Genomic DNA, 72,089 nt, shown 5'->3' on the forward strand with positions numbered 1-72,089 from the left:
TTAGTTGTGATATGAAAACTCCATACGCATGTGCTAAAGGGATGTTGCCACTGATGAAAGGAAAGTTGACGATACGGAATTATTCCACACTTCATCAATAGTGCTTCCGCACTGGATTTACTAGTACATGGACTGGTATATTTAAAAAGTACAGATCAGCTATACGTTTTAATAAAAAATGCAGTTAAACCTGTCATAACCGAATCTGAATAAACCAGACTTCTTCGTCAGTCCCTTTTTTATAATTTTTTAAGCATATCGAACCCTTCATGCCGTTACTTGCCTCAAATGAACGAAACCTCCAACCTAACAGTACGTGCGGTTTACACGGGTTTGGCTTTAATTGTGCTATTTACATCACTTATATAGTTTACATATGTCAATGGACGGCAAATAACTTGCGTCAGCATTTATACCACGTCCCAAAATCAAATGACGACAATATACATGTACGTATAATTTTTGTGTCGGTATTTTATTTTAAGGCCTATATGGCACCTACACGTATATGTTTGTAGGCTTGCAACAAATAATACTAAGTCGGTTAGGATATATATTTTATTAATATTTATTCACCTTACATATGTCTTAAATATTAAGCTTCAACCGTAAAGATTTCATTTTCGGACTTTGGTTGTACGGAATAATCGAGTATGAATTCTTCATTATTGCGGAGTAGGTTTCAATTATTTTGTGCGGTTTGCTTATCCATGACCGATTTTCCAAAGGTTGTCAAATCACAGTTCAACTGGATGAAAAACATCAATGATAACTATGTTTTTTTTAGAGTTTTGATGCATTTTGTTAATAAACATGTAGTTTTTCATGATTTGATTCTATTGTCCCCCCCCCCCAAATGTTAGATGAAGCTGGCGTGCAAAATTACACGCTAATTGTCCAGCACAAATGTTTATGCTTTTATCACATGCATCATATAAGTAAAATATATATCCTTATGCTTCATCTGGTATTCTTCTTTGGTATGCTGCTCTTTTTCTCCTAAAATAGTTCAAATGGATAGTTGCTACAGTGTGGGTTAAAAAGAAAACAGACAAGGCAATACCAGGGGCGGATCCAGGATTTGAGTTTGTGGGGTGGGGGGGGGGTGTTAATTGAATTAAATACCATGCAAATCAAGGCAAAAAATATTATGGGGTGAAACTTGTAGTGAAAAATTTTTTTCTTACCAATTTAGGGAGGGGGGCGAACGCCCGACACGCCAGTCCTTGGATCCGCGCCTGAATACTAATACACGCACACAGCGAATAGTGTCACACATTCAAGATCAGTTTTAATTGAGGTGCACATTTGATTTTTATATGAATCGGACGTGATACCGTGTATGATTGACCTACGATTTCATATGATTATTACTATTAACATTAAGATGTGATAACTCGTACATGATAAATGGGAAGTGTAAGTTACTCGCTTCAAAAGGCGTTAAACACTATATGAGTCTCGAAATTCTAAGCTATCGGTTTCCAATATAAACCATTACTTTATAAACTTCTATTGAAACCTGCGGTTCAAATGTTTTCATAATGCACTTTATCTGACGTTGGAAAGTTGTATTTACATGACACTACCGTAAACGATTGTGTAATAATTATGTACCACTCCATATAAAATTCAGACACTGTTTATGGTAAGGGGATTCATGGTGTAGAAAAACCCATGGATCCGACAATACTTTTATGATCTACATATGCTATTCTTTTATGTGACGATAGTCTTTTCTGTGACGATAGTCTTTTCTGTATTTAGATCTGTACTTATCTCAAAAGCGCAACAACCAAATGAAAAACTAAGACTGGTTATGTGAACTATAGCTGTTTCTGGACAAGAAATAAAAGTGAATTTGGTGGGTTTTTGATATGCATGAGCCACCTCCTGTCTGATTTTTATAAAGACTGCCACTTAACTAAACCTGTCTAAACCAAACAATAAATGAATCGAGAAGATCCATAACCTGAAACTTTTTAAGTCTCTTCATATCAGTTTAAGTGTCTGTCCCTGTAAGAATCAGGCAGTAGTTGAAACATAGTATGAAAAAAAACATCGTTTTGATAGTGTAATTTGACCACTTGTACCATCATTTCAAGGAAAACAGACAAGATTTTTCATATCATGCTGGACCATTGAGTTACAATTTCATTGAAATGCACTGAAAATGAACATTTCAAGGGCAGATAACTCTGTCAAAAAACTCATTTTTCTAAGATTCTATTTAAAAATTTCTGCGCAAATCCAGTGATGCAGAGATCAAATGATGTTTTTTTTCAAATAGAGAAAGTATCCTTGAGTGATATTAAATTTTCAGATCGGTGGGGTTTTGACATGCATGTTTCTGATTTTTTCCATTTTGCCTGATTCTTACAAACACTTGTACTTAAATATATTTTGAACCCGGGTAAACCGAACACCTGTCTAATCCAAACAAATTGTATAGTCCGGTTATGACAGGTCACACTGTATAAGTGAATTGCGTCTTTTGACAAATTTAAAACAGTTAATCTACCTATAACATCTGTACAGCCCGGGTATGCTGCTCTCAACACAAAGTTTGTCTTTTATGTTAAATGATGATTGGTCACTTGAATCAGTTTCCATGGATACGTTAGGTTCGTCTAAAACAGGGTATACGTCAAGATTTGAGTTATCACTTCCTGGAATATTTGTTAAATTTTGAGAACATTGGTGATGCATTATAACGATTGTGATATCAATAAGTAATATCTGTCTGTTAAACTGATACATTTTATCAATGAATACAAAAAATCCACACATATTTGTTTAGAGCTCCATATACTCTTTCTGATATATTATTTAAAAACACATGCTTCAGCGATTTTTGGCAAAACATTGATTGGTTTATCAGTGGCAGTTTGCCACCCCCTTTTTGTTTAAAAAAAATGTCATTTCCATGTGAAAAATTAAAAAAAATGACAAATAATGTCCTAGTACCACCTCTTTTCTAAGAAATCCCGACTGACACCCACCCACCTCCTCTTCAAGATGTATGGTTTAACGTCTTATGTCAGAAATTTCTTGTAATTCATTTCAGTAAGAGAAAATTTGATCAAATTGAAAAGACCTGCTTTAAACAAACAGGATTATGAAGATGGGTTTGTCTAATAACCAAAATACAATATAATTACATATACACGTATTTCTTTTCATGCGCTATCAGACCAGTCATAGTGACTCCGCGAAATTTTTTTTAAATGCTAACCCAACCGATGCAAGTGACTCAAGGTCTTTGTCAGAATAAAATATTTCCCACTTCATATGTGAGTGTGTGTTAGTGTGTGTTTATATGTGTTTTCGTCTTTATTTGATGAATATGATACTGGATTCTCATTATGTTTTCTTGACAATCACTTAGTAATTCCTAATTTTACTCTTAATTAAGCTTGTAAGTCCCGCCACGCGCCGCGACGTTTTTTTTTTGTATTCCGATTTACTTCATACGTCATAAATTCTATCGGTGTCTGAAGCGCTGTTCTAACAAATTTGATACTTTTGCACATGCATCATGCCATAGTCTCTTAACAAATCTCGCATATTCGCCTTGATGTGTGAAACGCACAGTCAGGTCTGTACTTATTAGTGCAATTTAAATAGTTTCGGATTGTCAAAATATTCCCGAATGTCCAAATGTTTTACTAGAAGCGTAGGTCAGACGAATTTCTTCCAGGCGATAATTTTAATCAAATATTGCCATCTATTATCATTATATAGGTAAAGGTCCACTTAAGATTCATTTAGAGGATGATCAGCATTTATATAGAAGTATCTATTAGTGTTTAAGAGGGTGTCCACGGAAGACACAGACAGTGGACGGTACATGTCAAATTTTGTCACGTTTTCAAACAAAATGAATACTTTAATTTACTATAATCGTAAGAATGACATAAAATACACAAAGAGGACTATAAACGTTAAAATAAAGGGAAATAACTCTTTGAGCTGTGTATATTTTAGTTTATTTCTTAGGGAATTTTTAACAAATACTATGAGTCATCCACTTTTAATATAGAAAAATCCCTCTTCTCTCTGACATCAATATGAGTTGAACAATTCATTGGTACAAAACAAAATTAAATGGCGGGATTTCATTTTCTCAATGTAGTCATTATCTTTTTATCTCCATGGTTTCTACATGGACAGATTCTTGAAAAAAACAAAGACAGTCAGTAGCGAATATAAGGAGTTTCCTTTTGTCAGAAAATTTCGTTCATTTCGTGCAAATTCGTTCAAAAACGAGCAAACGATTACCCAGAATCCCCTCTTTTTTTCAGGAAACAAGATCAAACTCAATAATATCTCTTCATCATGGGGTAGTAATAAGGAGTTGGAAAGTGATGAAAAAAATATTGGTTAAAAATTAGTTTGTAGTGGGAAATATCTGGCGAGAAATATTTTTCAGTTTAACTTAACTAAAATGTAATGACTTTTCATTACCTTTTCAATCTTAGATATATAGCTTTAATTAATATTTTTATTCGTAAGTGTGAATTACTGAAAACTGTAACACCTTGTTTGAAAAAAAAAAACGACTCGTCAACGTATTCTTTATCTTGCGCCATTCTTTGGGTGAACATCAACGTTTTAAAATTTTATTCCAAAAACACCCTAGAATCTGCTATCATCGTCGACATTTTATGTTAAAAAAGGTAATTTCTAACATAATCATATTTCAATCATTGATGCATCTAGACTAAAGTTAAATCCTTCTACCGGTATACGCATGTTTCACACATTAGTCAGCTTAATCACGAAATGTTCTTTTACAATTTTATGAAATCCGCAATAATTTTAAATCAAGTATTTATGTTACATAATTATATGTAAAAACAAAGAAAAGTCTTAAATGACAAATTTGTAAGTTTTTCATGTATTGGAACTGTATATTTAGAAATAATAATTGCGTTCATTTATTAAGTCGTTCTCCTGTGACAAGACGCCTACCTGCGTTGTAATAGGTAGTGAGATTTAATACCCAGTTAATTGACTTGGCTAAAGGATTAAAGGAAGAATCGGTTTGTCGCTGGCTTGTCACCGAGCGGTCTAGGGTTCGATCCTCGGTGGCGGAGTATAATTTTGGGAGTCAACTCGTGCTCTCCCGTTACAATAGTAAAACATCAATTAAAAATGTTTAGGCATTTGTAATTTTGAGAAGAAATAATAAATCCCATGTTATATTAACTTTAAAATTCCATAGTGTGAGTTTCATTTATTTTCAGTTTAAATCCGTCGCATTTTTCGCAATGCTAAAATCATTCATTTTCGAATTTACAGTATCATATTGTATGATAAATTAATAGCTTTAACATCATTCAGTTTCCGTTTTTTGATAAATCGTTATATTTTTATAATGATAATAATAATAATAATAATTGCTGTTATTTTCTTCTAAATATTCGTACCATAAATTGCAGCGGACGACAATTATATTTTTAAAAATACTTACCGAGCTGCCATGATGAAGGAAATCGTTGGTCTAACCTTTTTCCAAATCTGCCTTGGGGTCGCCACTGTGGTGCACCATTTCCGGTTGTGATCGTCACAAGGAACACAAACGTGAAAATTGTGATAATTTCTGCTAGTTTCATTACCTGAAAAAAAAAGTTAAACAATAATCATACATTATAATATAACACACGCACAAGAAGAAGAAAAAAAATAGCAATAGAAACAAAAGCTCAAATACGATGTTTTGTAGTCTTTTTAATACATACATTGCCTTTTTAGCAGATCGTAACTAATATTCAACATTTATATACCAGTACATATCACATATCAAAATTAACACTCAAGTCGAAACCGCTAGAAGTCGCGTCATTGCAACGCTTTATTCCAAGGTATACTTTGATATATCGCGTATTACTCATGAACATTTCACCCGTTCGTAGGAGTTGTGATACATTCGATTCTGTTGACAAATATTGCATTCTAATAAATTGATATGATACTTTCATACAGTTCTTGGTTCATCATTCTGTTCACGTCTTTGTCTAAACAATGCATAACATATCATGAAATCGGGTGTCAATTATAAACATTCTGTGCACAATTTCTATTTTAGTATGCCCAAGAACATAGTATTTATTTATCCGAAGAAAAATCGTAGCTTTCAACATTTTAGTTATTTTTAAGAACCATTCTTTTAACGATTTCTGTAGGTCAACACAGAAGCAACTTAAAAGGTACTTATAAATAAAATCTAACATGCTGAAGTCTAGCTCCTCTCATTTTAGTTCTGGAAATGTGTTTATACTGCACGGTTGCCTCGAGTTTAAAAAAATCTTCTGTTTTTAGCGTTAAAATTATTACGTTTAAATAGTTCTGTCAAGATAACCAAACTACTTGTTTGATAAATTAATATTAATTGATATGAAATTCCAATCATTTGTCATATCTAATAGCATGGGACTTAAACATTATTACCCAGGTCTTTGTATCAATTTGAAACTGTTTGCTCTGCAGATTTCAAGCTTCCGTTTAAATGTTCTAGTTAAATTTGAAACAGATATGAAATGAGATCCGTCGTGAACACATTTCAATTGTTGATTGTTAAATCTGACTTGGGTTTTAAAAGCATGATTTCCAAATCATTAACCTGAACAATAGAAACTGTGCAATCTGACTCTTTTGGATTCACGTGTTATATAATTTTTTTTCCGCTTTTGATGATTTGATGTAGGTTTATCAAAATAGTCGAATTTTTACATATTTGTGTAATTAAAGCGAAGGAATTTGAACTTAAAACATTTCAAGACAATACGTATTGAAAATCAGAAAAAAAAGTGCTTTGGAGTATGCACTTTGTTAGGAATGTTGTTCGGAGCTCGACTATCAAATAAAAAATTGATAAAGAAAAATAAATAATGAAATGGTGATCAAAATATATTGTGATAATTTCGAACAATCTGTCAAATTTATGTTCGTCTGTGTCGTGAATAATGAGTTGTCGAAATATTGCTAGAAATTGAAGTTACCATTTGTCTTTTATCCACCCCTTAAAAAAATAAATACTGTTCCCGATGACCAATTTTGAAGTGTGAACGTAAGTGGGAAAGTTGCTCCCATTTTCACACAGTGTCAAGTATAACAATAATAATTCCAAAGTAATTTTAGACTTTCGGACTTTTCATCTTAGTCTGAATGTTTTAATTTTCAGCCCGTTCAATTTTGGCTACCACTAAATAGAATTTCACACACATCACCCCATTTCCGTTTTAAGGAAGCAAAAACCAAATAATAAATTATAAATTAAAATGAACCGTTTCTGATAAAAAAGACAAAAAAATACTTTTGAAGTATGTAATGCGTCTTTGTGTGTGTGTGTGTGTTCAGTCCTTCAATTTTGGCTACTGTTGTATAGAATTTCAAAGACTTCATCCTTTTCCCTTAATGAAGCAGAATTAGGAAGAACCGGTTTGACAAAAATCAAGCAGTTATAAGTATGTAATACATTTTAAAACATCACGTGATTATTTTTCACCGAAATTTGAAATATCACAAAATTCAACACCTACTAAACAAGAAGGCATTGCACATGGAGTAATTCTCGGTGTTGAATATCGATTCTAACTTCGATAATTTTAATTTTGGAAATTTGGGATCTGAGGGTATTTTTTTTTTTTTTTTTTTTTTTTGATTTTCTATTATTTGCATCTATTGTCTCTCTTAAAACATGTTTACAGCATACTGTATTTGTAACTTTAATGAAATGTGATTGGTAATTTTGTTTGATATAACAGTGTCTATGCACTTAAAACATAACGTTGAATATAGAACTTCGAGGATGCCAACATCAAAGTCTACATAGTGAATATTTTAACTTCAGACATCATAATCCTAGCAAGTATATTATATTAATATGCAATCCTATTAAATATTAAAATAATCAAAAAGAGTTTTATTCTCTGATGTAAAACATTGCACGAAATACAAGGCTTTTCTTCATTATGCTTATGCAAAGTTTGAATAATGAGACAAATAATGTGATGCACAAATGAACTTCAAAGACATTTGTTTTGCATTTTGTATCACAAGGAAAATTATACGGAGTGGGCAACAATTTAATTTTTAATTGACATGATGTAATTTATATTTAAAACTACTTTCCACACTTTTATGGTAACACATTCGAAAGTGATCTATGACTAAAGCAATATTTTGTTTATTATAGAAGTCTAATATATTGAAGTGAACAAACCTCTGGACTGAAATTGCAAAGAAATATATGTACAAGGAAAGTTGTCTACACCGAACTATGAATTATCAGAAACCAGTTCAAACAGACACATGATTAAGACCCTGGCTATTAATTTAAATTATCTTTAACATTGGTATACCTACCACCTGTCTAAATCGTATTAATTTTCAAAGTCCAAAAGCGGTTCCGTTTAGACAGGTTTCACTGTAATGCTAGACAAACGTCTATCCCAAAAATCAATTGTTTGTTCAATACTTATTATCATTTTGATTTTTGCACAGGTGTTTATGCGAAATAATCGATGTTGTCACAACTTTTTTACCATTAGGTAAGGTAATTTAATTATTTCCTACAATTGGTGATAGTGATCACGTGATTGAATACGTCAGATATTATAGACATTCTCATTGCGTCTTTATTTTAGAGCTTAAAGTATGTCCCTTCATATGTAATGGTTGAAAATAACAAAGACTTTTATTGTCATAATAGTTGAACTTCCCCTTTCTTAAGAACTTTTTCCGAAAGTAAACTTAAGCTATTTACCAGCGATTTTTCTTTTTACTTAAAAGCCCAGTCCGATCACTGAAACTTTTATATTTTTTATTTTAATTTATACTGTCTTCTTATAAAATACCCAGTTAGATCCTGATAAGCGTTCTTTTACTTTGTGTTTGTTTAAAAAAATTGACTTACAATCTACTGTTAAATTTAATTGGAGATGCACTGTGTATGCTTAATTTATTGCATAAAATGTCAGCATCACGGTACGTGTTTTGAGTATGTACATAAGTATAATGACTCAGAAAAATCATAGTATATTTTTTCGTATACAAATGTACCTTAAATTCTTTACATTTTAGCTAGTGTAAGTGCCGGTTTTAAAATATTTCATCGTATAATTCAATAAAAGTAAGGAACAGTTGTATTAACTGAATGTGTTGTTTATATTTGTTCCAGGTCAAATTAGCTTTGAAATTGTAATGCTTCAAAAGTTTTCTTTTGTCGTGTTCCTTGATGTCTTGATTTATGACACAAACAAGCCCGATATTTTGGTTTATATCTGTTATTTATAAAAAAAAATTACATTGTGTAAGTTTTTAATAAACGAAATAACTTGATTAGCGAATAGTCAACATTAATATATTGACATCAATGTCCTTTTTAATGCATCGTAAGAAAGAAACTTTAAACTGTAAATTCTAATCAGTAAATACATTTTATCTATCATTGTTATTCTTCCCCCCGAAAGTTAAGAATTACAGAAAATGACAACAGACCTGTTTTCTTGATAAATATGCATCCACAGAATAAAGTTAGCTTCTATACGCCATCGGAGTAACTAATTGAAACCAAAAAATGGAAATGCTTGACGCGTTGATGCTCCTAAACTGTTAAATACTTCTTAAACTTTATGCGTAGCGTTACAGAGGAATCATTTTATTCATCTATCATTTTTCGAAGACGTGTTCCGGAATCATTGACAAATCTAATCCGGAAATGTAGCAAAATTACATTAGGAGCCGAAAAAACGTTCTTAATACTCTAATTACGAATTATTCAAGATAAAGTCCAACAATTGATTTGTAATTTGGCATATTGCATTGAGGGTCATATTAAATCATACTATAACAATGTCTAGATTAAGCCTTAAAATGTGCAAATGTATTAGAGAAATGTCATTTCCCAACTTTAGAAATATTTATCTATACCAATGTCTAGTCAGAATCCGATGGAGTTCTTTTTTGCTTCATTATCCTAATTTAATACGTATATATGTTTTTGTATGAATTGATTTTATTATTGAATGATTAGTGCCGTAATGATGAACGCACCCTAGGGAAGATTTCTCTACTCAATACATCTTTAATTGTGGGCTGCGACAGTGTTATGGCCATAAACTGTCCCTACCTGTTGTAATTCATAAATAAACGTTGTTTATTGATATGAAAATGCAGTAAAAAAATGGCAAATCGACGATCAAAAACGTTATTTTTCTTCGCTTTTGTTAAATTAAAATTTAGTAAAACATAGGTGGGATTTATTTTGTGTGTGTGTTTTTTTAGTTTTTGGGAATTTTTGGGGGATGGGGTGGGGGGTTGAAAGAGTGTATTGCTTTTTCTTTAACGGGTGACCCCGTTAGAATATGAAACTAACAAATACTGATAAACATGTGCTTGTTCTTTTTTAAGTCGCAAATGTTCAAACATTAGAAATAATGGACATTTAGAAGTTCCTAAAGGTTCAATAAATGCGTTAATTGATTAAATAAGTACAGTTAAGAAATCCATTTAAAAAAATCAGTTGGTACTGTTAAACTCAACTTGCCGTTCACAGACATGTCTAATATGAAAAAACGGAAAGCCCATTTTAATCGAAGTGATTGAAAAAAGTAGCATTTTTAATATTTTTTAATGACAATGTTTTTTTATCACGTTTTGTCAAACCACAGTATAACGAATACAAATAAACCTTAAACATTTTAATAATGAAAATAATCAATACCCTGTAATTGAAAAATTCGATATTCCATTCATATTACAGTGATAATGGCGATAAAGAAAGAAAATGCTTTTCGAGCAGATCTCGACATTTATCCTATGGTTGCATGTAGGATCACCGAGGACCACTTGTTGTGTTGTCTTGGGATTCTTTCGACTTGTGGAGAGCAAGGTTACTTTTATAGGTCAATATTTCTCGTCTTATACGAGGATGAGAACAAATGAACGAGTTAAGTTTGCTGACAAATGAGATAAGTCTGTTGACTTAAGAACTGAAAAGCGTAAAAGGTCAAAATCGAAGAAAAAATCGCACAATACAAAAACAAAAACAAAACAGAACTTCAAAGTACATGAGGGAAGCGAACCTCGCTAAAATTGAAGACAAATGATAGTTAATTGATTAAGGTCATAAATCATATTCAAAATGGCACTACACATTGGTTTATCAGGTCCTAGTGAAGACTCAACTGTTGTTTCATTGACATATTCATTAACCTATTTTTGTTATAAAAGTATTAGGACATTTGGTTTTTATAATATTTCTAAACTCAATTAATGTCATTGAAGCATTAATTATTGAAATTATGTTTTGGAAAAGCCACAAGAAGATTCTGTATTTGCCTGTCATACATTCATTGGTGGAAATGCACATGCGCAAATACATCTATGGTAAGTAACACTAAATCCTCAATGCACATGCACAGAAGAGGTAAATCTGATAATATGATGTCCTGCACGCTTTTTTTCTTTTTAATATAGTTGTTCAAACGTGTGACGCATCACTGCGATAAGATTTATAGCAATTCATAATTTTTGCTAACCTTATCTGTACCCTAGATATTGTAATGGATTATGGTGTTGCATGAAAACGAGATCTGTTCCAAGTCAAACGATCAAGCGTTGGTGCAAAATTAGTTCTATTTTAGTATCCTGGTTCAGTAACTCCACCTGTCATATAATAAAGCAGAAAGGTATTGCTATTTACAAATTGAATTTTGTTATTGTCGTTTTAAGGAAAGCGTAGTTAGTTTAAATGCTATGTAAACAAGAACAAGTTTAGAGATACTGTACAAGTGATAACTTCTTTGTCTTACATAAATATCCTTATGTGAAAATGTGTATATCTAAATTAGTAATTTAAACTTTAAAATATATTTACAGACATGCTATACATAAGAGACCAACACTAAGTTTGTCATCTATTTGACTTTGTCTACTGAAATGATTATTTATATTCCTCAACAAATATTCTGTAATGTTTCTAATTTCCCGATAGACAATTTGACATAAAAGATATTATTGTACACCAATTACCATTTTCTCTTTAAGCCGTTTACGAACCATTAGAAAAAAGGTAAATTGTTTCTCTTTCACGCAACTACAATAGTTTTTTCATCGATGAGGAATTATGAAAACCCTTTAAACCCGCAATAATAATACTGCGTTTATTTTTTCTTATCAATGATTACGGAGGCGATTCATTAATTTGTCATTCCTTTGCTGTTGACGCCGGAAGTAGGTGATTGTTAAGAGTTCGCAGAGCAATCATTACTAACAATTTTTAGCATGTAAGTCTAATTTCCAGTAATCGAAATGAATTGCATCGTACGAAAAGTAATTATTATAACTTTGACCTTTCATTTTGCACAGAAGTTTAACTGTGTCGCGTGCAATATGTATTTTGGTTTGCAATTTAGCTTTTACCCAATTACGCTTTATTTTTTTTTTAAATTAACGAAACACTGAAACAGATCGAAGTAGGTTCTGTAATCATGATGTTAGGTTCTGCCAATTGCCACGTTATAACTCTTAGGAGGATATCGAAAGTGAAACGAATATCAAATTTTCCAGCGTAGTACCAATTGCACGATAAATACATTTGTATTTATGTAAATAATTTTTTTTCATGATTTCGTCGTATAATTTACTTCTTTTGCAATATCATATAAATTTACAAATGATATATAAAAATAATCATCGATTTGATTGATTGTTGTGAGATTGTGTCACATTATCTTTAAAATCTTATTGGTCAAAAGCGACGTTATGGCGCTCCGAAAGTTGTTCCTTCGTAGCAACTAGTGACGTCATATATGAACGATCGCTAGAATATCAGTCACGCAGAACGACCAAATATTCAAGAGGAAACATAGAGAAAAGGGTTTCATAACTTGTGAAACCTGAGTGTCGCAAAATACCAAATTGCTTTACTTACTTTTTTTGTTTTTGGACCGGTGCACCTGGTCCATGCTCCCAGATTTGAGTGGAGTCCGAGTTGCTCATTTGCTTTTGTTACTTTGTATGTATGATTTTAGTTACTTTATGTTCTTTGTGTATGTGTGTTTTCCATGTCTGATCTTTGTCCCTGGATTACATTCTTTTGATTACCGCTATAACCTTGGTTCCCTTGATTACTCTTTTTTATATTTCATTCAGAATGAAAAAAAATATTACTGTTTTTCGTTTACTCGAAATCATATACATTTTTAAAATATATTTTTGAAGATAAAAAAAAGTAAAATATACCTGAAATAGATTTTATTTTATATAATTAGTTAGATATAAAATTACCACCAGTATAAAAAACGATGCGCACTTTAAAAACAATGTTATTTTACCAAAAACAAAAAAACAAAAAATACAAAAAAATACAAACAAAACAAAAACAAAACAAAATATTTTTGATGTATGCAAGAATTAGTAAAGAGAAAAATAGTTAACAAACCTTTAAAATGTATTCAGTGTCGAAAGTTATATAAAAAATATTTGCTAGAGGCACGCCGACTGCTGAATAAACTATCATGAGTGCATAAATTCAGTAATCATTTGATACTATTCCTTCAAATGTTTCATTTGTTCATCCTATGTGCAACCCGAAATAAGTTTTTACCAATAAATAGTCAAGAATCAAAATCGTTTAGAACCTTTATATACTTAAGGAATAATTTTGAATTGAAATTAGAGATATTGTTTCTGATTAAATTAACTATAGGAGTTTTATACATTTACGAATTTTCTATTTTATAAGCATTTCGTCGCATGTGATGCACATACACTTTTATCATTTTTATAATAATAATAATAATAATTATTATTATTATTATTATTATATTGTATTTTTTGTAGCTTCTACCGGTTTCACAAGAGTGCATGTTCATCTCTTTGAAAGTTGCTTTTAGCCTTAGAAGTTAACCCCTTAATATAAAAAAAAAATGAAATATGTATACTCGTTTCATTGTTAACAAGCTGTCTATCTAAAGTAACATTTTTATGACAACTTAAAATGTAATATCATTATATACCACATGTGACGCAAAATAATTGACATAGTCGCTACTGTTACATACAGAAAATAACGGAATGATATTGTAATTTGATAGAAATATAGTATTATATATTTTTAAACACGTAACTGTCTGATGGTATAAAATTATCCTTGAAATATTATCGAAATAGCACTTCAAGAATATTTATATATATCAACAACTTGAGAAAAAAACCTTCATATCTAATGAGTAACTAAATATCGGCAAAAACGTCAGTTAGACGATTCATGATTCAGTTTCCCATGTCTGGTCCTTGTACCTGGATTATATTCTTTTGATTACCGCTATAACCTGGGTTCCTTTGATTATTCTTTCAAATATGTCGAAGTCCAAAAACATGGCCTAAACGTGAAACAAGACGTAACGCACAGAAATAACTAAAGCACTATTCGGAAGGGTAAGCGTGTCAACTAACAGATCAAAGAAGTAATAAAAATCCAATGGGGGCATACAGATCTTGAGTTCATAACCAGAATCAGATGCCGAGTGAATTAGGGAAAACCCTGATAAAATCAATGTTCTATAATCGGATATCAAGGAATCTATCTCAATATGAGATTTTGACCAGATCGATGTACCAAGAGGACATTCTAGATCATAGACATTAGTCGATGAAAGGTGGAACTGAGGAAAGAGAAATATATTTGCCCTTGAAATGAACATGAACAATAAATTTCAAAACGTTTAAGATCCATATATTAAAAATGAGACGATTCTAGCAACATAACTGAGCTTTTGACATTCGTTTTTGGTACCTAATGAATTGTAGTCGATATGTACAACCGAATAGCGGGTGATTTTCGCGGACGACAAATTTTGCGGTTTGATCTATGAACAGAGATATTGAAGTTTTCGCGTTCATAGATACGTTCTTGGTGAGATTACTTTAAGATATCTAGATTTGAATTTTGCGAGCTTTTATGTTCACGATTTCTTTAACCTTGCGAATATAGCCAAAATTAGAACCACACACTTCAAGGGTTAGTGGGGTGTGGAGCCCTTGTCTTAAAAATTATCGAAATTTGAACTTATTATTCCTTGACGGAATACTAGTATTTGATCAATGTAAAACCTTTTTTGGGGTAGGTTAGGCCACAATATGCTACACAAATAAGTGAAAAAAAACATAATACAGTCATCTACAGGAGTAAAAAGATACACTTTTAAAAGCACGAGTAAACGTACCAAAATATACATATTCCATGTAATAACAATTTATCAAATACGGATATGAAACCTTTTCTCGGATTGTTTTATATTGAACCGAAGGTGACGCCTCTGTTTCAAATTAAGTGGAGGCTTGTTTTGTTATTTATATATGAGCGACTGAAAGAACCTTTTTTCTACAGTTGATTTTGATTTACTTCAATAAAATTTTATAAAACTTATAAAATTTACACAAAGGATACTCATGCTCCATAACATATAAGAAACCTTTCATTCATTATATTTGTTTGAATTCAAAAATCTATAATTTGTTTTAGTCACTAGTAAATCATATACATGTATTACTCAATTAAACTAATGTCGACCTATGTATGTACAATGCCTCTTAAGCTCATATTTGCATCAAATAGGCTCAGTACATGGAATCGTAACTAGACATTTATTTTTCCATGAAACATTAAAGTTTTCAGTTTGTACAAACCAAATTGAGACTTTATAGGCAAGAACCAATTAAATATGACAGTTTTATCAATATTCAGGATGTGCATTAAAATGGTGACTTTGTTAATAAAATGTCGATTGGAAATGTATTATGGCTTATGTCCTATGGCAGAAATTGTATGCATTTCAGGACGAGAACGCTTGACCAATCGAACAGACTTTGTTTTTCACTCTGAGACAGACCTTTATTGTCCTTGTTCATAGAAGCAATAACCCACGGAAAGGCATGCCAACAAACTCAGGCACATTATTCTGACCCCGAGAAAACCAGTCGTCACTCTTTCTGCTTAAATATTGCGTACTTTGCTGAGAAGTAAGACAACCAATCTAAAAGTATTTGTTGAGAATCGGCTATGGACCGACCCGACGAACTCCCGCACTCGATGCGATTACGCTACCCTGAGACCACCTGTATTGTTCATTAAAAGAAACATTTACTTTTTACAGAATTGAAGCAATAATATAAGCGAAATATAAAACAAAGACAAGGTTTAGGAATTACGCAACTCAGTGTAAATATCAAAGTAATCGCTGGATTAACTTTATTCCACTTCTTAACGAAAAAATCTTTAAGATATAAACACAGAGTATTTATAATGACACAAGGCATGCTATATCTTTATTTAAAGTTACCTCTTGAATTGTAAAAGGTAATAATTTTAAAAAGAATAGTTGATATTTTCTTTGTAATTGAAAGAAATCAAATTAAAAAAAAAGTCGAAATTACAAATACAAATTTACCAATTCCATAAATATTGAAAATTTGTTCTGTACACGTTTTTAAAATGAATAACCTCTCATCTGCAGCATTAGAACCAAGTTCAAGATTCAAAAAGAAACAATAAACAAGAAGTACTCAAAACCCAAATTATCGAAGTCAAATACTGCACCGATGGGTTTAACAAAAGTATGTCAAACAAGCTACGACATTGTAGCACCATGCTTAAACAGGAAAAAAATCGGTAACTAAGATATATTACAAGGTTTAGGCAACACAAATCTGACAACATGGTTAGTGAATACCCCCGTGACCTATGATAAACCAGCAGTTTCTCAGTCTTTTAGTTCTTAATACAAAAATACAATTATCATATGAATATTAAGAATTTCGGTATGCTGTACAAGGAGTGATTTCTCATTACAAGTCAAAGCTTTTCTGTAACACAAATAGTCGTGCAATCGTCCGTGTACTGATTTGAATCAGAAATATAACTGATGCAACATACTAGGGGTTCAAGGAAAGTGATATAAAAGAAGGAAACACTCCCTCATGAAACTCGTTTGGTTTTCGAATAACGAGAAAAACTTTTTATGTATAATTGATTGATTGATAATTGCTCGTGAATTATTAAATGTCTATATTTAGCTTCTTGTCAATATACGGGCGGGAAGATTTGTGTGTTTGTTTGTTGGGGTTTAACGTCCGAGCTGCAATATTTCAGCTATATTCAGACGATGAACATGAAATTGATGATAAAATGAACATGAAATGATGATGAAATGAAAAAGGGATGGGACACAAGGACAGTGGGGTCGACAAATTTTGATTGCCACTGGAAATAGGGAGAGGTGGGTAGGGTCGGGCAATTTAGCCTCCTGTGGCGGAGCCCTATGGTTCCTACTCCGGGAGAATACCACAGTATGGGTCTTTCACGTGCGAGGAACGTGGCATCTTTCCCAACACGGGGCACCACTATGGTTTGCGGTCAGGTTTTCCGTATAATAGTCTGACAACCCCAGCATGTAACACGCCAGGGGTACCCCATTCCACCACCTGGGGCACATATCCCTGTTGCTCTGTGGGCAGGGCGCCTAGCCCCCGGCTAGGGTTCTGAGCACTATTTAGTCGCGGGCGGGAAGAAAAACTAATTGTATGAAATATTTAAAAACAGTGTGTTAATAAAAAGAAGATATAAAAGATTTAAGAAATACAATTATATAACAGAAATATATTCAACTAATTTTGTCATATTTGAACTGATGTATATGGTACTACAGTCAACAACAATTTGAAATGAAAATCTCCATGCAGATAACTTAACTTCGGAAAGAAATAAAAACGTCAAATAAAAATATTTAGTGTTTTATTTAAAAAAATGAGAAAAATTCCAAAAAAGCCCCTACCTTGTTGTCAGTAGATATGATGTCCCTTCTATTGAATAATCTTTAGTACAGTTTCTATGAGAGTACTCTTTCAACAAGATAAATCAACACAACCCAGGTGTTATCTTTCCTTAATCTTTTTATCTCCTCTCTGACTTATAAGAATCGTTCCTTTATTTTTCAGTATCGTTGTTAAAAAGAAATTCTTCGGCTTTTAAATTCAATCAGATCGTATTCAAATCATATGAATTTATGCCTATTTTCCTACGCAATTATTTGATCCACACGCTGACGTTTTATCGCAGGCTTTGGTTGAAATAACTCTAACTTTTAATTAATAAGGGTGGACTTTCATGTGAACATTGTGATGTGATGTAACACATATGAGGCATTATAATTACTGGAATCACAAATTCAGGCATGATTATATTGATTTTATTATCTTAGTTTTTGAGAATTATTAATAATAAAATATCTAATATGAAATTAATTATTGCAATCTAGTTTTCATTTACGGAGATTTTAGCAGATAAAGATACCTGTGAAATTAACTATTTTGGTATCGAAACCAATTCGTTGTCGACCAAATTTGGATCATGGATTTTCAAGACCACATATAATTGTGTTTCACTCTGTAATGAACCGACAGCTAGACAGAATAATAAAAATCTACATATATAAGATGTAAGATCTATATTGTAAATTAAAGATATATACATTTGTTCATCTGCTAGCAAATTTGTTGTTATAATTATTAATGAAGCGAGTCTTACAGTGAATGACAATGTTTACATTTTTTGAAATCCAAGATGATATTAGTAGACTTTTTTGTTGTCTTATATCTTTAATTTATCTTCTTTTTTTTTTTTTTTTTGTTTTTTTTTTGTTTTTGTTTTGTTTTGTTTTGTTTTGTTTTTGTTTTGTTTTTTAAGGGGGTTGCTAAATTTCAATGAAAGAGCTATAAACATTTCTTTAGAGCCGAACTCTAAAAAATCATTTCTATGCGTTGTACATTTTTGTTGTATTATGCAACATATTTCTGTTATTATAAAACTTAAATCTTTTGGTTTATATTATGGCATTGAATGCAAATACATAACACAGCAAAAATACTTAGACTTATTACGATATCATTCAAGACGTGTATACTGAAAGATTTATTTTTTTAGTAGAGGTCAGTGTAGAAATCATAAATGTTTGTTTATGTGGTTTATGTTGTAATAAACAACCTTAATTTAGATTTGAATTTGTTAGGGAGTTAAAAAAAGAACTCAGTGCCTATTCTGCTGGTGGTAAAGTAAAGGCAAAATGGTAACATGGAAGCCCGGATAATTTTTTCGTTCCACCAGTTTCTCCCAAAAATAACCCCAGGTCACCAGTGACTTTTTGTATTTTGATACAATTGTACAAGAAGGAAGTTTATTTAGATATGTTCAATTTTTTGTTTTTAGTTTATTTACTCAAGTATTATACTTTTCCAACACTGGTAACCTGAGTCTATATTTTTAGCAACCATAAAACCCCAGGGTCACTTATGATATTGACAAATGGTCAGTAAATATAAGCATCGCATGCAACGTGGTTTATAACATATGATTGAGAAAAAGATTGTGATCAAGCAGTATAAATGATATTAATAATTCTTTATTTCTGAAAGTATCCATCCGCCACGTTCCCCTTTTTATTATCCCAAAGTATAGCACTTTTTACATGACGCATTCTAAATGACATTTCTGCATAACCAAAGCGTTATTAGCATACCCATGATTAGAAATTTAAATAGTAACTAAAGACACAAATCCTTGATAACATAAATGCATAAACATAAATATTAATCAGCATTAATTAACTTAAAGTTTCAACGGTACTAGAAATTTGAAAATGAAACTCAATCACACTTGAAAGAAATCTGTTATTGCAGACTGATAAAAACTGTTTAAGTTTACTACAACGGCTTTGTCGAGCGTTAACCTCGGAAGTGCAAGTTTGGAATGAACTTTTGAATGATCTATATAATAATTTGTTCATAACAATTACAAGAAAAACTGATCTTTCGTACAATTCAAATTTTTACACTAATGACGTGCCCGGCACGATGCCATATAAAAGAATAGTTACTTTCGATTTTGATACTGATAATACGATGTGTTCCAGATTGTCAGTATCAAAATCGAAAGTACCTGTTATATTGTTATCGGTATCCAGTTTCAATGTTCATTTAGAATTTTTAGACTTCTTGCAAATACACAACGTAGGTGTGTAAAGTCATTTTCATTCTAAAATCTAAAGCATTGTTTCCGATGTTTCTACGAACATTTTTATTATCGTGTCATGAACGAGAGGTTGAAAAATATCAGTCAACAAGTTCAGATTGTCAGTATCAAAATCGAAAGTACCTGTTATATTGTTATCGGTATCCAGTTTCAATGTTCATTTAGAATTTTTAGACTTCTTGCAAATACACAACGTAGGTGTGTAAAGTCATTTTCATTCTAAAATCTAAAGCATTGTTTCCGATGTTTCTACGAACATTTTTAATATCGTGTCATGAACGAGAGGTTGAAAAATATCAGTCAACAAGTTCAAATAAAAAAGTACAGGCTAATGATAGATAGTGAACTCTAAGTTACAAGATAGTTATAATGTAAATCTTGGAATTAAGTTATGATTAAAGTTCAGTTATTCATCCTAAGGGATAGTTATAGTGCTTCTATGTTCATAAGTCATTAGATAATCATGTAATGAATTATACGACTCAGTGTAATCGGAAGAACGTCTTAAGAGTTTATATAGCTCAGTAGGGAAAAGGAATTACGATTGTTACAGATTAGCAAACTACAAGTTTATATTCGACAAAATGTTTATGTTAAGGTAATATGGGTTAAATTATAAGAGACAAATTCAACTGTAAGTTATTTTTAATGAAAGTTTTGCTTAGAGCTGGAAATTTTAAATCGCATCTAGAAAAAAAAAAAACAATTCTACATCGCAATAATTAATTCATGCAACAATATCTGAATTTTCGGTGTTCAAAATGGGGATGGTCAAGTGCACCGTAGGGGTAAACGTCCTCTGTTTTTTCTAGAAACAGTCACCGAGTTGTTCGTACAATATGAAGTCCGGTGTATACGAAAGAGGAAGGAAAGCAATGAAACGGTGATCAAACGGCTCTCATGGTGCAGATGGAAACACCGTAATGATCCATGAGTTCATGAATAAAGGGTAAAGATACATCTTGGATATACAGTCCAAAGCAAAATTTCCATCTGCCATTACTTTTCTAATATCATTGTTGATTGGGTATACATGTACAGTGAAACCTGTCAAAACCAAACCCTGAATCATCCGGGAAAAAATGTCTAATCAAGACCTTTGTTCGGTCTCTTATATGAATTTAAATGTATATTGATTTTTGGCGGAGGACGCACACGTCTGAAACGAACCTTTTTTGACGTCGAAAAGGGGTTCGGTATGGAGATGTTATACTGTATTAAGTTTCTTACAGTAAAAATTCATAATCGGTCTAGAATTCACCTATTGTCTTGTTAAACGTTGATCGAACGACAGCATATGCTGGGGAGGGGGGTAATCGCGAACAGTTAGACACATTGAGCTTTGTAAAGGGTGAAAGTTTGGATTGTAAATAAAATAACACACAAAAAATAAATAAAAAATCACTAATTTGTGTAATAATATATTTCACTACAATCGTTTAGGAAGACTTAACTTTCCTTTAATGATAATTTTCATATGGCCAGTTTATTGAAATGTACGTATCCGCAGGGTTAGTTGTATAGTAATAGTGAGTAAGATGGGATAACTTAATTGATCAAGTTACACAAACAAACCGAAAAACAAAACCCCTGACAAAAAACAAAAAACAAAAAAAAAAAAAAAACAAAATAGAAAAGAAAAGAAAACAAGAGCATAAACCAAAGAAAACATTTTTCTAATTTAATTATTTAAACCTTTAACATAAACTTAAAAACGATTAGATAACTGAATCAAGTAAAGTCCTGGAAAAAAAGAGAAAAAAGCAAACACATGAACAACCTAGATCTTTGAATTTATAGATATCGCACAGACAATTTAAATCTAATACGCAAAACAGAATTTTCCTGGATGGAATAATCAAGTGCACCGGAAAACATCAATTGATGTTTACTGCGTGTAATTCTAAGTGTATTGCATCATGATCCTAGTTTTTGTTTTAAACTATCACTATCGATGATTTAATATTTTTGATGTCGTACTCATTTTCACTTACAACTGTTATATGAAGTAGTGTCATTTTCTAATAGTTCTTTATTTCATGAATATTTTTTTTGTAATGTTCCAATTATCTGATGAAAGCAGTAATTTCTTTCATGTCTCTTTTAATTTGTCTTTTATGGAGAAAAAAATGTCTTATGGACCAAACTTGATACATCGTTTATATTCTACTATATTTCATGTTGTTCGTTTATTATGTTGAATATGTCACCGGAACTTCGAGTATTACACACACGGCACGTATCAAATATTGTTTTCCTTCGTTTAAAAACGTTATGAAATGCGTATTAGGTAAAAACAAGAACGAATGAAAAAAGAATAACATTTACTTTATAAATTCTTATTCATTTCATATTTTGAATTAAACATACTGTGAAACCTGACCAAACCGGGCCCCTTTCGGTTTAGACAGGTGTTCAGTTAACCAAGGTTCAAAATTCAAACTGATATAAACGGACTTTTTAAAATGTTTGGTTAGTTTTACCACATTTATCTGTATAAGTTCTGGTATGTTCTTTATAAGTACATGGTAAACTTCTCTTCACTTTTTTGTACTATATCTTTTGGAAATCGTGTCAACTAGATGCTGTCGTCGACTTCATTTTCAGAAAATCCGTAACTTTCTGGATACCATCATCCTTTTCAAACTGTCCAATTTCTCTTAGCCCATTTATCAAATAATTTTACAAATAGTCAGCCTGACTTATTCAAGTAAATTACAACATATGATAATGGTCTTTGACACAATGTTTATAGCATTTACATTTTAAGTCAAGCAACTAAGTACTTATAAGTCACTATAATATGTGAACGAATAGATAACAACAAGAAATAGACATTTAATGTGATGAACATGTTTCGTCTAAGTTACCCCTTTAGTTACCAATGATTATAATGAAAACTGATGGCTTATTTGTATGTAGGATTGAGCCTCTTGTAGATAAATAGAGATGATACAAGTCATTTTTGTCAAATGAAGTTGACATGTTGATATAAACAGTTTTATTATACGAGAAAGATCGATCAGGAGATCAGAGATTGGGGAATTGAGATAATCTTTGCGAACTGAGGAGATTAACTAAAATAACCTCGGTTTGAAAACGGGTGGTATATTAGATAATTCATACGGCTGACCTTTCGTCTCTCCGAATCTTCTTCGCTACAAATTTCTTTGTAGAGCTTTATAAATATGCCATATCACGGGGTATTGATCTAACACCTGAGCGAAAAAAAATATAATATTTTTATCATATGGATGGTAGTTTGGGGAATTTTTTATTTATCATAGCTTACAGTTTTCTAATATCACGGTATCTTAATCAGAAAAAAAATACATGTTTAGGGTACGACTATAGATGCTTTAAACAAGTTTTTTTTCATATATTTAGGAGTAAATTAGTAAGTATGCCCTTCAAGGAACATGAATGAAAGAATAGGGTTAATTGTTGTGTGTAAATAAAGTTTTTATACCCCAAATTGTGCACAAAGTTCAATTAATCATAAGGTTTCCTTCCGACACTTATGCTGAATTTTCATTCTCATGGAATGGGATATTGGAACAAAAAAAAAAACGCCTTTCTTTGTATACGAATCGCTCATCTAACACAACGTTATCAAATGTGAACGCCTGTACATGTCTTAATATACCAAGATAATAACAACATTAGAAAAAAAATGGTATGCACACATCAGAGTGTATTTACTTAAACCAGTTCTAAAACAAATGTATGTCGTTGACGTGAAAGCAACACATATATGTAATTCAATATTTTTCACCAGAAAACTTTATAATATCTGGCTTGAAACCTTTGGCACATGGACACTTTATTTTACCTTACTTGAAAAAAAAAGTATTATAGCAGTTTATCTTTCCTAAAATTCTATCATTATCACAAATAATCAGCATTTACCAATACAGGAAAAAAAATACCAAGCACAAAAATGATTAAGTTTACAGTTTATGCTTGTCAATTATTCGGTTTTTAAATTAGTTATACTTAATTACTTATCGAGTATTCAAACCCTGATTCAATATTATTTCTCTTTGTTTTAACGTGCAATGAGAAGTTTCAAAAACATGTTCCGAATTATGGACTTGAAGTTATCCCGATAGCAATGAATGCCAGAAACGCAACAAAATTCTCTTGCGCGTACATGTAACTTGGAAAAGGTCGGACCCTTAGGAACGGCAAATCAATATAGACCATTGAAAATTCTAGACTTGATATTTAAATTCGCGCCTTTCAAATTTAACTCAGAATCCAAAAGCTCGCAGTCAAGACTGTCAACTACCGATCCGAAAACGGTTGGTTCTTGAAAGACTTCAATCGATTCTAAAAATTGAAAATGATGTCGAAATTGAGTACAATACTTGGCTGTCAAACGTTTGCTTATGAATTTTAATTCCTTGATTCTCATACTGAATTCAATGTTGAGGCAGAGTACACTGTCGGACTGTTAATTAGCAATGTAATAATGTTTCTTTTTTTAAATTAAACTCTTCGATTCTCTCATTGCACTGAGTGTCAAAAAGACATAAACTATCAGACTGCCAATTACCGATGAGACAAGTTGCAAATGATCTTGACAACAACAAAACATTTATTGGTGGTTATCGATATTAAATTTAAAAGTGTCTTTGTCTGCTCGGGCTGAAATCCTGTGGAGGGTTTTATTTTACTTAAAAGTGATAATTTTAAGATGAAAGTGTTTTAAAGATTATTGTCAATCCTTTACTTTGATGTCAGTGACAAATATACTTTTGTAAGACGGTGATTGTTTGATAACGTTATATTTGATAGCTCGTTTGTTATTTCGATTATACGAGGAGAAATGGTTCACACAATGCAGCGTCTAGCATCGAAAAAATATTTTATATATATGTACCAAGAATTGTTGTATTTTGAAATTACATAATAATTTTGTCGAGTTCGTTTGATCGTACAAATACCGCATACCACACTAACAATCAAATGCAATGAGCATAGAGTATTACTATAATTAGTTTACTTTTCTATCTTCAATTGTATTAAAAAAATAATTTGAATTTTTGAATTTAGAACACATTGTGTCGATGTCACAGCTTAGTTTTTTAACTTGTAGCTCAATAGGACAGTAGATAGACTATTCTGTGTTGAAAAATATATTTAAGCATTCACATCATAGATTTGACAGAAATTTTCATTAGAACAAAATTTAAAAACACTGAGTCGTCATTCCTTGTAATATTCATGGTAGGTAGCTACAATAACATAGCTTCTTCATATACTTCAGTAGAACATAGCGGTGTGGCTTTGGATTTATATTTCGATTCATTTAGTTTTGAGAACTTTTATCATATTCATTTGTTTTATATAAAACTGTTTAATTATTGGTTCTTATTCAACTGATGAATGAATTCTACTTGAAAAAACGTGTACAATTTACCGAAATTTACCGAGACACAACTCCTACAAATCATTGGAACGTTTGTATTCAGGCTCTATATATCAATCTCACGTAAGCATCAAAGTAACTTGGATTGATTTCATTCTGTTTCGCCCCGTGCAGGTCCGGATGTTAAAAGAATAGACCTGCAGCAGCGCTAAGCTTGTCGTATAAGGGGACTAAATGGTGCTCAGAAACCTAGCCGGGGGCTAGGCGCTCTGCCCACAGAGCAACTGGGATGTGTGCCCCAGGTGGTTGAATGGGGTACCCCTGGCAAGTTACATGCCGGGGTTGTCAGGCTATAATACGGAAAACCTGACCGCAAACCATAGTGGTGCACCGTGTTGGGAAAGATGCCACGTTCCTTGCACGCTAAAGAACCCTGCTGTGGTATTCGATAGGAGTAGGAACCTTTGCGCTCCGCCACAGGAGGCTAAATTGCCCGACCTTACCCACTTCTCCCTTTTTCCAGTGGCAATCAAAATTTGTCGACCCCATTGTCCTTGTGTCCCATCCTTTTTTTTCATTTCATGTTCATTTTATCATCCATTCATCGTCTGAATATAGCTGAAATATTGCTGCTCGGACGTTAAACCCCAACAAACAAACAAACAAACAATCATTCTGTTTCAAATGAAAGCTTAAAAGACTTTGGTGAAATTGAATATGATACAAACATATCATCACTGATTTCAAGAGTTATGTCCCTTATCCTAGGTCTACCTCCTTAATCTATCAGACCTGTGCGTTTAAACTTTAACTAGTAATTAATAGGGAAAAATGGAATTGACATTTTTATTAGGAAGACAATTATATAGCTCCCACAAGTAGGTATATACAATACAAATCCAAATTGTAAATTACTATATTGTCATGTCACTCGTGAAGTGTCATAACCGACGCATGTACTACATTATGTCTTAATACATTACTGGGCTATTTCGTGTAGTTTGCAATTTCTTCATGCCATGGGCCCTGGTTAGATTATTCAATTACTATTTTTTCTTCTTGTAAGTTACAAAGATAACATATGAGTTAGAATATTAAAACTTTTGCCACAGCAGCTGGCCCAATTTCTTCCAAATAACTGGTATTACAATTTTATAGTGATTGAGGGCAAAACGAGCTCGCTGAACTTGTTAATTTGGCTCTGGGCATCAATAATTTGATATGGTTTATAGTATGGTCTAAATAAAGAGAAAGGTGTAAGAAAAGAATAAAAAAAAATAAACATCACGTATTGATTTTTCATTTTCGTTTGATTCAATAATCACAGACCAATTAGTTCTACTTTTGAATGTTTGACAGCTTTATCCTGTTAACATTAAAATCAATGTCAATCATATAAAATAAGTGTCAAAGTTCAAAACATATCACAACATTGCTTGAAACAAGTATTTTAGTAAATAGCAATCTGAAATACGGTATCAAATGTTAACGCTATGTTTGTCAAAACGTTGCTTAGACGTAATTATTTTGTAGAAAGATAAAATAAATATTTACCATAACTTTTATAATATACAAGTTTTAAACAACGATCTTACTTTTAGCGTATCAGTTGCAAGTATTGTCCTTGAACGATAAATGATTGTTCCAGTATGTTTAAAAGATATTTAGACAACAGTCATGGTGAAAAATAAATAAACACACGACCAACATTTCGTGCAACTCATAACCCTCACCTATTCAAAAATATGAATAAAATAGTCCTATTAGAATCGAAAGAAACTCCATTTTATCATTATTCATCACGGACTGACCATTTATGGTGTTATTTTACCCCTCGTTATCGCTGGGGGTAATATAATGCGACATAAATTTCCAGCCCATGGTAAAATAATGATAAAATTGAGTTTCCCTTATTTATTTCTGAAATTGTGAAGCCAAACCTTTATCATTAAGGACATACAGAAGGATCCAAGACTCAAAAGGCGGAGGGGGAGGAAGAGGCTGTCCTAAGAAAAGACCCGACCCAATGATTTTTAATTTTATATTTAGTTAACTTAACCTTTTCAGTACAAGGTTGTTGACCAGTCTCCTGATGTCTCTATGATCGGCCCATAACTAGCATGAAAGAAATATAAAAATAATGATGTGCCATTTCTTTTCTTCTGGTATTGTATAGATATTTTGTAATTGCATTACATCTGTGGAACAAATCTACGAAAAACAGTACAGTGAGTGATATGTGTTTATATATGTCATTTGTTCAAAGCCTCGTTATCAATTGATGAGCATATTGGTTTATTTAAATAATTGATTAAGACTGTCATTCATCGACGGATCAATGACTGATGGTTAGATGAAAAATTTTGACACACCGCAATACAGCGTCAGAAATCAGATAAGGAACTGTATATTTTGTTGAAGTAAGGTCTTGCTTAAACAAAACAAATTTCATCTGCCACGGCTACTTTTTAAGCGATTTTTTTATATGAATTCAGTTAAATGTGAAGACTAAAATAAGTCTTCAGTTTCTTATCACTAGGTCCTTAAGTCTTTGCGGTTAATTTTGTTAAAATATTTTATCATTTGGCACATTTTTGTACATATGTTAAAACATATTGTATATTCTAAATGTATTATGTTTGAGATATAATTTCATTTCAAGTTTTACTTAAATTATACATTATGAGATACCGATATATTTCCGGTCTATAACATTGATTTCAAATATAAATTCCAATATTATTTTTTATCAAATGGAAAATGTTACTAAAGCGACTGTGGTAATATTGGATTGATTAAGGAACATTCTAATCAATCATCAGATCTATAGAAACTTAAGTGGCAGTCTATATAAATGTCAGAATGAGGTGATTCGTGCATGTCGATAATTTACAAAATTCAGTATTTCTTTACTCAGAAACAATCACACACCACCAAAACTTTATAGGCTATCATTTTTTATCACTTTTGAGGTTAAAATTATTAAGATTGAACACGAACCATAACCTTAGCACTTTTCAAGAGTAAACGTTCTTCACTTGGTTGAGTTAATTAGAGAAAGACGAATGTATGGTTTGCTCAAAATACAGATCTGTATACAGAAAGACTGTAGTTGCATAAAATATTGTGTTTGCAGATCGAAGCAGCATTGTTTATTCATTACATAACCTCTACCATTGACAGTGTTTGAATGTTATGTGGATTTGTTCTTAATAAAAATGTTCAGTAAAATAGCCATCCATTTCTAAAGTAGTTAAATAAACACAGCGAGAATATGAACTCCCTAAGTATTTCACAAAATGAATGTTTTATCAATTAAATAAAAGAAAGATTGTACTGTTCGTTTTCTTTCCATAAAAAGAAAGTTGCACCGATTGAATTCACATAAGGAATATTATACCAGCTGTATCCTTTCAAAAAAGGAAGATTTTGCCATTTTATTTTATCCATGGAAAGAAGATTAAAACTTTTGGAATGAGACATAAGTATCTCTAATCGTAAGGAACACAATCTTATGAACAATAATTATCGTTATGTGAAAGTATAGTTGTTTGTTTGTTTGTTGGGGTTTAAAGTCCGAGCACCAATATTTCAGCTATATTCAGGCGATGAACATGAAATTGATGACAAAATGAACATGAAACGATTATGAAATGAAAAAGAGATGGGTCACAAGGACAATAGGGTCGACAAATTTTGATTGCCACTGGAAATAGGGAGAGGTGGGTAGAGTCGGGCAATTTAGCCTCCTGTGGCGGAGCCCTATGGTTCCTACTCCGGGAGAATACCACAGTTGGGTTCTTTCACGTGGGATGAACGTGGCATCTTTCGCAACACAGTGCACCACTATGGTTTGCGGTCAGGTTTTCCGTAATATAACCTGATAACCCCGGCATGTAACACGCCAAGGGTACCCCATTCCACCACCTGGGGCACACATCCCAGTTGCTCTGAGGGCAGAGCGCCCAAACCCCCGGCTAGGGTTCTGAGCACTATTTAGTCGCCTTTTACGACAAGCTTAGCGCTGCTGCAGGTCTATTCTTATGACACCCGGACCTGCACGGGAAAGTATAGTACATGTAGACAATGTAGACAAAAACACCGTTTGTTTGGTGGTTTTTTTTTCTACACCATCAATCACTTAACCACTGGTAGTGTCTGAATTTTATGTGGACTGGGAAATAATTGAAATTTGGTATAGCAGATCTTTGGAGGCATGGCTGGGTTTAAAATTTTTAAAAGATGATTATTCTTAGGTTGAATATGGTTGACTATATATAGCACTTTATGGTCTTGTAAAACACAAAAGATAATCAGTCATATATATTTTAAATTTTGATATGCTGTTCACATGTTTCAAGGAGTAACCCCTCCTCAACAGGATAAGAATCAAGTATAATGGAATATTCTTAACCCACACCAATTGTAAACAAGAAGTACTCAAAACAAAAACTATCGAAATAGGAAGCCACCGAAAAGTTCTACCATGTGCAATAGAAGGGATGAAGCCTAAGTGCTTTATATCTTTTGAAATTTTTAATACATTTTTTTTTATTAATAATTTTGTTTAATTAATCTACAAGAACATAACTTATTATTGAAATTTTGATACTAGAAATTTTGATTAATTGTTTTGATAAAGTTTGTCCACAAAGTATAACTTATTCTTGTAATGAAGTACCTGTCGGGAAAAGATAGACATATGGCTTATTTGTATTTCATACTGTTGGATTCTTCCCCCGTCAAATATTGAGTAAAGTTGAAAACGTTTACATTTTTTTTCTTTTTTCGTAAGAATTATTTTTGTAAATTATTTTAATCGACAACCATAAAAGCTTGGTGAAGTTTTAAGATTTCTTTTCTCGTCATTTTATCAAAACTTTGTAATACGAGTTTGACTTGAACAAGTGAACTTGACGGGGACAATTTTTCCATTTTCTCTTAGTTTTAAGCCTCGTCGGTATAGTTGTTAAATGCTAGGCCCGTTTATGTATACATACATAACAAAATAACAGTGGATATGTAAGATGTTATACAAACCAAATGATGTACACATATTTTCCACATCAATAAAATGGTCAACGTTTCGGTAGGTTGTTACAAATATTATCTGAAGTATTTGTCGAGAAAAGATAGACATGTAGCTTATTTGTATTTCATTCTATTGGATTCTTCCCCTGTCAAATATTGAGTAAAGTTAAAAATGTTTATATATATTTTTTCTTTTTTCGTAAGAATTCATTTTTTTATTTCACATCAATTAAATGGTCAACGTTTCAGTAAGTTGTTACAAATAGTATCCAAAGTATACAACTGATGAAATATTAAAACAAACATGTCATAGTGTCATGTTGATTTTTTTTCAGTAGATTATAACAGACCACTGCTGTCCTTTTAAATAATTTATAATGTCTCTTTTTTCAAATCATCTACGTTAACCATTTACGCCAAACAAAAAACAAAACAAAACAAACAAACAAACAGCAAACATACAAATTACAAAACGTAATTTCTAAAGGTAGGGCGAGAAAAAAACCCGAAAAATGCCCAAAGAGTTACAGTGTATTTTATAAAAAAAAAATAAACAAACAAACAAAATTTTTTTAAATATTGTTTTGTAATATTTGTATGACAATGCAAGTTTGAATAGCAATGGAGGTTAACCAAAGCTGGAGAATTTTATAAATATCTTCTTATCTGTAATCTTACCTTAGAGAATATCATAGTAATAGATGTTGTCCAACGGTCTGTTCCTTAAAGAGAAAGAATTGGTTTATTTGCTTCATATATATGTACTCATGTATAAACAAGTATCTTGGGCCAGATAGTCTAATTAACAATTGGACATTGAGGAGCCATTGCGAAACCATTAAACTGGGAGTATCAACGGATTAAGCATTTCCGGCTCTTAAGACAACGATTTAACGCTCACTTAAAGTTAACGTTAATTTTGTGATGCATCTACGAAACTATCAGAAATCGTTTACAATAAAATCCAAAAGAATCCCATACCTCAAAGAACGGCTATCATTAAAATTTTATACTTGTAGTTGCGACGGAACGACTTTATAGACTTTTAAGTGGAATTGTGGGTTCCGGCATAATGTTTCATTTTCATTGACTTTCGATTGATCTCGGTCGATTTCGTAATTTAAATGGAGCTGAACTGCAGTTATCTGTCATTGCAAACTCATTGTCATTTTATTCTTCCATGCGATGAAACCGCACTTCGTCTTATCTATCTTTGAATTGTAGATCACCTCGTTATAATAAGTATAAAAATAAATGACGACAAACTTGCTTTTAAAGAAAATATATTTGTAGAAGGAAAGTAACTGAATATATGTAGATAATTGACCTTTTGAATGTCTTTGTCTTTGTGTCTAAATTCAATAATCAAAGCAAGTTGATTACTGAATTATTTTATTTTAACGATGATTCGAAAAAAAAATTCAGTGATAACCAATCCTTTTTATTTCTGATGAAAAGAATTTATAAGTCAATGATTTTACTACAATACCACTATTTTCGTTTCATAACAAATGACTAATAAAAAAAAACGTTTTACGGTTAATTGTTCTAAATTATAAACCTATTTCCAAATTAAGTTAATCAAAGTCAACAATAATTGTCTTTTTGTAGTATAATATTTTTTTCTGTGAAGGAATGCAGATGTACCGATGTATCAGATTCCAAAATATATAAACATTAGGATAAGAGTTCTACTGTAGACAATAGAAAGTTTTGTATCTATGTTGAGTAAGTTTTCTGCACTTCAGGATAAGACTATCCTTCAATCAGAATTGAAACATATACAGTTTGTTATGTCATGTTTGTATCGAATTTGAGATTTGTACACGACCTGATTAATACATCGTCATGTTCCTACCACTGCATGATTTCCAAAATGGGTTCCCAATTATTCTGGATTAAAGGTCATGTATCTTTCATAATCAATAGAAAATCATTTTGGGAGCTAAGAGTTCTACATGAACTTCAAAAATATAATTGATTGATATTATGCCAATCTGATTTGAAGGTGACCACATTTCGCGATCTAATGCCGGTGAAAGGGAGACAACACACACCACATTTGATCTATATATATATTTTTATATATCGCAAATTTGACAGTTCTAATATCGTTGGGAATTTTTCAGACCCTTATACTATACATCGTGTACTAAGTTACAGCCCTAAATTAATCCTACGAGGAGGAATGACCCGGCCAGCGAAAGCTATATTTTTATATAGCCTAGCTGACCGAGAGGTCTAGGGCGCTGGACTTTGTGCAGGCGGTGTTGCCATAGATGTCACAGCGGTACGAGTTCGAGTCCCGCGGATGGAACGACCAAACATTTGCATCGCAAATTTGACAGTTCTAACATCGTTTGGAATTTTTCAGACCTTTCATACGTTTCCCTGTATCAATTTAATCCGATGGAACAGTGTAGGAAATAGAGTCGTCACATTCTGAGACATATATATATATATATATATATATATATATGCATATGTTTTAACTATCAATATGATGTATTATTATAAGTGATCATGAAATAAAATTATTCGATTATATTTCAACAAGATGATATAAAACGTGATTAAACATTTTCAAACAGCTTATGAAAGAGTAATCAAGGGAACCAAGGTTATAGCGGTAATCAAAAGAATGTAATCCAGGGACAAAGACCAGACATGGAAAACAGACATACACAACAAAGAACATAAAGTAACTAAAATCATACATACAAAATAACAAAAGTAAAAGAGCAACTCGGACTCCACTAAAACTGGGAGCATGGACCAGGTGCACCGGTAGGATAAGCGTCCAATTGAAGTAATGCAAAACAATGATTTAATTGAGTATTAAATCATTTGCATGAATATTATCAGTTTGTAAAAAACAGCAAAGGTGAATTACAAAATTAAAAAAATGTTTTGAAACATCTATGTCAGTGTGCATATTCATGAAACATGATTTAATAACACAAATGAACTGTACAAAAATGCAACGTTTTCTAAATTTGAAGATAATATTCAACACTTTAGTCAAAAAGAGTTTAAAAAAATACCGCATTGAAAAACTCTAGGCACTATACAAGTGGAATGAAAAAGTCCATGTTAAGATGGCAATATCAGGGAAAAAAGAAACCGAAAAAAATGTATGAAAAAAAATCTGGTCCTGATTTTGCACAGACCATTCCAACAGATAGTTGTGATTAAACTAAGTTTACGGCACTTAACCCTCCCGCTCCAATCACAATTGTATGACTTCTAGTATATTGCATACAAACAGGCAGCATATAATTGCCACAGGGCAAAGTTTATTTTATTAACCAATATTTTGTTTTGATAAGCATAACAAGTTATAACAAAAGTCTTTCACTTATTATCTTTAACTATAAAAATGACAGCATTGTCTTCATTTATGAATGGTAAGAAATTGTTGTTTAATCGATCGTATGCCTACAAAATAGACTTTTTATGTGAGAAAATAATTTATCATTTAGTAGAATGCTTTATCTGTGGATGAGCGGTTTTTATTTGTTTATCTTAACTGCTTGTCTTCGTTTTATTTAATTTTATAATGATGTTGTCTTACTTTGTGATTGTAAAAGAGCATTAACGGATTTGTACTTTTAACAATTTATTAAGCTTTTCGTTTTTGTGAACAATTTATCTGATCTTTCATCATTTTGAAATTGTAATTGATAAATCACATGAAATTTAAATAAACCAGTAAGTGTATATTCGTGTTTTGCATTTCATTATTTTTTGTACTCCTACACGGAAGCGACGAACACCATGCAACGATGGGTTTGTGATTTAGTAATTAATATATAGTCATAATGGATATAAAGTGAGAGGTTGTGACATATAGAGAATGCATGTAACACATAGAAAAATAAATATATCCCATGTTGTATCGATCATTTTGTACACATGGTTTTATCTGAAGGAGGTGTTGGAAACTAATAAAAAATTTCTCATTAGTTTATCAATTTAAGAACTATCAAGCCCGGAACAGTGACTGAAGTTCAAAATTCACTCCAGACGCTGCAGTCCTCCCTCTCAAAATCTTGCGTAGTCGGGAAAAAAATCATTTTACGCGACGCTATCCGATTGTCTAACGACGCATGATTTGAATGACGCCCGAGAATTTCGAGAAGCCTGTCTGCAGCGTTTAGTAAAAGAGAAAACGAACGTCTACCGCCGCGAGCAGCTTGAAGAACTGTGGTTTGATGTATTATTGCTACAATGGTTTTAGATAAAAGACAATGGTATCAAGGTATCAATGTCTAAATTTTATGTATCTTATTCTATTATATTGATTTCTCACCTGTCCTCCCCATATAAACTATGATGCTATATCTAAACAGTCAATACTTGCAATGAATCGCAGTTATCTTTCGTTCTTTTGGGCAGCAGTACTTTTTATAATTCTTGGTTGCATTAAAAAATATCTCGAAAAAATTATTAAAATATCATTACTTCTCACACAAAGCAGTGTTTACTTATACTTGAAGTAACTAATTGAAAATGATAGAATTTGGTATACGATGTAATCTGTTTTAACTTTAAGACCGCGTTTGGACTTAAATGTTTGTTCGATTTACACAGATATTCGATTTATACAGGTTAAAATATATTTCATTTTATATAAACGGATCTTAAAATGTTTCGACAGGTTTACTGATTATTCAGTGTTCAGTTTAGTCAGGTTCCACTGTTTTATAGGGCTCTCTGTCAGTCAACACGTCTCATTCTGTCTCTACTTTAAGGAGTTGTTTAGTTTCTTGGAAGATGTAATTTTTTATGAAAAAAAAAGATCTGTGATTTCTAAAACCTAAACAAAGTTGAACATAAGCCATCTATAGTTAGTTAAAATCAAATGTTGAATTCAGGCTTTGATAATTTCTTGAGTACCTTTTATGATAAAGTACGTCAGTACTTTAAAAAACAAATATATATATTTAAATAAATATAACTGGAAGTTTATCTTACGCATAATTTTCCTGAAATGAAAAAGGATACTCAATCTTTGACAATTTCGAACCATGTTAAATCATAATGTTTCTTTTTCAACATTAAATCGGTAGTGTTTAAGCCAGAGTTTGATGCAATACTGTTTGTCTGAGGTAGTACAAGCTGCCATTTTTCGGCCATGAAATATCTAGAAAAACAACCTTTACACAAACGTTTCCTTCATTAAGGGTTTTAAGACGTTTTAAGAGCAATACTTGCACAAACGCAAACATGTCCTCGTTTTTAGCACTATATATGCAGCCTGCCCCGCGTCGTTCATTGAATACCTATGGGAGGCCTTGAGTTGACGCTTTTAATTTCGGCGGGGTTGTTGTCTCTTTGACGTATTCATCATATCTATTTTCGTTATATTGTAATATCTGTTTTTAGCACCTTAGTTTTTTGCTTATTTTCACCTTTTCTTTGACTTATGCCTTTTTTGCCAATATTTTCTTACTCAAGTTCAATTGTTGATAATAGAATATAATTTTAGTCAAAGAAGTCCTGCCAATGTCGATACGGCAGATGTTTTAGAGTACAAATTTAAATGTAAATTTATTTTTACGAAATCGTAAGATTCATATAAAATGTTTGTACTTCTGAATATTGCAGTACATTTTGCTGTCATGGCTGTTTAACCAAAATCAAAGTAGCGATTACATAATCTTTTTAGATGAACAAAACTCTTATTATTATGTTCAAATACACCAAGCATTAAAACTTTTTCTGGAAAAAATGACAGATGTAAACAACTCATTTCAGATGATGTACTTACATAAAAACAGTATATTAGAGGACGATTTCTTATAACGTATTACTACATTCTTGTCATTAAAAATAAAACAAATTATGGAGGCAATTTTAATATCATATCAATTCTATTTAACACTGGATAATAATGAAACACTAAGTCATGGAATTTTCTCTGTTTGTGTTGCTGTACTCTGTAAGTGTATCAATTAGTCTTGATTTATATACGGCATGTAACCGCCTCATCGTGTTGTTGGGAGCTTAGAGATCGATGGTAAAATAATACTATTTACCAAACTATACGACAAACACGATGACTTTCAATTCCGTATTGTCAACTTCAGAGCCTGCGTATGGAGTTTTCGTATCACAGCTCATACGTTATGCCAAAGCTTGCCGTTACTACGAAGACTTTTTGTATCGCGTTGGACTTCTTACAATTAGGCTTCTAGAGCAGGGTTATGTTGCTACAAGATTGAAGTCATCACTACAGACTTTTCATCATGAACTCGTGGATCTTTATGGTGTATCCATCTGCACCATGAAAACTGATTTGTTCAAAGTGTCATAGTTTTCCTTTCCTCTTTCGTCTTCCCCGGACTTGAGTATTTATGAACAATTCGGCGTGTGTTTCTAGAAAAGCAGAGGACGCTTACCCTACCGGTGCATCTGGTCCATGCTTCCAGTTTTAGTGGAGTCCAAGTTGCTCATTTACTTTTGTTACTTAGTATGTATGATTTTGGTTATTTTGTGTTGGTCTTTGATTTGTGTGTCTTTGTCCCTGGATCACATTCTTTTGATTTACGTTAGAATCTTGGTTCCCTTGATTACTATTTAACAGTTAGTTGTTTATAAGTTTTATGATGACACATAATTACCCACGAATCTTTATATATAAATTGTAAATACGACAGAAGAACATTCAACTTGGAGTGGTTAAGTTTTCTTTGTTGTCGTTACATCGGGTAAACAATTTGATATTGTTTCAGTTGAAATTTGTGACGCAGCAGCTTACTTAAGAAGCAGGTGAGATGTTTTTACATTTACATTAAATTTATACGTTATCAACATCCATTTCACTCATCATGAATTTAGAAAGTTTGAATTATTTTAGTTAGAAAGGAATATATTTGTATATTCTATTTTTTATCATGAAAAACAAATTGTTGTAAGTGTGCATAGGAAATTTGTTTTCATTTTGTGAATGTGAACAATCGAAGTAAATCGACATTTTTGAGGAAAAGTTTGGTGGCTATATTCGCCATTTTCTTTCCGTTTTAAATGTAAAATATGAGCAATATAATAAATGCAAAAGCATTTTTTTATCATTATCTGTAACGTATGTTTAATGATTGCTTGAGGTTTGATTGTTTAATAGAATACCTCGATTCGTTTCCGTTTTAAGTTTACAATAGAAATAAATTCAAATCAGTACAACAATTGCGACTGAAACTAGATAAACTGCGAATAAAAATTTTAAAAGAATATACACTCTCCCCTCTCTAGAAATATTTAAACATTATTTTTGAAAAGCTTGTATTATTATTATAGCTGCATTGTTAGAAATAAACAAATGATAGCCTTGACCCACCCCTGAAAGCTCCGTCAAAATATTAAAAATAAAAGTGAAAATATAAAAGTAGTCAGCATAGGTTTACATCGGTTAAGTCTATTATCAAATGCTGTAATTTGCCATACCAACATAAAGCTTCAGCCAAAATATCTAGTGACTGCGATAAGTACTTACACAAAAAGACCTGATGCCGGAAAGTTGCGGATCATCGATCAAAAAAACAAACTAAATCATGCGAGGATCACCAAACCCGTCCCGTTTTTTTAAGGATGAGCTTTTTTAAGTAATCATGCGTAAAATAATCCTTATTATACAAATCTATGAGGGCATATATTTCTGGATGTTAATATGTTCGTAAAAAACAAAACAAAAACTTCAAAATTTCGAATTTCAAACGTCTTACCTAAATGACGTATAATTTTGGCACCATTATGACGTCCTTCCAAAAAATTAATGCCACAAAACATTATTTTCATCAAAATTGGACAAATTAAATTTTCCACCGCGTTGGCAGCTTATTATTAATTATTAATCAAGGCAGTGTAAAGAAAGTAAAATTAAATTTTAACGAAACCGAAAAAGTTTGAATTTTCATCCGCTGTGGCGGCCATTTTCAAAATGCTGGTCGATACGTAACTCAAATTGCCAATTGAGCCGCAGATTATTAATGGGGACGATTCAAACAACCTAGATATCAATTTTCATCAAAATCGGACAACTTTGAATTTTCGACTGCGTTGGCGACCATTTTGAAAATGCCAACCGAGACGCACGCAATTTTTTTTCGGGATTTTGTTTGGACTATTGAGCTTTATATATACACCAAGTATCGTTCAATTCTGATCAGAAGTTTTTGAGATATATGATGTTACAATTTTCGGTGTAAAAAAATGGGTATGTCCAGTCCGTCGGCAATTTTTGAAAAAAATGGCGGCAGCTGGAAATTTTTGTTCAAAGTTCTGCATCCGTCGAAGGGTAGTTCTAACTTCCTGCAAAGTTTCAACTCAATCAGACCAGCCACTTTTGAGAAAAAGGGCGGATACTTCAACAATTTTTCATGACAGGAGAATTGAAATAATAATAATAATTAAAATTTACGTTTCCACGAAACGTGTAGAAGTCGCCTCCCGTTTCCTTATCTGTGTTTTGAGAAACATATCGTCAGATGAACTGCTTATTATTAATCGAGGCAGCGTAAAGATCCTGGAGATAAAATTTCGTCGAAATCGAATTTATTTTTAATTTTTCATCGCTGTGGCGGCCATTTTGAAAATGGCAGCCGATACGTGGCTCAAATTGTCGATTGGGCTGCAGATTATGAATCAGAATGTCTGAAAGAACCTCGATATCAATTTTCATCAAAATCGGAAAACTTTGAATTTTCGCACGTTATGCCGGTCATTTTGAAAATGGCATATGACACGCAGCTCAAATTGCCAATTCACCGCAGATTATTAATTAGGATGACTTAAAGAATCTAAATATTAATTTTCATCAAAATCTGAAAATTTTCGTTGTCGGCTATTTTGAAATTGGCGGCCGAGACGCACGCAATTTTTTTCCTAATTTTGTTTGGACTGTTGAGCATAATTTACACACCAAGTTTCGTCAAATTCTGATCAGCGGTTTTCGAGATAATTGCCGGTGTAAAAAAATGTGTACCTTTAGTCCGAAGGCCATTTTGAAAAAAATGACGGCAGCTAGAAATTTTTTAATGAATTTCTGCATCCTTCGAGGAGTAGTTCTAACATGTTGCAAAGATTCATCTCAATTTGGACCAGCCACTTTTGAGAAAAAAGGCGGACACTGTCTACAATTTTTATGACAGGAGAATTGAAATAATGATAATAATTAAAATTTACGTTTCCACGAAACGTGTAGAAGTCGCCTCACGTCTCCTGGTCAACCTTTGATAACAATATCATCAATGGAACTGCTTACAATAAATCGAGGCAGCGCAAAAGACCTGGATATCAAATTTCATCAAAATCGAACGACTTTGAATTTTTATCGCCGGCCATTTTGTAAATGCTGATCGATCTGTAGTTCAAATTATTGGTTGAGCCGCACATTCCTAATTGGGACGTCTTAAAGAACCTAGATATCAATTTTCATCGAAATCAGACAAATTTTAATTTTCGACCGCGTTGGCGGCCATTTTGAAAATTGCACGCGAGACGCGCGCGATTTTTTAAATTTTTTGTGAAGTGAACATCTATGGGTTAACATTCCAAAACATTTGAATTTAGCATACTATTTTAAGCTTAAATATTAAGTTTCATAAAATTCTAATGACATTTACATAATTTTCCAAGAGGGGACCTTATTTTGGATGGCGGCCATTTTAAAATGGTGGCCACCTAAAAAAAACCTGAAATATGCATTCAATCACATGTAGATGGTTTGATATAAATCTTAAGTGTGTTGAAGATATCTGAAGCCACTTTTTCCTACATAAAGGAAAAAAATCTGAAAAATTGCCAAAAATGGCGATTTTTTTCGGTTTTTTTTGTTACCATAGCAACACAAAACATATCGATTGACTTTTTTGCATAATGTTGTAGAGCTCATCAAACTCTACCACAACACCAATTTTCAAGATCCTGACCACCTAGGTTTCCGAGATATCGTAATGTCCTAAATTATGACCTATCCCTTTTTTCCACCAAAGCGCCCCTCCACTTCGTGGTGGGCACTTAATAATAAGGAACATAGTAAAAACAATATGTCACCGCCACTTCGTGGTCGGTGACTTAATGACATGCATTAAAACAACGGTAAAAAAAAAACAATTTTGGTTGTGCAATTAATCACTTTTTATAGTACAATGCACAAGTAAACTCACGCATTCTAGCAAAGTTTATACAACATTATTCAACGTGAATATAGTTTGTGCCATCTAGTGCAACGAATATGCATTCTGTGTTTGAAAACTTTCTTTCATGCTAAAATTTTAAATAGAATAAGGCACAGCATAATTAATGACGCAAACGAGATAAAAAAAAAAGTTACTACTTGAGCTTCTCATTGAATTTTCAATAATTGTCTTCATTTAATTCTATACAGAAAGGCTGCCTTATTCAAGAAACATATTGTGCTTGATTTATCTCTGTCATGTTTAATAATATCGGGTGTTATTGATACAAACTCTTTCTTTATCTGATATTTACTATTTTACACATGTACACATCATCTGATTTGCCCACACTGATTCAGATTACAACGATCAACTTTACCCGATGACAAACTTAATCCTTTTATAGAAGTGCATGTTGTACTAATAAAATTAACAAGTATTGCCTCATAATAAAACTGTGTTAAATATACTTTTGAAATATTTTTTACACTGAAGCACTTTAACAATTTTCATATAATTCTCGATATGCATCTCTAGTCACTATTCATGTTATAGTAAAATAACGAAAAGTACCAACAACTAAGTACAAGTACATGTAATTGAGGCGTTTAACACTTGTGTTTTTCTGTTTTTTTTTTTTTCTTTTTGTTAAGCAATACAGTTTATGATACTCCATGTTAAGGTAATTAACAAAATAAAGCTACTTGGAGGTCGTTCTAGAATATTAGTTAAAATAACTACTCAAATTGAAGTGCATTAGAGACTTTAACATTTTTGTTATGATTTACACAAATATAGATTTATGAAAGCATGGACCGATAAAACATTTTTGGAAGTAAATCAACAGGGCAAAGATTATTTTGGTGTTTAAAAAGACATTTAGGTATTACCTCGAGGTTTACAAAATAGGGGGAAAACTTATCTCCCCTCTTGAGATATCTGACAAACGACGGCATATCAATATCATGCAATTAACAAAACTTAAAATAACAGAAATACTGGAGCTTCAAAACTAAATCATCTTACCAGTTTATAGGTCATAATCAAAATTTTGTGGCCGATGTATGATCCTCTCAATTTAAAGACATATTAAGAAATATATTAAAGTGCAAGTTCGCAATTTTTTCAAATTTTGCATATGCATTAGGAACACTATATTGACCAATAAAAGCCAATTCTTTCATCTCAAATATTTATAATAAGTCTAAAATTGGCATCGAAATATCAGAACCTTTACTACGGAGGTTATGTGATTGGTCACAGGTGGTGTTGTATTCGATGGGTTTATTCCCATTTGTCCCACATTTGAAAAAAACTATATTCCCAGTTGTCCAACATTCTTATAACAATAAATAATTAATTAGTGTTTTGACAAAGTTATAGTCTTTTTCTAGTACTCCACTATCACCATCTAGTCATATACATGTAGATACATATTTTTGATTGGAATTAAAAAAAAATAATAATAATAAAAATAATAAGTGAAGTTAATTATTTTAACTAATTAAACCAGCAGTCATATAATAAATTTTAATAACTGACCACATTAATTGGCTAATCAATTTCTTTCTAAGTGGGCTTGCTTATGAGCAACATGCCACTTCAGCTTGTTGAAATCAATGTGAACACATCTCAAAAGAGGTATATATTGAAAGTAAAAATGTCAACTTGAATCAAAGTCAAAATGGCTAATACACAGCTAAACATAGAATTCATAGAGAACAGTAGAGGTGGACAAAGTCTTGTTCACAACAATTACCGTTTCCAGGTAAAGAATCGTCGTGAAGAAAGGGTTTACTGGCGGTGTGCTGTCAGAACATGCCCAGCTACTATAAGAACCTTAAACAACATACCAGTAGGTTACAACATTCAACACAACCACAGAGATGGTACATTCTTCACCTGCCCTTCTGTATTTACTCAAATCTACACAGTTCATGGCAAAGTAAATGGTCAGATGTATTCTCTTGTTTATGGTCTACTCCCTGGCAAGAGTGAAGACGTTTACAGAAGGTTTTTTAGTATTGTACATACCAACTGCACAAACCAGCAACTTCAACTTCAGCCTTCAACTTTTCTTCTGGACTTCGAGACTGCGACAATCAATGCAGCAAAGACTGTCTTTCCTAACATTGCAATTCGAGGGTGTTTTTTTTTCATTTCACGCAGTGTATTTGGAGGAAGACACAGCAATCAGGACTACAAACACAGTACAAAGAAAATGAAGTCATCAAGACACTGGTAAGCAGAGCAGCAGTGCTACCCTTAGTTTCTCTGCAAAGTGTAGAAGATGTGTGGTTTAATGCTTTGACTGACTTGGAAAATGCCGATATTAACATCAACACAATACCATTTACAGACTATGTAACAACGCAGTGGGTAAAGTCTGATCAGCAAATCTGGAACCACTTTGACCATGATGAATCCAGAACAACCACTTAGAGGGATGGCATTCCAAGATTAAGAAACAAATACAGGAGACACATCCGAACATCTACACATTCATTACTCATCTCAAGCAGATCCAGTCAGCCAATGAAGTAAATATCATCCAAATTAGAGCAGAGGGACTACCAACAAGAAAGCGCCGCAAATACAGAAATATTGACAACAGACTGCAACTACTCAAACAAAGACTACGCAACGGGGAAATCACAGATCAATTATGCTGATGCAGCATCTCAGCTTATTCACCTTGGGTAGAAGTGTATGAACATTTTACTGTTTGTTTTATACTGTAATAGTGCATTATTATCATTCTCTGTTAATTTTTGTGAATCTTGTTATTTTCATAAATATTGAAATATATCATAAAGCAATTAATAAATATTAGAAAAAATTATTGTTGTTCCAATTATCACCCAAGGAGAAAAATATTAATATGGAAAAAGCATCATCAAAAAGCACAGTTCAAAATGCATTCAAACTATTCACATGGAATATCTCCCTCTGTTACCAGGCATCAGTACAAAGGATTGGAAAAGATCTATTTTATTTTATAATAAGTTACATATTTTATAGCAATAAATATACTTCAGGAACAATTTATCTATAGATACTACATAATACAATTAGATAATATTCAGAAAAAAGACTATACATAATTACCCATTGTAATAAGGGTGTGAAAACAACTAATTAACATGTACACAATTCCCACTTGTCCCACACATTTTTACCTGTAATTATAAAATGTGGGACAACTGGGATGACACCATTCGATGTGGGAGTTGTCATCGATATGTCTAATAACCGCATGGCCAAAAATCGAAGTGACCCAATATACACCGATTAAGTCAACTACAATATGCGGTGCAAGGTAGCCGGTTGTTTCACGGTCAATAGTTCTGGTAAAAGTATTTTTATCATCCATGACCCAAGGACGAAGTTTTCACTGTGTGATCAATGGTTATTAAACATTAAATTTCCCTGTCACAGCTTAACATACGTATAAATAACAGCAGAGTCAACATAGTGTACGAAGATCAAGCTGCTTTGAAAGAAGTCTGATGGTAATTTTATTTGTATTTTTCAATCTGTTCTTTAAAACAATCGTCATTAATTATGATTTAAAATTTTCAGGTACTACCGTATCATCGTAGATTTTAGGTTTTGACGTTTGTAAGGTTAAAAAGGGAAATAAATCCTCCATTCTTATTATTTTTCTTCGGAATATTTTCATTCCCCATGAACTTTTTGATTAATTTCAATCCTTACAAAGGTGCAGTTTTTTCGTGTTTCGCGAAAACGGCTAGGTTACATTGTGAATAAAATTACGCCCACTATGTGCTAAATTTATACGAAATATTTGTTATGCTTCTAATTATTCTTCAATGTAATAATGAATTCAGACTGCCGGAATGTAATATAGTTGATATGGAAATCCTTTGATTTTTACATTTGATACGACTATAAAAAAACTTTGCAAAACTTTTTATTGATAATAAAATTATAAAGATTATTTTTGTATCAATTTCTTAATTCTTTCCCACACTTCAGTCGAATGCGGGTGTCATACGTCAAAGGTAATTATTAACCCTTTTCCTGTGTTTATTGCCCTTAGTTACTGTGTATTTTTTTTTTTTTTTTGCTTGTCAATCGTGTCATACGGCAACGTAAATTATTACCCCCTCCTTTTCAATTTCCTTCTGGCCCGATTTCCTATGTATAGTCTGACGTCCTACTTCATGGGTATATCGTTAGAATATTACCTATATTACCATTGTCACCTGTTTTTCCTTTTTTTTTTTGCTTTTTTCAAGTTACACGGTTCAAAACTAATTCTTTTTCGCGTAATGAATTATTCAATAATTTAATTTTACTATTGTAATTATTATTACTATTATAATATTTTTTTATATATTTTGTTTATTTATAGTTATAAATCTAAATATATCATTATATACATTATTATATTCACATACTTTTCCCCTGTTTTACAGTTCAAGGCGAATTTTTTATTGTAATAATTTTTAATTATTCAATATATTTTCTATTTATATTTTTATTTTACTAGTTTCTTCATTAGGCATATATTATTTTATTCTTTTAACAATAGTCATAAATCTAAAAATTACTTTTTTCCATAAACACTCTCAAAGCACTCCGTGCGAGCCCTATAACAGTATTCATGGGCGTTAAAAACCCTAGGTAGTAGTTTTTGTATTTTGGAAAATAACTATGTTGATATGCAGCTAAAAAGAGACAAAAAAAAAGAAATTAAGATTGTCGTGAAAGTTGGTGACTTTAATTTATTTATATATACATGTCATTCAGAATCTTGCTCTAAAGTACGTGTACAAGTACAACACATAAAAGTACATCTTCGTGAAATACATAGTATAGTAGGGATCGAAATATCACATCTCACTACATTTTGTTTTACGGGCCCGTATTATAGGAGGGCGGATCCGGAGAACGCTCTAAGATCAGAAATTTTCTTTGCTGGAAATCTCGATTTTTCGCAAATTCTATGCTCTTCCTCCAACACCCTGCAAATTCCTGCTGCGCTTCCCCTAGCCTAAATGATGCTATGTATTTACGCCCCAATAGGAACCTGGGTCCGCTCCTGTTTTACTTATTTATTAGGCTGAATCATGCATGTGCATGCTCGATTTTATTTTAAATATAAGTCAAAGAATTGAAATATTATTCTTCTTAATATTGGAAAACCAGTAATTTAGGGCTGGTTTTTTTTTCATATTATAAATCCCGTTTAAAATCCGAAGATAGTTTAAGCTCACTAGTCAGGGATTTATATTTCACTCCCTGTACGGGGCTAGTATGAAAAAAAACTTTCTGTGAAATTTTATCTACAAGTTGTGAGAAAATATGCCTATTTGTATAATTACTGCTAGAAATTCCAATTGTAATCCTACATAAAAATGAGGAAGGGGCGATGTGCTCTGTTCATCGGAAGAAATGGTCAGTACTGACCAGTAGTTGAATAACGAAAGCGGAATATCCATAATGAGCAAGGTCCCATTGGCCCTATCGACCGTATTGAGCTTGTTAGTTTTTAGTATAATATTTTTCTAGTCTACTTTTTTAGGCTTTTGTCGTAATGCATTGAATGTGTAATTGCATACATACGTATATAACTTACTTACAATTATCTCCGTGTTTGTCACAAATTTGGTCGATACAGTTAGTATACAATATGTTAACAAATACATGTACATGAGAAAAAATTCGGTTGCATAGAGATATAAAAAAATACACTAATTTATATGTATATATTATATTCAATAGGTATCCGAACTATTGAGCCATTAATAATTTCTAACATACAAGTACAATTTTTGTTAAATCATATTTAAGCAAAATACGTTACATCATAATTTTACAGTAAAATTACTTAATGTTTAAATAAAAGATAAAAAAAAACATATTTCGTTGCAAATGTGATGCTTGTTCTACCTAAAATTAAATACTAAAATTTAAATTTAGTTCACTATTTTTATTTTTATTTTTTTATATAGAAACAATTTTAATTAATATTTTAATAAAGATTATAAAAATGTATATTTAAATCCGAAGAAAAAGTATATATATGACATCAAATAACACCCCCCCCCCCATTCTATAATGTATAGACAAATACTTTATCAATAACAATTTGTCCCCAGAGAATTAACCGGTCTTCGTCTCGGTTATATAAGCCGTAAGGCAAACACCTAAGACACAAGCTAATTCCAACATGCAGGCAAACAAAAACACTGGTTGTTAGCGGTAACCCATTCTAGAAGTAAGCTCAATTAGCTTGTTCGTCTTTTAATTTATGTTTTATTTATTCAAAATTTCATGAATACAAAAAATATCAATAAACATGTATAATAGCAATGTAAAAATTGTTTTAAAAAGAAAAAAAATAGAAAAAGTGCAAAAATATTGTTCACGATAACAACAGCTTGTATATTTCGGCGACGTCGGTCTTGTGTTGTTCAATTAATTATTCGGTCTTTAGATATATGTAATATTCGGGGGAGTTTAATTGGAGTTAATTCGCCTCTCAAATTCTTGTAATGTCAGAAACTTAAAAATGGCGGACGAAACAGATACTTTATACGATAGAAAAAAAATATCTTTGTTATGCCTTATCTTTGCGATGTGATAATTTGCACAGTTACTTTTTTCGACTATCTGAATCGATTTAACCCTACTTGTAAAAATCGCGAACTTACACTTTAATTACTGCTGATGTTGAATTACGTTAATTTTATTTAGGAATATAAAAAAACAACATACTTTTTTTCCATGCGTGTAACCTCTATTTCATCATAGTATTTATCACTGTAGCACCAGAAATTATCGATGTGTAAAACCTGAACATTCGGTCACCAAAAAGATCCAGAAGGACTTTTATGTCAGGTTTGCCAGGGAAGGGTCCATTTAACAAATCGATAAATTCTTGATAAGCAGTATCTGATCCTTATAATTTCAATCCAAAACTATTTGAAATTTTTTTTTTCGTGTAGAATCATTTACTGAAATTGAATTCTGCATTTGATTTTTATAATGTTGGCTTTTAACCGACAACATGACTTTGTTGTCAATTTAATATTCAAAGTAAAAAGGGGCAACTGATACTGAATAGAACAGAATAATGTCAATTAACAGTAATTACAGAGTTAATGACCATGTGCCAAAAATCGGTAGTGATTTGTAACCTTCACAGGCATTATATATCTGCCCGAATAATTTTCACCAAAATAATGGCAATAACCCTATATAATATTATATCGAAATACTCATGCAAGCAAACTCACTAAAGTAGATTTTTATAATCTGTTTAAATATGAGGATTTTCTGTAATATTCTATCAGGTCAAATCAGCATTTTTAGCCAAACATTTCTTTCTTTTTATCTTACAGCGCACATTATATTTCAATTAGCTTCTTTGTGAGCTGATAACACATGTTTGAAATCAATGCTATGGTCAGTGACATGTGATAAATTTGCTGTATAGAAATTTAAAATGATTTTTCACTTCATTTGGTTATTTGAAATACTCAATATTCGATAAAATGTAAGAAAACTTTTTAAAGAGGAAGTAAATTATATACATATATAAAACATGTTTCCTTTTGCTTGATTTGATAATAGATGAGGAATAAGATAAGGAATATTTGGTAAAATGCACCTTAGCAAAAATGGAGATTTTTGTGGTGTATATTATTTTTAAGTATATATCTTTTTGTACCTATTCATGGCTGTTACTTTAAATTATGTATGCGAATCATCACTCTTCGTATTTATACTTTATTGAATGGAATCTTGCAGATTATTTGTTGGTCACTGAAGTATTAAGTACTTCTCTGTCTCAAAATCAGGTAAATATATGTAAGGTGTGGAAGGGTAATCAAGGGAACCAATGTTATAGCGGTAATCAAAAGAACGTAATCCAGGGACAAAGACCAGACATGGAAAACAGACATACACAACAAAGAACATAAAGTAACTAAAATCATACATACGAAGTAACAAAATCAAATGAGCAACTCTGACTCCACTAAAAACTGGGACCATGGACCAGATGCACCAGTAGGGTATGGTGCAGATGGATACACCATAACGATACACGTGTTCATGATGACGTTCATAAAACTTCTGTAATGATGACTTCAATCTTGTAGCAACATAACCCTGTTCCAGAAGCCTATCTGTTAGAGTTCTAGCGCGATACAAAAAGTCTGCGTAGTTTCGGCAAGCTCTGGCATAACGTATGTGTTCTCATATGAACACTCCATACGCAGGTGCTGAAGGAATGTTGCCACAGTTGAAAGGAAAGTTGACAATTCTGAATGAAAAGTTATCACTTTTGTCGTAAAGTTTGGTAAATAGTTTTCCTTCACCATCGATTTCTAAGTGTAGGTCAAGATATGAGGCTGACCTCACAGTGTCTGTAGTAGCCTTTTTCTCAAGTTCTTTTGGGGTAGATGTGATGTATCAAATCCCGAAATTAGGATTGTTTAAAGAAAATACGTCATCTGTATAGAGGAAACTGAGATTAAAGGATCTAGCCAAGCGATATTCCCTTTTTTCGGATCAGCTATAAAGTCAGCCTCATAAAAAGGAATAGCTCAGCAAGTAAAGGAGTACCATTTGTTCCCATTGGAATGCCGACCGTTTGTTGAAAAACACGTCCACCACACTGGACAAATATGTTGTCGATTAAATATTCTAGCATTTTGTAGACATCTTCCTCTGTATATTTGGAAGATGATTTGGAATTATTTTTTACAAAGTATGAGGAATCTCTACCAGGAACTACATATTTCTATCTAGGTGTACCATATTTTTTGGAAAAACAACGATGTATAATGTTTTAAGTAGGGATTTTAACTGAGTATGGGGAATAGAAGTATACAGTATTGAAAAATCATAGGTTTTTATGGTATTTTATTCAGATAATAGTCTTGAACAGATTGTCTCCAAAAGGTCTTTCGAATTTTTCATGATCCACATTGAATTAATACCACTACGAGAGTAACAAGTGTTGTGGTAGGACTGCAGAACCTTTTTGACAGTTGTGAGTATAGGAGTTAAAAGTTTTGAAAGAGGTTTGGTGGTACATTGTGCAGATCCAGCTATAAAACGTTCTTTGTATGGATTCTTGTGGAGATTAGGAATCCAGTACATAGACGGTAAATCACACTCATCGTCCTTGGTAGAGAGACCAAAAGAGGATAGCACAGATTTATGGTTTTCCACTATCTCTTCTTTGGAGAGTGTGGTGCAGTGTAGGTTTTATCACTGCTATTATTTTCTACTTCTACCTCTGATAATAAACATTTGATGTAAAACGTTTTTGCAGACAACAACAATGTTGTTTTGGGCTTTGTCTGCTGGTTTTTGATACATCGAGGTCTTTGAAAACTGATGTAGCTTTGGCACTCATTGACTTACTTAAAACTTTCATTCGTTTCAAAATTAAAGACCTAACGGCCTTTAACCACTTTGCCAGAGAATCAATGTCTTCTTGTTCTCGTTTTATCCATTTTCTTGCATAGTCCTTGACGGTATCCATAAGAACTTTAAAGTTATAATTCCAGTTTATGGAGCATGGTTCACGGTACTTGGGACCTTTAGAAAGGATATCACGCAGATTCGTTTTCGATGATGGTTAAATCTCCCGTAACGACGTGACCTGAAGGACCATATTTGAATGGAGAGGTTTTGCAAGAACAGTCAGGTGGTTTAGCCTTGAAGTCCTCAATCTGGAGGTTCTGCAATAGCCTTTTATTATTGAAAATTTGGTGAAGTATAGGAATACGAAATAATTAGTATGAATTTGTCTTTGAAATATGGGTGAAATTTGTTGGTGACGTTTTGTGATGGAGAATATATTTGTCAGTGTATGCGTTTTCTAAATAACTAACTAGTGAAAATCATTTTTTAAATATTTCAGGAAAAAGAACGAAGCAAATGGAGATTCATTTTCAGTTGATATCTCACTTGAAAATTATTATTAAATTATTATCATTCTTTCTGAACAACTTTAACTCGAAAAGACAAAATATTAAATGATTGAACGACCAGGCAAATTTGTTTGTCGTGTTGGGCTTGTCATTCTTTTAATTTTACAATATATTAAGCAGTTGCCCTTTTCACATTACAAACTATAAGATTTTATCAAATTAGGTAATCATGTTTTATCCAAATACTCATATAGGATTATAGACTCCTAATATATATTTTATGTTCAGATTTTGTAATGTTCAACTTGCACGCATATCAAACGTTTATTCATGAATATTTTAGCATACACAAGCAAATGTACCACACATGGGAATCATATGGTTTGCATCGTATGATTATCATATGAATCAAGCACAATAGGATAGTCATTTGTTTCAGTCAACATATGATAATTCCATGGTTATCATATGATAATCACATGTTTTTCACAAACTAATGATTATAATATGTTTTCATGCCCATATTATTATATGAGAATCATATGATAATCATATAACTACCACATGTTAAATATCATATGATTATCATATGAATCGAGCACCATATAATTATCATATGTGGCACATTTGGCTGTGTACTGGTTCAAATTTACATAACTAATCATCAAACTAATGTCACATATTTGTAAACTATTACAGGGTCAGTGATCCATAATTTCGTTGTTTTTTAAAATATGTGACAGTACTTAAATTCGTGGATACCATTTTTCGTGCATTAGGGAAGAAACACAAATTCGTGGAGTCTTGCATTCGGGGTTTTTGGGTTTTCAGTATCCTCATCAATGGAAATCTCCTTTTTGTTTTAACCAAATTTCGAGGTTTGGCCTACCCACGAAAATCACGTAAATTTATACCCCGTTAATAATAAATGAAAATTAAAAAGATATTTTGATAAAATTGGTCAATAAGAAATTTACGCTAAAATGTTAGAGACAAAGTTAATTCTTTAAGTTTGAAAAAAAACATCTTAGATTGAGAGGAAATAACTCAAACGGATCTTTATTCGTCCAAGCAGATTTCAAGCACCCCAAGATATCGGGGAATTTTCAAAGGAAGCTTGTTAAATATACAAATAAGTGATAGGTACCCTTTTTATGACAGCATCAACTTAATCCCAGTTTTTCGATTGACTTTATATATCAGCACATGTTTTTGCATGAACAGATAATAATTAGGTGTACTATGTAAACCACTTAAGCGAATGTGCACCGTTACAAAAGAGTCACGTGTTGGGTAACATATAGTTTTTTAAGAGTAAATAAAAATTAATGTTCATGCTCCCAGTTTTAACGGAGTTCGATTTGCTCATTTACTTTTTGTTTTTTGTTTTTTGTTTTGTTTGTTTTTGTTTTTTTTATTACTTCTTAATACTTGATTAAATCCATCGAATATACAAATAGACAATTGAAATGGTAGAGAGAGGTAACAGCTACATCTAGATTTTAGGAACTGAAACTAACTTATAATGGACATAAAACTGATCTGAACTAAACTGATCTTTAAGTGATAATGAACAGAAATTGATATCCTCAATTGTCTATTGAATATATATGTCACTAATTAACTAAGGCTTATCGTGTAGGTTTCAAATGTCTTAGATTAGGGAGGCCATCTGCATACATTAAAACGTACACAGAATGATTATATCATAAACAGTTTCATAACAACTATGTTACACACGGAGATTTTTGTGGTATATATATTTTTCTAGGTATATACTTTTATTCGTACCAATTCACGGTTGTTACAATTAATTATGTGTTTACAGTCATCCATGTTCATTGTTATGTTTCTTTAATCTGAACCTCACGGTTTGTTCTTCCTCTGGAGTTTAAAATGATAGGTCGATTATCTGGAGCTGACTGAGTCGTTTAGAATAAATGGGACTTTTGTTGCATAGGATACAGCTTAATGAACACACATTGGAAAGGGGAAAAACGAAAGTAGAAAACGCCTTTAATGAATTGGTAAATGTATACTTTATTTCACATTTTATAAGGGAGACATTTGTCAATGTGAGTGAGCGTTTCCTAAATAAGAAAACGGTACAAATTTAAGAATATTTCCGGAAATTAATAATGCTGACATTCATTTCATTTGATGTTCAAATTAAAACTTATCATTAACGGGTAAAAACCTGTTTTGATACATCTTAAACGTAGAGACAAAGTACTACTCTACCTCTTTGCGTCAGTGATTATAAAATTTATAAGATTTCTTTTCATTGTGTTTTTAAGAGTAACTTTTTGCAAGAACTTGACAAAATAAATAAAATCAGATTAAATAAAATTATGTTTTTTGACAGAGTTATCTGCCCTTGAAATGTTCATTTTCAGTGCATTTCAATGAAACTATAGCTCAGTTTACTAAAATGTTAGGAACTATTTTGTCTTTTTTTCCTTGATTCTGATATCTGCAAATATTTAAATTAAATCAAAACGTGTTTTTTTACATAACACATTTCACCCACTGCCTGATTCGTACAGAGACTAATACTTAGTGTAGTGTCATGTTGGCCTGGCCTGATTGATATGATATGTTTATGAATTATGCTTTTTTTCGTATGGGTAACTCTTTGATATTCGTATGGAAGAAAAGCGGAAAATATACAAAACATGGTTTGACAACACGTCTTGATTTGAAAGTGAGACGGTCCGTATCACGTTAGATGGTATGGCATATATATCTAACAAAATTAAAAATAAAAATTTCATAAGTATAATATATCTAACAAAAATTATCAATATTACCTGAAGTAAACTAGCATTGAAGTAACACTCCAGATAAGAATCATTCAAAATGTTATTCATAGTAGGAAACCTTACATATTTTTATTATTGATATTGTGATTAAAATGATATTGATATTAGAATGAATAATTGTACTTTCCATCATAAAGACTTAAAAAGCAACTTAATAACAAAAATAAAAATGTGTAGCATTTTACGGGTGTATCACATTTTACAGAATTTGCATGATGTTTACAAAGACTGTTTTTTTAAGCTTTTATGAAGAAATAGTTTATTTTAAATAGGTGATTTTATTTTTATGTATCTAGGTAATGAAAAGAAAATAAATCTTTTCATTTGGTGTTTTTAACCATTATCAAGCATTAACGAGAAACCTTTCATGTATTTATGTCCGATTTAAGAAAATAGAACTCAGTTTTATCACCTTGTTGTCTTATTCTAAATAGAACTGCGATCAAATAGTGTACTCTTCTAGTAAAGCAAGCTCCGAACAGCGTCTGACGTTCGAATTTTACTGTAGACGATGTAGCCAACTCGCTCAGAAAATGAAAGAATCTTGCATAGTCGGAAAAAAGCGAATGATTTTACGCGGCACTATCCGATTATCAGACGACGTTTGATTTGAATAACGCCTAATAATTAGGCCTGTCTGCAGCGGTAAGCAAGAGAGAAAACACAATCTGCCATTGCGTGGAAATAGCGGGTAAAAACAACCAAACATTCAACTGGAAAATCGGTTTTTCATCAGTTCTAGGTTCTGTATAAAGAAGGATATTTCAGCAGCCATTTTACCATGCTCAATGCTAAAATTATCCAACATTGCATTTATACAATCAAAGTAACGTCAACATTTGTGTGTTTGTTTCTTTTTGTTTCTGCTTTGTTTTGTTTTTTGTTTCTTTTCTTTGTTGTTGTTGCAGTGACCAACTTTAACTTGTGCTCTTATTGTTAAAGATAGCTTCTGTAAGGCCTACTGACGAATTTCCAATCAAAAATTTCTTAGGATTAAGAGATGCGTCAATTACTAAACAGAATTATCAATACACAAAGAAGTACGGCGTTGGAAAATTCGTGTATGATTGCATATTCATAAACTTCGGATCCGGGGAAAATGTAAAATTAACTTAATCAAGCAACTCCCAAACCATTTGTAAAGTCCGGGATGTATAGATGATGCAATAATTAACCATGGTTAAGGGAAAAAATATAAACTGTGTATATAAAATAAAATCCCAATTTGGTTTCATAATCAGAAAACTTCCTCCGATTATGTATCATGACTTCTTGTTTCTTCCTAACAAAGTGGCAGATTTTTCCTTGGTGCAAAAGATAAACACCTTCGTTTATGACCAGCTTTTCTCTGCATGAATAAGGACAGATGTACTTTGTCATCGTAGAATCGGGCAGAATATGTATAAGATGTTGCGCATGAAGGAAAAAACACAGAGATTCTATTGCATTATCCAAGTATTTATACTTAATAATCTTTAGAAATAACCATGAAAGTGTTTGCAAAATTTGCCTTTTTAAGATATTGATATATTGATTTAGTTGAAATGCACTATGGACAAATAGCGGGAAAATTATTCTACACTTTTTCCTTATATAAGCAGTCACAAAGGAAAACTATGACCCGTTGAATAAATCAGTTTTATCAACAGCAAAAGAATTACTTTTGAAACGGAAAGAAGCGACAAAATAAATGCTGGAAAACATTGGCTAGAATAGATTAATATCATTGTGATTCAGGTGGAAATCGACCGAAGTAAACACGTTTGTGAACTTAATACATTTTAAATGTTTCAATTTTCGTGATTTATCAAAATTATATATCATATTATTAGAACTTCAACAGTAAATTATTAAATATACAATAACTCCTAAATATTCCGTCTCAACCATTATTTTGTTAATTATTTCATATTATTTTAATATCATATCAATAATTTAAACACTCTGCTCAGAAACAATTTCATGTGTCATATCGCGGATATCAGAATAATTTAATCTTGTTTTTGACCCATGACTAAACAAAATTATCAAACTGACTGCGTTATAACCCAATTCTATAGGTTTTAAGCTTTCGTTCTTAAGTCAACTTTCACACTTTTCAAAATTAAAGACTCTACAGGAGACGTTATATCCCACATGTTTTACTGCCGTGAAAAACCCCCTTTAAAGCAGTGGGCGCTTACCCTACCGGTGCACCTGGTCCGTGCGCCCAGTTTTTAGTGGAGTCCGAGTTGCTCATGTGCTATTGTTGCTTTGTGTGTATGATTTCAGTTGATTTGTGTTCTCGTTGTTGTGTATGCCTGTTTTTTTTTCATGTCTAGTCTGTCCCTGAATTACATTCTTTTGATTAACGCTATAACCTTGGTTCCCTTGATTATTCTTACACTTAAAATTTTCAGGTTAAGACAGCTAACCCCAGCGCCACAATACTTGAAATATTAATCAAGTCAGAGAAAATTCTCAGCTATTCGTGACGTCATCAATTTCAGAGACTTTGATTGGAGTTATCATGGAATTCTAGAATATTCTCAGATATAAGTATTTTTAAACTTTTGTGGGGCCGGGGTCGGTTCTAGTTACCAATGTCCAAAACAATTTAAATGATGTAAAGAGACTTTAAAAAGTGTCTTGTTTAGATAAGGTTTCAGATTATTCAGGGTTAAGTTTAGTAAGATTTCAATGTATATTTTAAAAATTTAGCAATCACTGTAGCTACCTGCAATTATATCTATTTAGATAACAATATAGAACTGCTAGGATCTAGAAAATTTTTACGATGGTGGTAATGAAATGTAATGTATAAAGATTAAAACAAATTATAATTATACAATTTTGGCATATATACAAGAGCGTCTTAGACTGGATAAGTCTTTCAAAATAGCATTTAGACAATTTTGGTTTAATTTACCGAGTAATTTCAAACCCTTTTTTAATATTCATCACATACAATGGACTAGTGGAAATATATCATTATGAAAATTCTGTGTATTCATTGCCGTGTTATACTTCTCTCGCATGCTCTCATTTATCGGAATCAAACTGTAGAACACGATGAATTTAAAACTATATCAGAGCAAATCTGATTGGTAAATTTTTAGTAATTAGGAGATAACGATAGATTTTTCGTTTCTTTAAGGCTAATATGATTATATTTTCAATGAAACGCAATGCAAAAGAACAATTATTTTTGGTATGTTTTTGTACACACACATAGGTTGAATGTGTTTTAATTTATAAAATAGCTCCAGCACTTGAATTGTAACGAGAGTGGTTTGTCTTTGTATATCATACTTATACCATGAAGGTATGCAATTAAAAATTATAGTAATTTTTAGCAATTTAGAACATGATAGTTTTTATATATTTCCTTTACCAACTCATGCCTTTTCCTATCACATTTTTTACCACTGATAACGTAGATCGTTTTAACAAAATCACATGACTGTATCAGTAATCGAGTGATAAAGAAATTTGTGCTGACTACAACCGTGACAAACACCGTCCGAGGGGATCAATCTAACAGAAATTTAGATATTACACGAATATAAAAGTGTGATCACGGAGCAGTTGCTACATCAAGGTGTAAAATTCATTAGTGGTTTGAATAATTATCCTTTTTTATGCTGATGATTTCTGTTGTTTTTTATCGTTGCATGTTTATTTATTATTAATTTTATTTTTTTTAGGGTGGTGCCTACTTGAAGTATATTCAATCGATAATATGCTACGTACTTTTACGAATCTTATATCTGCATATCACGAAATCTTTAACAAGTAAATTTGTAAATTTGTTCAAAATCAAACATCTTAGGACACATTACAGACACAACAAACACCATGACTAATAGGAGACACAGACATATGATAAATTATACAAAAAGATGGGTAATTAATTATTTTCTATATTTATATAAATAAAAAATTACTAAAGCCGAGGTATATAAAATTCCTGCATAGAAATTATGTAAACAAATTAATAAGCATAGTTAACTATAAAATTTATGACTAAATTGTGATAATGAAGCGAGAGTTCTGTAGCGTTGATTAAACTTAAAAGGCTTTCGCTTTATGCATTTTAATTTACCACAAAAATGCATCAATTTTTCCGATCTATTTAAGTGTCATCATTAGATTATAGTAAATAAAACATCAAAGGACTATGACAATATTAAAATAATTTACAGGGGTGTTGAAGCGTAGACGACTAAGGTATAATATTTTATACATTTTAAGTTCGTTTAATACGATGGCTGCTAATAACTGTTCACTCAGTCAGGTAGGGGTTTTAATTTATGACTTGTCTCGTTTAACTAAACGACAGGGTTTTTTCTTGTTTTTGCTCTGTAGTTATGATTTTGATTTGGTTATTATTTTGTTGTTAAATATTAAATGTGAATTTGATTTCAATGTTGTTACTGTTTGATACAAAGGTTGAATTTTAGAATTTGTATCGAAACTTTTTAGAAAGAGAATACGTTGTACCAGCTACCTGACTTAACAATGAATCCTGATTTGATCAAAAAATTAGAACACAGTACACATTCTTGAAAAAATGTTTTGTGATATATAATGAAATCATAGTCTCAAACAATAGATAGTAAAATATAATATGGTCAGAGTGTCCAATACGTTTGTTCATGAAATACAAGACATATTCTCTCAGTTCGGAAAGTGTCAGTAAATTTCCAGGAACAAAGAGTAACCCCGGCTGAGCTGATCGGCGCTGCTTGTAATAATTTTGTTGTCTTTCTTGTTCTAGTATACCCTGTTTGCACTGGCATTTGTTATCTTCGCTTTTCCTACGACTCAAGTATCAACAAAATATTATTTGATAAGAATTACACAACGAAATTGATTTTTGTTTTTAAAATGAACCAAAACTCATTATTTCTTCTCACACGCGTTCAACTAAGCTGCCAACATAGTCAAACTATTTTTTTATTATATTGTATCCTTTAAAGTAAATACAATATATTTTTTTCTATATAAGATGTTCAAAATGAAACGAAATAGAGAAGAATGGAGAGGGTAGATATGACATTTAAATGTCTTTAAGATCTGTAGTTAACCCTTGTTCTCAATTTTATATAATTTAAGTTTAAATACTTTATAATACAAATGATTTTTTTTCGTAATAAGAATCAGAAAATAGGGCATTAATAAAATATAATGTGATACCCCGCCGCGTTATTGGGAAAAAAAAGTGACGTAAAATGTTCAAAATGTTCTCTCTCAAAAATAATATTTGGATTTTATTAAAAATTAAAGTTAACATGGAACTTGTGGAACTAAACAACTTTAAATAATTGTTTAAATAGTCATTGCTCTGTTCACAAGTTATAATCAGGGGATGGACAGAAGGACAAAAGTTAAAACGGACGGACGTGCATGCTATTTTTCGGAGGGTATCATATAATACCTCACTACTTCGTATGGCAGGGTATAAAAAATGCCTTATAGTCGCACTATAGTCTACTTATTCAAATAAGCATTCCGTCATATCCTTTTACAGTCTTATGTTTTAGTTATAACCATTTCACGGTCCAAGATTCGCGATAAAACAACTGATAAAACTCATTTATGGCATGGTTCAATAACATATTCACTTTCCAAGTGAAGTATCATATCAGTTTAAATTTGAATATATGTCTTTTTTATCGTTTCTAAGGATATTATCTGTCGTTCCAATTGTTACTTTCACTGTTTCCATGCGAAAGGTATTCTTAATATTTATCAAATTACTTTAAAAAAATTACTGACCAATTTGTATTTCTTATTTTGTTGCCAATCAAAAATTAAAAGACATCAATTACAATGTTGATAAGAATAAATCAATTAATAGAATTGCGAGATTTTTCTTGAAAAACATAAATGTAGAAAAAAAAATACAAAAATTTTAACAATTCAACATATAATTACTAAAACACATGACTATTTTTATTATATTTTACATTTTAAAGGCTGCGAATTACTCTACACATTCGATTTTCCTTAAAAATAAATGTCATCACCCAAATATATGCCATTATACGCCATGCTTATTTTTGTTTTAATTTTAAAATTCTTACATCCTCTTCATAATGGCATTTCCCTTCAACTTCATATAAGTGGAATACCACTGAACTACGATTCGAACGGTAATCACAAATTACAATTATAATGATCAGACCATAAATATAGGCACTTACAACAAAGGGCATGAAATAACCAAACTATCACGCACATTGGATTAAAAATAAGTATCGTTTAATGCTCGGATCTGTATTATTTAGAAAATGAAACAAATGTGATGAAACATTTCTTACTCAAAGTGAGCCACAAGACAACGGGTGACACTTTTACTTTTTATATTTTATTTCGCAATTATAGTAGCGTTTGTGTATCGTGGAACTTCAGGGTTAGCCAATAACAATATGACCAAAATAATTGGTTGATATAATCTTTGTTAATGAAAAGGGAACAGATAGATTGACAAAAATATTTAAAGAATGAGAAGGATCTCATTATGTGAATTGATTCTGCTTAAAACTCAATTATTATTCCATATGCGTTTAAGATTACAAATGCAAACACATATTTGTTTTGAAAGACCACTGTATTTGAAAATTACAGACGATCTGACACTATAATGCGTTGAGTGCATTTTAAATTAGAAAGAAATCATACTTGAAAGTGTTCTTGTTCTATTGAGACAGTCACCAAGAGGACTAATAAAAAATAAAAATAAACACAACAAACAGTTTTAAAAGCTTAAATTGATGATGTGCACATTATCTCACACTGCAGATAGATACGAAAACATTGTTCGAAATATGATATACTATAGATTTGGAGTTTTTCGAAATAAATTTGAAGACGGTATCTGCATGTGTCTCTTTTAAAAATGCAATTAAAAGCTTTTAGTATAATAAACTTTGACTAAATACACATGTACAATACTGTGACTGCACATAGCGCCTTTTAAACTTTGATCGTCAGGTCAGCCATGAGTGACTGACAAATGAGTTCTGTATTTTTAAAAATGTTTACAATGTCATTCATGCATAAATGAATATAAAAAATATACTGTTTTAACTGTGGCAGAGTGGACACTATAAATGGTTTTTAATCTATTGCCGATTGTATTTCACGCTGGGAATATATACTTAAGAGAAGGTCCATGTAAAACTCAAGCGGGTCCTGTGATATTGGTGGCACATGGTAAATTTTATTCAACTGATTTTTTGTTCAAATTCAAATATCATATATATGTAAAATGGTATAAAGTTTGTTTAAAATCGACAATGGATAGCCCAGAAATTGACTTAACCTAACAATGCAACCACATTTTGCTCAAATTAAAGAGTTATCAGAATACCACCCCCCCCCTTTTTCAATAAATTTCAATGAATTTCTATGTAATATATTTCTTTTTAATTGTTGAAGTTAATCAAAACCCGACCTTCAACTTTGAGAATAGATTCATTTATGATATAAATTGGGGAAAATATTTTGGAAACAAAATTTGTCATGTGCCACGGATACCCTGGTGTTTGCATGGACTTTCTACTTAACACTGTATAAGTACTAATTTCTATGATATTAATTTTTTTACGACATCAAGCGTAATTGTCATAAAAAAATAATAGATCATATTGACTGAATTGTTAAAAGGGAATAAAAACTGAAGTTACCTGAACATATTACACGGTTACTCTATAATGCTACGAAAACTTGTCCTGAAATATGATTATATAAATACAGTAACATTTGCAACATATCAATCCGTTTTTTTTAATAAAATAAGTAAAATGCTGGTATAACTATTTTCTTTCCACACTGCTTTATTGTTTTACAAAAATTTGTTCTAAGTACATGTAACAGTAGCCGGAATACCACACGCGTTAGATTTATCACTTGAACTTAAAGAAGTCAAATGTGATATATTTCCTGAAAATTATACCTCAATTCTAAACCGTCTACTCCAGAAAGTGTGAGTTTTTTTTCGCTGGAAATATTTTTCTGTGACTTAGAAGTTATTGGTAAGGATAGTAACATAAGGGTTTTATATTGGGGGAAATATACTGGTCGCTTTATAGTCATATATATTAATTTACCAACGTTTTGACGGTGAAGGGTAATTACTACCAAACTAATAATCATAGACAATACGCCAATGGAGAGAATCAAAAGAAAAGTTCATGGAACAATAAAGCAATATCAAGGTTAAATCGGGAATTGGAAATCACAACAATTGTTTTGGTACAGGAATTTTAGATATAAATGGTGGGTTGAACAAGGTTTTACCACGCGTTAAACCCGATCAACCCGAGAGTACTATATCAAGAGTCACCGACCTGTGGGATGATATCAGTCGAGAGTTGATAATGCATGTACTACAAACGTGGAAATTTCATGTTCAGTGTATTCTATGTGTATTTCAAGTATGTTCTGAGTAGAGGTACGACACAGGGTGAACGGTGTGTAATATAGGGTGTGCGAGTAGATCTAGAGGTGTGGTATAAGGTATGCGATATTGGATAAACAATAAAAGTTTTTAACAAACTAATATTGTACATATACAAAAATGATATATTTTAATCTGAATACATGATATAAACATGATGAAATAAGTAATCAGTAATAAACTGCATCGTGCATGCTGATTATTGACATCTCCTTTTAGATTTATATGCTTGAAAATGCTGTTTTGAAATCTTAACTGTTCTATAAATAAAAATCATTAACAAAATGTTTAGCAAAGATATAAACTTTTTACGTGATGTCTTTATAAAAATCAGACAGGAGGTGAGTTACGCATGTCTAAAACTCACGGATTTTACCTTAATTTCTTATTCAGAATCAGTTATCAACCACATAACCAGTCTTAGTTTTTCTTTTGGGTGTTGCGCTTTTGGGAAAAAATGTATAGATAGTATATAAAATTAGCACTTTGCAAGAGTTCTCGTTCTTGATTTCGCTTGATTTGGTTGATTTTAGTTGGGATTGAAGTGTGGTTTCTCAAAAATACAGTTCTAATTACAGAGAGGACAATTGTTACATAAAAGTGTATCATATGTGGACCAAATAAACATCCTTTGTTCCGTGAGTTTTTCTACACTATGAATCACCTTACCATAGGTAGTATCTGGATTTGATATGGACTGGTACTTAAATATACATTTAGTTGAACCTTGTAAAAACCTTTATGCGAATGTTATAGTCTGTGTGCCAAAAGTGTCAGTAATAAGATAAAACACAACAGCAAAACACGTGACTCTTGCGTTTAATGAAAACTTTACCATGTTATGCGACAATGTGAATTATGTGTAATAGTTGATGTGTTTTTATTGATGCAATTAGTTGACACAAACAAAATATCCTGAAAAATAGTTTTGTTACTCTACTGATTGGTGTCGGATTGATAATGGGTGACTGATTTGGTTGTCGTTTTGCTACGTTAAAAGCATGTAACATCAAATCGACTTATGTACATGTATATTTCAGAATTTTTATTTGATATGATAATATTGTAGATTTGATTTCAAACTTTGTATTTTGTATTTATAACTGACGCAAATGAAAAGTAAATAAATTCACATGTATAATTAAATTTATATCATTCAACAAGCATGCGTGGTAGGAATCAAATTTTTGGGGGTCATATAGTGTAAGAGCGATAATCTGTTTGACGGCTTAATTTTAGGGAACGATGACTTATCTGAAACTGATTGATGATTGATGACGGGTTACAATTGAGATTCACACTGTAATAGTAAATCTTGTTCGAAAACGTATTAGTTAAGTGCTGTTTTGCTATTGTTATGCCGATGTTGTTGATCATGAAGCAATGACTTTTACAAAATAAATCTATATTTTAAAAGTGTTTTAAATTAGAAGTGTAATCAAAGGAAGATAAGAATTAACTTTTTGTTTAATTCAAAAAATTGTAAGCACGGTAATAATGGAATCACGAGTCTTAAAATGATTGTATGTGAGTCAGTTAAAAGTTACATGGACTTTTTTTTCTCAATATATTTTATTTTTTTCTGATTTTCTCCAACAAAAATATAGCCTCTGAAACACTCAATTTAAATAAGATCAAGGTACATTATTTTGTCAATAATTGATGGGTCATCATATAACTCGTGTTACAATCTCGTAAGATTTGAATGATATTGAAATCCGATATCGTGGACTTCACATAATACTTTGATATTAAATTGAATTGAATGATACAAAAAAAAAACGAGACGCCTTTTGCAAGAGATACACTTTACTCTACAGACGAGTAGATTATTTAAATATTTGATAATAAAAACTAATTTATCATTTTGATGCCTTTCTAGATAAACTAAAATGTCATTAATAAAAACGGACGACGTAACACGTGAGAAGAACATCTTATCCCCTTTTCATGTCACAGAAGAAAAAAATATTTAATCTTCACTTTCATTATGTATTGTGCAAATATTGGTACGTGCATTTGTCGGAGGTTTAATATGATTTGTCAATTTTGTCAAGAAAAAAAAGATAAAATGACAAATGTATAAAATTACGCAAAAATCTTAACAATGCAGTTTATAACTTACAACGTCATTAGTGTATAGACACTTACAAATAACAATATAATCTGCATATTATAGATTGATATTACATTTTCCGTCTGTTTGACACCTATGGTTTAACCCTTTTCTTCTATTACAAGGCAGTAAGTGCTTCATTTTGAGTTATTATAAGAATTATACCTTTTTTATTCTTATCAGTGAAATTTGTATCCGGCATGTTTAAACTCACCGACAAAACTATTCGTTAACATTCTTGTCTTGTTCCCAGTGTTTACTTGTTTACATGTTAGAAATGAATAGTAAATTTTCAGTAAAATACAAGATAAACTGCCATTTGAAATAAAGTGAAAGGATGTTTTTTTTTTATTATGACAATGTAAAAACTATTGTGTATAACATACATGTTTTGGAATATCTTCAATAGAAAATGGGCGAATGATATTCCTGCAATTCAATGAAATTAATACTATAGCTTTTCCTCAATGAACTCGATATTTTTTTTCATATAAATTGATATTTGAATTTATTTCCCCAAATACTGCATCAACAATTAAGAAATAGAGAGTTTATATTATTTTTTTTATTATACATGTAAGTATTATACGAATGACAATATATTTTTTCAGACCATACCGTCATCCTCTGCATAATATAATTTTGAGCGACAAGCGACATTTTACCCAGTTACACCTTCTGATCATCATTTATTATAATTGATCAAAAGGAGAAGATAAATTGGCTTCTTTCTTTTGATCAATTTGAAAATTTTGCATATCTTTACATAAGTTACCAGGGCCTCGTTCTTACATTGTAATGTTGTAGGTGATATAACTTTGTGACATAATACCACGTTTACATTTTGTATTGAAATCGTGATTTCAATTGTACTATTGTAGTTTGCATACTGATAAATTCCTGATTACGAGTACCAGAATGGTGGTGTCATTTTTAAAACAGACATGGTTTTATGTATATAAATTAGCTGTTGACTCATTAAATCAAACATAAAATATATTTTATAGCTCTTCGATTGTTCTCCGTATCAATTTTTTTTTGTTTGTTTAAAAAAATTAAAAAATCGCAGCCCCTCTTTTCAAGAAAGATGAATATCTCGTTTTATTCATTATTCCGACCCGTTCAGGTCCGGATGTCAAAAGAATAAGCCTGCAACAGCGCTAAGCTTGTCGTAAAAGGCGACTAAATAGTGCTCAGGAACCTAGCCGGGGACTAGGGCGCCCTGCCCACAGAGCAACAGGGATATGTGCCCCAGGTGGTGGAATTGGGTACCCCTGGCGTGTTACATGCTGGGGTTGTCAGGCCATAATGCGGAAAACCTGACCGCAAACCATAGTGGTGCACCGTGTTGGGAAAGATGCCACGTTCCTTGCACGTTAAAAAACCCTATCGTGGTATTCTCCCGGAGTAGAAACCGTAGGGCTACGCCACAGGAGGCTAAATTGCTCGACCCTACCCACCTCTCCCTATTTCAAGTGGCAATCAAAATTTCTCGACCCCGTTTTCCTTGTGTCCCACCCCATTTAACATTTCATCATCATTTCATGTTCATTTTATCATCCACTTCATGTTCATCGCCTGCATATAGCTGAAATATTGCTGCTCGGGCGTTAAACCCCAACAAACAAATAAACAAAATATTCATTATTCCATAAAGTAGTACCTTTAGTCTACGTGTATCTTGTATTAGTAAACTCGTAATATTCTTTCAATCGATCATTGATAAAGATATAGTCCTTGCTGTTATTTTGATCTCTTACTTCTAACTTTACGTGTGTTTATTTGGTGCCTGCATTTAATATATATATAGATATATATATATATATACATTCAAACGTGTCTTTTCTGCCTTTGTATATTACATCATATCAATGTCTTTACAAAACAAAAGTTTTTGTGTAAAATTACTGCACTGGCGTCTATTATGATACAAATGGGTATCGTTTGGGAATGGATTTAAAATTGAAATAAATTTACAATAAAACAAGAAAAAACTAATTGTGCTGTGTTTAACAAGCAGATTCTTTAAAAGGATTTTCGTTTGAATACAAACTAAACTAATATATTAAATTTCTTACGAAATAAAACAAAAAATTCCATTTAATCCATATGACAGGTTTAAACCTTTTTAGACTGAGATTAATGCGTGTGAATATTATTATATTTTATTTATTTGACAAAAAAGTGCAAACAAATTCTATTAAGTAAAAATGTGATAATGTATTTCAAAACTACTACAAAAAGGGTGATAACAAAATGTTTGATTTGATGAACTGATAAGGTATCAATAAGAATAGGTAGTAGTGAAAAGAAAGGAAGGCCAAATAGGAAATATTGATAGAAAGGAAGAGAGAGCGAAGGTTGTAAACATTTGCAAAGTTCCTATCGAGAGACAGGCCCTTTAGGTGAAAATAGTGAGTTAAACAAGGTTTTATATTGCACTTTAAGATTATATTTTACCGGAAATTGCAATACATACAGAAAAAATAAAATTGTTACTAGACAAAGTTAGTTAAAACAGAAGTAAAAAAAAACAAAAATAAAAAAAAACAAAAAGATATTTTTGATGATATCATGAAAATCAATCTTCTATATTATCAATACATTTTGGTTATTTTATGTTCTTTGTTGCATGTGTCTGTTTTCCTTGTCTGCTCTTTGTCCCTGGATTCCATTCTTTTGTTTTCCACTAGCATCTTGGTTCCCTTGATTACTCTTAGCATAAAAAAGTCAATAAAGACAAAAGCTTTAAAAGCGGATAAAAGCAGAAACTAATATTTTAAAATTATACGGAGAACCTGGATCCCACCAATGCGTTGATGCATGAGAAAATAAGCTTAGAATTTATAAATATATCATTCAGTTTTACAAAAGTCTGATTAAGTTAGCTATATATATGATCAGTTCATTATAGTGAAAGTACTTATATTCGTAGATTTCGTGGTTGACACAAACCACGAAATAACGTTTCAACGAAATACATATTTTTCTTTCATTTGTACAGGGGAAATGTCAAACAACAAGTTAAAGAACACCGAACCATAGATTTTATCTAAAATCCTCAATAATTGATGTCCATGAATAAAAGTACTCTCTCAGTATACAGATCAATTATATTGGGTATTACAAATTGAATAATTATCTAAATTAATTTATATTTGGTTATAAACGTTATGCCTGGTTTTGCTCACTTGCTGTTTTCGTTTTCAGACGACGGCACACTTTCGTTAAACTTACCAGTGATTCCTGTTGCTTAAGTAAAGTTACACTATGGCATCACAGATAGGAAATTCATATATTAAGGTCGTAAGTGCATTAGTTACAGGTTTGTTTGCGATACTAGCTATTTTTTGTTTCAACTGTCAAAACTGACTTTGAAGCATTGTTCTGTGTATATCGTTCTTTCATAGTAAAGTATATCTTACACAACGTTGATTTTATTTGTGTAGTTGTTAGGTACATGTTTACATTAAATAGTCTATGGTTCAGGTAAACTATGGAAACATTTATTTTGGGTGTGTTTTTCTTTGTTACTATAAATGTATCTGTCAAGAAATATTTACATATATTTAATGTTAAGGCTGCCATTATATATCATTTCACTGTATGGTCGTTCTAATTTTAAAATACATTGTCTTCCTCTAAAAATGTTACTGCCTTAACAGTGAAACTGAGTAATCTTGATTCCTTCTATGCATTGAAAGTATTATTGTTCGTGTGATACCAATTTGCGCGGATTTCCTTTGGGTTGTTTAACTACGAAACTTGATGCGCTACAAAAAGGAAAATTCAGATTCAAGTCTATTTTACAGTTGTCAAATCAAGGAATTCAAGAATCATCGAACTGATAATTTTCTCAGAAACCAAGAAAGTTTGTTCCCATGAATAAATGAACTTTCACAGTAATTTTATCAATGATCAAAATAAACACATGATAGAGGCCATAGCTTTAGAGTCATATGTGGTCATTCAATCAATTGGCATTGAATTGCGTGCAAATTTATTTGTGATACGATAAATTATTAATTAATGTAATTAGTGAATGTAAGTTATTAATGTGAAAGGCATTTTTACAGAGTGTAATTAATTGTTCAGTGTTCAACGTTATCTTAACTTGGCATGCAAGATGGTTACATAAATACTCCACGTTGTTTTTAATCTGTGGGTTGTTTGTTTTCTTCATCTACTTAGCTGTTTTTTTTATTTAATACGCCATGTTTTTTTATTTAATACGCCATGTTTTTTTATTTAATACGCCATGATTTTATGTCGTTTTATTTCATAGTTGACTTAACAGCTACATATTTTAATATAAATATAAAGTGTGAATACCTGATATTGTCGTCTTTCCCAATGATAAACTTCAACCGATATTCCACGGCATTACTCAAAATTTATTACTTGTGAATTTGTGCGTGTCCCATTTATTTATTGCCGTTTCTAAACCGCGAGTTGGCTGATTTTATTATATCAATAGTAGTTTCCATAATGGAAACTTTGTACATTTAATAGAGGACGAAGTCCTCATACCGTAATCAATACAACATTTACCTATGATCTTGCAAAATTTCAGTCTGACGGAAATGTTAATATGCAATACAGAGAAAGGATCTTTACTAGTTTCGTATATTTAACCAAAATAAATGATGATGATGAATATTTTTTTCTCTAATGCTACACCGTGTTCATATGCTATCAAATATTACACCTGTTTACTATTATGAGTCCGGCAATAATAAGTTTCGTCTACATTTATATGCATACATTTTCGCGTGTTTCATTCTTTCGACAGCATGGCATTGCTCATTTCGGACAGTAATCTAGTCTTTCGTGTTGGGGATTTACATCCCTTTGCTCAAGACTGAAAAGAACAAGTCAAACACTGGAATATGAAAGAGTAATCAAGGGAACCAAGGTTATAGCGGTAATCAAAAGAATATAATCCAGGGACAAAAACCAGACATGGAAAACAGACACACACAACAAAGAACATAAAGTAACTAAAATCATACATACAAAGTAACAAAAGTAAATGAGCAACTTGGACTCCAATAAAAACTGGGAGCATGGACCAGGTGCACCGGTAGGGTAAGCGTCCTCTGCTTTTCTAGAAACACCCGCCGAGTTGCTCATAAAAAGTCAAGTCCGGGGTAAACAAACGAGGAAAGGTAAATTATGACCCGTTGAATAAATCAGTTTTCATGGTGCAGATGGATACATCATAACAATCCACGAGTTCATGATGACGACCATAAAACTTCTGTAGTGATGACTTCAATCTTGTAGCAACATAACCCTGTTCCAGAAGCCTATTTGTCAGAGTTCTAGCGCGATGCAAAAAGTCTGCGTAGCTTCGGCAAGCTCTGGCAAGCGATTTTTATAATGAAAAAAACGCTCTTAATTTCTACTTAGATGGTCTTCATTGATGGTCTTCTTCCTTTCATACTAACATCTTTTTGACTTCAACAGATTCGAACTAAACTCTATTCTATACCTTCTTTAGGTATTCTTTACTACACTCCGTTTATTAAACATGACTTTACTGTTCTGTTTTTAACCTTTTCCTTTATAAAGACTTGTGGCCATATTTCAGATACTGATTTTGGACCCTTAAACCAATTTGTGTTTAAGGTCAAGATGAAGAAAAACGATTAAGTCTTCCACTATCATCTTGTCAACAAGGGTATAGATGCAATTAATTTGGCTAACACCATCTGTCACAAAAACTTCACAACCAAAATTCCCCCATTTTTCAAAGACAAATCAATACCGATTATTTCATATTCCTATACTTCACCTATTGCTTGCAACATTTTTAATTATAAAAGGCTGTTGCATGATCTCGAGATTGAGAACTTCAAGACTAAACCCTCTGACTAATCTTGCAAAAAACTATCCATTCGTGTCACGTCATTATGGGAAATGTAAACATCATAAAAAAGACTCTTTCCGTAATGTTGTTTCTTAAGGTCCCAAGTAATGTGAAACAATCCATACAAACAACGCTACATAGGTTGATCGGCAAAATATACCACCTAACAGCTTGCAAAATGTTTAAGATGTAAACGTTGGTCTCCAGTCCTACCACAACATTAGTTACTGGTACTAATTTAATGTGGATCCTGAAATTATCAAAAACATCATTGTTACTCAAAAAAAGAGGGTACACCCATATACAGATATGTAGTGATTTTTAGAAGTTCCACATACTTCGTAAGAAATTATTCCAAATTATCTCCAAATATACCGAAGATGTTTTCAAAATGCTGGATTTTTTATCGACAACATATTGGTCCAGTGAGGTGCTTGCGATTTTTAACAAAAGATCGGCATTTCAATGGGAACGAATTATGCTCCTCTAGTCGCAGACGGATTCCTTTACTTTTATGAGAATAATTTTGTTGCTGATCTTAACTAAAGTAGGAACATGCTTAGCCAGGTACTGTGATCTCGGTTTCCGCTATATAGATGACGTACTATCGTTAAACAATCCTAGTTGCGAGGATTTTAAATATCGCATCTATTCCAAAGAACTTGAGATCAAGGATACTACACTGTGAAGTCAACTTTATATCCTGACCTCCACTTAGACATCGATGGTAAAGGAAAACTATTGATTAAACTATACGACAAACGCGATGACTTTTCATTTCGTACTGTTAACTTTCATTTCATCTGTGGCAAGATCCCGTCAGCATCTGCGTATGGAGAGTTCATATTACAACTCTTACGTCATGCCAAAACTTTCCGTAACTACGCAGATTTTATGTTTTGCGTTAGACTTCTAATAATAAGGCTTCTGGAATCAGCTATATTGCTACAAGATTGAAGTCATTACTTCAGACGTTTTATGTTAGTAAACATGAACTTGTGGATCGTTAGTGTTTCCATCTGCACCATGCTCTTTGTCCCAGGATTACAGTCTTTCGATTTCCGTTTGGTTACTTTGATTACTCTTTTTGTACCATTGGAAATGAATAATAAATACAACGCTTATCATGTTGCCCATTTGATACGAATATTTGAATAAATAACTGTATCAAAGCTCTAGTAAACATTACATAAAAAAGCACAATTCAACTTCAATTTAGTTTTGATTTTACTGGTCCTTCTTAAATGGTAGTTCATTTGAATAGAGCAGACGGTAGTAAAGATATACAACCGTGGATCAACGGATTTCTTTTTTTTCTTTTTTTGTATTTTATGCCACCCTTAGAAAATTATTGCATACGGCTGTTCATCATTATTTTGTGGACATACTTGACTGGCTGTGATAGTGTCACATTGTGTCTAAAACTTGATTTGTCGAAAGTAATGTTGTAAAGTTTCTTATCCTATGTTATTCCTTTAAGGAGGTAGACCTAGGATAAGGGACTTAACTCTTGATATCAGTGATATGTTTGTATCATATTCAATTTCACCAAAGTCTATCATTTGAAACAAAATGAAATCAATCCAAGTTACTTTGATGATTATATGAGATTAATGTAAAATCTTGAATATAAACGTTCCAATGATCTGTAAGAATTGTGTCCCCTACTCTAGGTCTACCTTCTTCAACTGATTTTTTTTACCCAAAGGCATTTACACAGGCAATACTAGATAGGCTAAATGATCAGACGTTATGTTTGTCGTTTTATGAAAGTGTATATAAAAAAAATTATAATCGCGCTGTTCGATTCTGTGTAACAGTTTTCGTTTCTTTATGAAATTCGTCAATTTGACATTGTTTTGCGTCTTTTTGATCTTCTAATTTTACATTTTACTTCTTGCGTTTCTATATTTTACTTTCTTAACATTACAATTTACGAATAACGTATATTATAACATTAATTTAAACCATGTTATATTAAATGTAGGCATGAATGATGTTTAGTGTTAATGATAAAAAAGGAATAACTGAATTTAAAGAATGTTTTCACACATGTAAATTACATAGTTATAATAAGTAATATAAACGAAAGGCATGTCATGTTGTATTTTTTCCTGGTTATATATCAATCCTCTAGATTCTCGGCTCGTGTTTTGATACAAAGGAACGCTATCAAGGCAATTTTTATGACAAAAATATCAAGCAATGTACATAGCCGAGTAGTCTAGGGCGCTG

The 72,089-nt window shown here is 31.8% G+C and overlaps 2 protein-coding genes across 9 annotated transcripts in view; one reads left to right on the forward strand and one right to left on the reverse strand.

The window, feature by feature from the left end:
* Nucleotides 1-582: 582 nt before the first annotated feature.
* Nucleotides 583-31,294, reverse strand: LOC148612682 (uncharacterized). Of its 2 annotated transcripts, none has more exons than XM_088590544.1 (4): nucleotides 31,179-31,294; nucleotides 5,477-5,621; nucleotides 2,522-2,669; nucleotides 583-999 (listed from the first exon to the last, which is right to left on the reverse strand). In XM_088590544.1, the coding sequence occupies exons 1-4, from the start codon at nucleotides 31,191-31,193 to the stop codon at nucleotides 954-956; spliced, it is 354 nt and encodes a 117-aa protein (XP_088446670.1). In that variant the 5' UTR covers nucleotides 31,194-31,294; the 3' UTR covers nucleotides 583-953. The 2 variants fall into 2 exon arrangements, with proteins under 2 accessions (XP_088446670.1, XP_088446671.1); XM_088590545.1 differs by lacking the exon at nucleotides 31,179-31,294 and adding an exon at nucleotides 17,844-18,123.
* A 21,053-nt stretch (nucleotides 31,295-52,347) lies between these two features.
* LOC148612683 (uncharacterized) overlaps nucleotides 52,348-72,089 on the forward strand; it is a 41,948-nt gene continuing 22,206 nt past the window's right edge. Inside the window, exons 1-2 of one of the 7 annotated variants that reach the window (XM_088594337.1) lie at nucleotides 52,414-52,625; nucleotides 67,193-67,288. The gene's annotated coding sequence lies outside the window, so the exon portion shown is untranslated. Of the gene's footprint in view, nucleotides 52,370-52,412; nucleotides 52,626-57,616; nucleotides 57,697-67,192; nucleotides 67,308-72,089 lie in introns of those variants that run through there. The other 6 variants (XM_088594336.1, XM_088594335.1, XM_088594338.1 and 3 more) reach the window with 6 other exon arrangements.

Source organism: Perna viridis, chromosome 7 (assembly GCF_037379345.1).
Source record: "Perna viridis isolate PV_CMFRI_1.1 ecotype Kerala chromosome 7, ASM3737934v1, whole genome shotgun sequence".
NCBI classification, from domain to species: Eukaryota; Metazoa; Mollusca; class Bivalvia; order Mytilida; family Mytilidae; genus Perna; species Perna viridis.

Bases quoted from the DNA above. Each gene is read 5' to 3' on its own strand.
- LOC148612682 (XM_088590544.1), bottom strand. The intron at 2,670-5,476 runs GTAAGTATTTTT...CAAATATTCCAG, and splicing joins TCCTTCATCATGGCAGCTCG to GAAGTGATAACTCAAATCTT. The intron at 1,000-2,521 runs GTAGATTAACTG...GAACTATTTTAG, and splicing joins GGGCTGTACAGATGTTATAG to GAGAAAAAGAGCAGCATACC.